The 72,089-nt window shown below is 46.4% G+C and overlaps 1 protein-coding gene across 11 annotated transcripts; it reads left to right on the top strand.

Moving 5' to 3' along the window:
* The first annotated feature begins 36,699 nt into the window (after window positions 1–36,699).
* On the top strand, window positions 36,700–51,041 carry SPRY4 (sprouty RTK signaling antagonist 4). Of its 11 annotated transcripts, none has more exons than XM_043913095.1 (4): window positions 36,700–36,916; window positions 42,003–42,064; window positions 46,021–46,081; window positions 46,555–51,041. In XM_043913095.1, exon 4 carries the CDS (start codon window positions 46,602–46,604, stop codon window positions 47,499–47,501), a length of 900 nt encoding a protein of 299 aa, XP_043769030.1. In that variant the 5' UTR covers window positions 36,700–36,916; window positions 42,003–42,064; window positions 46,021–46,081; window positions 46,555–46,601; the 3' UTR covers window positions 47,502–51,041. The 11 variants fall into 11 exon arrangements, with proteins under 11 accessions (XP_043769030.1, XP_043769028.1, XP_043769029.1 ...); XM_043913093.1 differs by lacking the exon at window positions 46,021–46,081 and adding an exon at window positions 39,946–40,010; XM_043913094.1 differs by lacking the exon at window positions 42,003–42,064.
* The last annotated feature ends 21,048 nt before the right edge of the window (window positions 51,042–72,089 follow it).

Genomic DNA, 72,089 nt, shown 5'->3' with positions numbered 1-72,089 from the left:
GATTACCTTCTTCCACTCATAAAATGGAACTTCAGACCCTGAGCTCAACCCCCAGAACCATGCAACTCAGGGGCCAGGAGCTAACTTGGCCACTGTTGACACTTACTCCCCACAAAATCTAAGAACCAGGTCATGGAAAGTTCCCTGGTGGTCTAGTGGTTAGGACTCTTGGTACTTTCACTGCCATGGCCCAGGTTCAATCCCAGGTCTAGGAACCAAGATTTTGCATGCAAAGAGAAGGAAAAAAAAAAATTTTTTTTAAAGAAGGTCATAAAGTAAGTACCAGATCCATAAGAAGAGTCCCTGAGTGGGAGGCAACATGATGGTTAAGAGGAGCATTTGAATTTCATCTCCACTACCTACTAGCTGCATGGCATTGGGCAAATCACTTAACCTCTCTGAGCCCCGGCTTCCTCTCTGAACCTCAGCTTCTTCAAATAAAATTCAGCAATAACAGGATTAAATGTAGAACATGAGGCACTTAGTACAGTACCGGACACACTCTAAGTGCTATGCAACTTACTCCCAAATCCCAGTCTTCACTGTGCTGTTCCTACCGCTAAAGCAAACTTCCAAAAAGCTGCATAGCTCAGCCCTTTCCTCATCTCAAACCTCAAACATCACCTTATCAACGAGCCTTCCCTCACTACCTTAAATAAAATAAAATACTACTCCCCCACCTCATACACACACCCTGCATCTCCTCTTCATCTTGGTCCACAGCACAAAACACTACTTGACATTTTACACACACACACACACACACACACAGTTTGAACAATGTGGGTTCGAATTGTGTAGATCCATTTACACACACATTTTTCATTATAGTATCTGTATTTTTCTTTTAGAGATCTTTAACTAAGTGTGGGGCAACTTTGTGTTCAATTAGAGATCGTAACGCATGGAATTCAAAGAACTAGGGTTTGAGTCTTGATTCTCTCCAAACTGTTTCAGGTTCTTGTGCTTGGATGAGTCATTTATCAAATCCTTTGTTTTTGAGGCAGAGATAGTAGTATGTGGATTTTCTACTGAGTGGGGTAAGGGCTCCTAACCCCTGGGTAAAGGATCAAAGGTACATGTATTTCTTTTAAATGTATATAAATAAGTGTATATAATTTTTTGTATCCTAAAAGATAAACTCCAAGAAGCCAGAGCTTTGGTTTTGTTGACTGCTGTATCTCCAGCACCTATAAAAAAGGTTCCTGGCATACAGTGGGCATTTAATAAATATTAACTGAATGAATAAACAGAAGTTGTTTTTCTGATGACGATGACAAGAAGGGCCACAAGAGACCACACAGGCCAGAGTTCTTCACAGGGTCGGAAACTGAAGTTGCGAGACACCAGATGAGCTGCCCTCTGGTTCCAGCCTCCCTAGAACTGTGCGGTGGTGAAGGCTGGGAGCCCTGACTCCTGGTGCCTGGCTCTGCCTCGAGCCAGCCTGCTCAGACCAACGACTCAGCTTCTTGGTACCCGGTGCTCCTCATCTGGGGACTGGAAACAATTAAGCAGATGGCTCTCCCTCCCAAGTGCCCAGGACCCAGATGCCCAGTGACTGGCAGTTTATAAAAGCAACAAGGACAGGTGGAGACACCACAGCCGCTCTGGAAATCCATCAACAAATGGGCTCAGTGCTGAGGGACTGCAGACAGCTGCAGCATAAAGGAGCCAAAAGCCATTGCAATTCTCTCTTAAGTCCACCAGCATCAAGGACCCCCTTGGCTTTCTGCACCAACTAAAGGCAAGCACTGCAGCCCTGCTTCTACAGAATGATTCCCTCTTACACACACACATACACACACACACACACAGAGACCATGTGGGACACACAGACCATGTGGGACACACACACACACACACACACACAGAGACCATGTGGGACACACACACACACAGAGACCATGTGGGACACACACACACACACACAGACCATGTGGGACACACACACACACACACACACAGAGACCATGTGGGACACACACACACACACACACACACAGACCATGTGGGACACACACACACACACAGAGACCATGTGGGACACACACACACACACAGAGACCATGTGGGACACACACACACACACACACACCCCATGTGGGTAAGGATAGAAACCCCAGCTGCAACATTCCTAGGGGCACAACCGCTCTGAGAACTAACTTTTCATCTCTTAGGATCCATCACAGGATCAAATGAGAAAGCCCAGAAACAGCATGTGGGCCGTCTGTAGCACAGAGCAGGTACAGGATGCTATTAACATTCTATAGGACACTGATGAAATCCAGAGGCAAACACTCCTCCTCCCCCCACCCACCTCCACCTCACAGGACTCTGAGCTTAGAATCCAGGGTCTTGAAATGAAGGGGGCTATTTGGCCGTAGGAATCCAGCACCAGGTAAATCTTTTTCAAGGATCCCGTTTTCCCATTCAAGTAGACGGGAAGGAACTAAGACTCCACACCAGGCCCCCTCCTCCTCCAAGACCCGAGGGTACAGTGCTAAAAAGGTAGATTCCAGCCTGAGGGTGTCAGCCACTCAGGTTTTTTGGGTTTTTTTCCCCAGGAAGTGGGACCTGACCCAGAGCTCCCTGAAGGCTGGGGTGACAAAAGACACAACAAAAACTCCCTGCATCCTTTTACTACTAGTCCCCTCAATCAGATTTAAAGCACCAAACAAAGAAGGACACCACCAGTAACCAGAGTGAGGACTAAATGAAGACTAAATAAGTTGCACCCTTATTCTGAGTTGGTCATGTTCCTCAACCTCTATGAACCTCAGTTTCCTCATCTGCATAAAGACCGTAGCAATGCCAACCTCATGGCAATATCGGAAAGATGAAATAAGAAAATCCGCCGCACATTACACCTGAGACTTTAGCTGCTGCTCTAAATATTTAAGCCAGTGCGGGAATCATAAGCATTAACTGCTTCAAAAGAACACTGTGTGCAACAAAGCCAACCTTTCCCTAGACCACAGACCAGACTGGACCTCTCCACCACGGGCGCAGGTTGGGAACAAACTAACTGTACCAGAGGCTTCCAGAAATCATACAAAGACATGTGGGGAGAGGTCGGGAAAGGTAAGAATGCAAAAAATCACAGGTGTAACCAAGACCCTAGCAGCTCCTGGAAGGGTGCGGGGGTGTCCCGTTGGAAACGGTGGGGGATGCGCCTCTTGAAGCAACCTGGTCTTAAGCACCGGTTACACTGGACTTCCCAATGGAAACGGCCACGATTGAAGACCTGAGACTTCTAACATGTTCTGGTGGCAGTGTGGCCGTGGGGTTACAAACGTAAGTTCAGGGTGAATTAAACTTCCTAGGTAGGGTGCTCCAAGAGTCCCCAGATGGTGGCAGGAGCTGGTGACCATTCAGCTATCCGGTAACGTCCCTGGGCCTCAGTGCGCTCCCCACCCACCACCGCGACTCTGGAACTAATGATCACTGCGACTGCAGGAAATCCAGAGGCTCAACGCGGAGGCACGCTCAGGTTCTTCCTGGGCAGGGCCCCCGGTGCCGGTGCGGGTATCATCCATTCAAGGAGGAAAAGGCCGAGGAGACAAGGGTGGCGCGCAAGGCTGCACACGAGCTGAGGCCCTCTCTCTGTGGCAGCTGCTGAAAAAATAATCAGAAGAAAGCAACTGGAACACGAGGGGGGGCGGGGCGGGGGCCCTTCCCGCAGGCGCCCCGGAGCCGGCCCGAGCTTGAGGCCTGGCCGGGGAGGCCATGGAGAGGGCGCCCCGCGGGAGCGCCGAGGCCCCGCTGCGCCCGGCCGGGCGGGGGCGGCGGAGGCGGAAGCGGGGGCGGCTGGAGCGCGGTGGGGATGTTTAAAGGAAATTTACAATCATTTCCTCTCTGTGGTTTGGTGACAAATCAACAACATCCTGTTCTTTTGTGAGGCTCTGGGCGCCTGCGAGGCGGGGGCAGCGCTCCGGCTCTTAAAGGGACACACACTGGCTCCCTTCCCCCCTCCCCTATGCTCCAAAAAGAAGAAAAAAAAAATACAGCCTCCCTAAGGCGCCACCTCCCGGGGCGCGCGCTACCGGAATGCGGGGGCTACTGAGCGAGGCGGTCCCTCGCCCTGAGCCCGGGCCGCGACCCAGGCAGTGTCCCCTCCCCTGGGGCATCCTCCCACCTCCCGTCCCCATCCCAGGACGGAGGTAAAGGTAGCAGTGGAGCACCCGTCTGATGTCGCAGCCCGGGGCTGTGTCCCGCCTAGGGGACACGCAGCGGGCAGAAGGGGACCCACCAACCCCCGCCGACGTTTCCCTTCCCTTCCCCACCCCAACCCTGAGGCAGCTCCGTCCCAGCCTCGGACCTCCGGGTAGTTTTTATCCCTCTCCTCCAATCCCCTGGCCTCGAATTTTTTCACCCCTAAACTCTGAATTTATGGTTAAAATGTCGACGTACGCACACAAGGTTTATAAAACGCCAAAGCAGAGAGGCTTCCCGAGCTGTAGGAGTAATGAGAATCAGATGGCTAGGACAGAAAAATAAAATATATTCAACTGCCCTCCCGAGATCTCGTTCATTCATTTAATGAGGGCTGGTCACCATTCTAGGCCCTGTCCAGCAGAAACAAGACAGAATTGGTCCCTGCCCCCAAGGGGCTTAGATTCTTGAATGAATGAACAAACGAATGAACAGGATTACTTCACATACTTTTTTTTTTTAAATTTCACATAATCTTAAGTGCTATGATTAAAGGGTCCTATTTGCTAGAAGAGCACCTTCTGATCTGGAGAACTCTCTGAGCAGGGGACAATGTGATTGGGACCAGAAGGGGGGAAAAGCACCATTCCTGGTAAGAGTTAGTTGAGCAGTCTATATAGTATTCTCAGGAAAGAGACTGAAAGTTGGGGCAGCACCTGAAGGGCTTTCTTAGTGGCTCAGCTGGTTAAGAACACGCCTGCAATGCAGGAGACCTGGGTTGGGATGATCCTCTGGAGAAGGGAAAGGCAACCCACTCTAGTATTCTGGCCTGGAGAATTCCATGAACTGTATAGTCCATCCGGCCGCAAAGAGTTGGACAGAACTGAGCGACTTCCACTTTCACTTGAAGGGCACCCAAAGAACAGATTTCCTTCATGAGGACAAGTCTTGGAGGTTGGCACCCAGGATAAGAGAGACCTGGGTCCCTGTGGTCAGGCTGTATGTATAACCTGAGCAAGTCCTTCCCCACTCCAGGCCTCATCTGGAAAATGAGATCACTAGACTAGAATCAGCAGTTCTCAACCTTGGTACAAATTAGAATTCCCAGAGAGATTTTCAAAAACCCTCAATCATCCCATCCCATTCCACCACAGACCAGTAGAATCAGAATCACTGGTAATGGAGCCTGGGCCTGCCTGCAACGCAGGAGACGGATTCAGTCCCTAGGTTGGGAAGATCCTCTGGAGAAAGGAATGGCTACCCACTCCAGTATTCTTGTCTGGAGACTCTCACGGGCAGAGGAGCCTGATGGGCTACAATCTATGGGTCGAAAAGAGTAGGACACTACTGAGAGACTAACACTTTCACTTTCAGGTGAGTTCAGTGTGCAGCCAGGGTTAGAAGCCAGTGATCTTGTTTGAACTCAGGGTATAATCATTCCCATCAAGGAGTACTTAGAATGTACTAAATAATACACCAAATATGCTATGTATATATTTTAAGTTACCAAAAAAAAAAAAAAAAAGACAAGTTACCCTACCAAATTAGACACATACTATTATCCCCATTCCACAGATGAGGAAACTGAGATAAGAGAAATAATATGAAATTTGGTCAAGAGCACTTAGCTAATAAGTGGTCTTGCCTGAATCCTCTAAGCTAGAATGCCTTTCCAGGGAGAAAGAGCACACTTGTAATTAATGGAGATGTTAGTCACACAAAGTAGCTACGAAGAGAGGAGCATGGAGTGCTTTCAGTAGGAGCTACTCATCCATCTTGGATTAGAGGCAGGAGACTGGCCTGGATGACCTCTGGTCATCCTGACAGCCCCAAGGCGTGCATGCCCAGAGCGGAGGTCCCAAATGACAGAGTGTGACTCTAGGAAGACAGCCTTTTATGTTTCTCTAAACTGATCCTCCTAATCGTTTTCAAAGATATTCCCATAAAATGTGCAGGTTTTTAGCTAGACAGTGGAACCATTTGGCAGGGTGAGGAAGAGAGAAAAGAGCTTCCTGTGTATCCCAGTAGGGCGAGGATAGAATACACTCATCCCCACACTCTCCCATATGGTGCCCACCACTGTCCTTTTCACCTCTTGACCACCTTCCCATCTGTGCAGTTTCCTGAGGCAGGACCCAGACAAGGGCTTGCTAAGTGGGAGCTGAGACAGGTTCTCAGAAGAGTAAAAGATCTGTCAAAGCAGAGATTAGAAAAAAAGGCAGTTAGGGACTTTCCTGCTGGTCCAGTGGTGAAGACCACACTACCACTGCAGGAAGCATGGGTCCAATTCCTGCTCAGGGAACTAAGATCCCACATGCCACATGGCACAGACAAAATTAAATAAATTAAAATAAAACAAAAAGGAGAAAAAGGAAGTTGATCCATTCTTTTGGTAGAATACTGTGCTGCTGTCAAAAAGGAGAAGAGAGCTTTATGGAGAGACTAGAAATGTACTTGTGATATACAAGGTACAGAATAGGATCGTCTCACTGATGTTTCTGTAAATGCCACACACACACACAGAGGAAATCAGCAGAATCATCTGGAAGGAGAGACATCAAACTGTTACTAGTAATGCCAGGATTGGTGCATGGGGGCAGGGGGCAGTGATCAGGGGAGGGGAGTCAGGGAGTGTGTTCTGTTAATGATATACTTTTAATTTCTCTGTATTAATAACCATATTATTTAAATTGTTGGCAAAAATCATGTATTAACTTTTTAAGATAAAGATACTTCTAATAAGGGACTTCCCTGGTGGCTCAGAAGGTAAAGAATTTGCCTGCAATGCAGGAAACCTGGGTTTGATCCCTGAGTCAAGAAGATCCCCTGGAGAAGGAAATGCCATCTACCCACACCAGTATTCTTGCCTGGAGAATCCCATGGAAAGAGGAGCCTGGTGGACTACAGTCCATAGGATCACAAAGAGTCGGACACAACTGAGTTGGACACACTTTCACTAAAGAGAGAACATAAAAGCCCACCCTGGGCCTTGGGAATTCCACTCAGGGTACACCCACAGCAATGCCATTTTTTTTTTTTTTTTTGTAATTTCATTTGGATGTAGATTGTTACTTTGTTTTGTTTTTTCTTTTATTTATTTATTTGCAGCACTGGGTCTTCATTACTCTGCACAGGCTTTCTCTAGTTTCGGTGCACAGGCTTCTCATTTTGGTGGCTTCTCTTGTTGTGAAGCACAGGCTCTAAGGCAAGTGGTGGTGATAGTTTAGTCACTAAGTCGTGTCTGACTCTTGTGACCCCATGGACTGTAGCCCGCCAGGTTCCTCTGTCCATGGGGAGGTTCCTCTGTCCCAGGCAAGAATACTGGAGTGGATTGCCATTTCCTTCTCCAGGGGATCTTCCTGACCCAGGAATCGAACCCAGGTCTCCTGCATTGCAGGCAGATTCTTTACCGACTGAGCTATGGAGGCTTCAGTAGTTGCGACTCCTGGGGTCTAGAGCTAGGGCTCAGTAAACCTGTACTAATGCCATGATTTCAGAGCTTTCTAGCTGGTGTTAATTGTCCCATTGCTCTTCCACAGTTGCTTTGTCCTCGCTGTGTCAGGTCAGTGGCAGTCTCTCCTGGTCAGCTGCCTCCAGTCCAGCTAGGGAGGATTCCTCAGCATTTCTGGGTTACAGAAGACAGATTTAAGATCTGCCAGCTCCAACTGATGTAAGAGATGACAAAGTTCATTTGAGAGGCAGAAACTGCCATAGGTGCTGCTTGGTGGTGGGAATGGGTAAAGGGCGTGGCGGTAGTGTTCAAAGGCTCTGATTTCTATGTGTGTCTAGGTTGTTGTTTTGGCAGCTGAGAAATAGAATCTGACAGACCAAAACCTTAAGAGAGATTTGTGGACAGAACTTTATTCCAGAAATCTGAATGGCCAGGGGCAGTGACCTGCTTTCAACATTATATGCAGAATGGTCCCCTCCAGTGATAGCTCAGCAAATTCAAGGTGACCAACTGTCATGCTCTGTGCTTCCTCTTATGTTTTCTCAGATCTTTGTAGTTTACAAAGAGAATAATGTTAAGGTTAAGAGCATCAGCTATTAATAGACAGAGAACCTAGGTAAGAATCTCAGCTCTACCACCCTCACTAAGCCTCAGTTTCCTCTTCTTTAAAATGGAAAAAATAATAGTACTTACCTCATAGAGTTGTTCAGTGAGGATTAAACGAGATAATACAGGAAGTGTCCTGAGACCTATACCTGGCACACACAGTCAATGATAATTACTGGTTTTTACAACTAATAACAATAAGATCAAAACAGTTACTAACTGTATCTTTAAATATGATAAAAATAAGAACAGGGCTTCCCTGGTGGCTCAAAGGGTAAAGAATCCACCTGCAGTGCAGGAGACCTGGGTTTGATACTTGGGTTGGGAAAATCCCCTCGAGAAGGGAACTGGCTACCTACTCCAGTATTGTTGCTTGGAGAATCCTGATGGACAGAGGAGGCTGTCAGGCTACAGTCCATGGGGTCACAGAGTTGGACTAGTAACAATAAGATCCAAAACAGTTACTAACTGTATCTTTAAATACAGTTTATTGTTATTAATAACAATAAGAACAAAAACAGTTACTATCATTAAATATGATACGTTAAGAATAAGGAAGGTTATTGAGCTTAGTGGCTCAATGAGGTTCACATGTTTACTAGCTTATACAGCTCAAACATAAATCCAAATCTTGGCCTCCAGAATTAGAAGACTTCCAGACCTGTGTCCACTAAAATCCCACATGGTTGAGCCACTGCTGCATTCAAAAATTATCACTTCATCAAAAGTATTCAATAAGGCCCTATTTACATATGCCCTTGTGCTGGCTTCTGTACAGACAGGCCAAGACAAATGAAATTCCTTCCTTCCATTCATCCGGGCTGGGCCATCTTTGAATCTTCTCAAAGCCCTTAGAATAGGAATCTTTTCTTTCTTTCTTTCTTTTTAACATCTACTTCCTCCTTCCTCTGTCTAGTTATGAGAAAGTAAGTTTCTGGGGGTAGGAGGTTTAAACTGATGGGCCATTAACAGCGGAACAAAGCAAAAGGAATTTTCCAGGTCACCAGCCAACAACTTTAGAGTGGTGTTTAAAATTCACTTGCTTAGGGGGAGGGAGAGAGGTTGGCCAGGAGTGGGTGGGGAAGGATTTCTCTCAGCTGATGGGGAACTGAGTAACGCCCTTTTTTATGGCCAGTAAAACCAGTAAACATCATAACATGCTGCTTGGTTTCTGGGCTGATCTTTTATCATCCAAACTTGAAATGCAGATATAACAAAGAAAACAAACGTCTGTCTGCTGAATCCATAAATAAAATGTTCTGCTTAGCTTCAGATTTAGGGAACACCTGGATTCCTGCTCTGGCTTTGACCATGATTTGCTAAAATATAACATAGCCATAAATTTCTTCTGAGCCCAGTGAACAGACACACATGTATTCTCTCTCCTCCCCCCTCCCTTCCCTTCCTGTCTCTCTCTCTCTCAAAAATACACTGCCTTATTCCAGCTACAGCAAAGTTCAACAGGAAAGGATCTCTGGTCACCCTGTGGTGGCATCTTAAAATTTTATTTCTGGGCAGTCTGAAAGTCACTGGAGAGGGCAGCTTCAGCACTTCATTAGTAAGCAGATATGTTCTAGCAGAAATGTTCTTCTAGGGGTCTCCTTTTCTATGGAAGAAAGAATGACCACCAAAGAGTCTGGTTGGGATTTGGAAGCTGGCCCTTACCTCCCTATACCAATCGCTCTCCCACAATGCACTGTTCCAGGAACTTTCATAGCCCTGTGGCCGCCCGTATAGACCTTCACATTTCTACAACCTCTTAATGCTGGGAATTTCTGGGGGCACTGCCAAATTACACAAGGCTACTGAAGAAGTAGTTACACACATTTTTAGGCTTCCCTAGTACAATGACTTCCACATTCTTTAAAACTCAGCAGCATCCTATTCAAAGGAATACAAAATATTAAAAACATTAAAACTGTTGTTCCTGGTTGAATCCCATCACAATGTTGCTCAAAGATGTCCCTAGAATTCAAAGTTGGGGGGAGCACTATTTTAGAATATGACTCTATTACACTTTAAGTAATTTTGTCATTATAATGAAGTCCCAACTGCTCACTATGCCTCCTTTTTGATTCAGCCCTTCCTACCTGAGGTCCATGTAGTTATTTCCATGGTGTCTATCCTCTTGCTTTATTCTTTTGTTTTGTCGTTGCAGGTCCTCCACTAGCTTCCTGGGAAGAGACACATGGGAGATAATTTTTTGCCACCCTGTATATCCAAACATGCCTTTTCTTTTATTCTTTCTTCACATTTTGATAGGTAGTTGTGCTAGGTATAAAATTCTAGGTTACAAATCATTCCCCAACAAGTCTAGGCTTCTCTAGTGTCCAGGTCTTTGAACTAGATATCCCCTTTGCATGGAACACATACACTCACCTTCACTCCCACCCCTGAATAGCTAACATCTCATTAGTCTTATCAGGGACATTTTCTTGTCCAGTTACCTGCCCCTCCAAGATCAGAACACCTCCTACTTGTTCCCACAATACCTGGTGTTTACCCCTTACTACACTTATTACACCATATTATCATTACCTGTTTACTTGTCTATGTCCTCCCCTACTTTGTGAACATAAGGGCTAAAAATACAGAGCCACAGTGCCACTCAATAAATATTTGTAGAGCAAAGGAATAAATGAATGGTTTGGTGCTTTTTTATTACAAGATACAGTCTATAATAAAGTATTTGACAAATGCCTTTAATGCTTCACATTTTTCAGGTAGAACAGAATTGGTCTTGGCGAAGAAATGCCACCTTGATATTAGGAGCAAAGAAAGAACCCTTATGATTTGTTATTCAATATCTGTCTTCCATGAGGACAGGGACCAGGTCTGCCTGCTCACTGCTGTGTTCCCAAAAACCAGACCATAAGACAGCTTAATAAACAGCTGCTGACTGAATGAACTGGTTCAAAGGAAGTCCTAGGTATTACACAACTAAGAAAACTAAGCAAGAAAAAGTCCCTAAGCTGTCTTAAAAAACTTGGGAGGAAAAAAAGAGGTTTAGAATGAACACGCAATCCATCATCTCCTCCCAGCCCATAGCAAACCAAAACCCTCTCCCAATTCCTTTTTCCAGATATATGTGTTCCCTTCTTTGGACACCTTGATTTGAAGCCCAGGAATTATTTGGCTCAGACCTGCTCCTTCATAGTCTGTTTCTTCTCAATCATCAAGTCCTGTTGCTTCCTCTTCCTTCATAAACGGCTTTCACATTGGCCCTCCTTTTCCATTCTTCTTGCTGGTACCTTCCCTCAAGGCCCCCATTACCCCACACCTAGGTTTTCACATGGCTCTCTCTTTCACTGTCACTTTGACGGCTCTATCAGATTAACGTCTCTGAATCATCACTTTTCATAGTGTCTCTTCACTGCCCAAAATGCCTTCGGAGGCTCTTCATTTCTTTCCACATTAAGTTTCAACTCTTCTTCCAGTTTTCAACCTTCAGAATGACTTCTATTGCTCTCTTTTCCCTGTCTACACATCAGCTCACTTATCACACATATACAACTTTCATGCTGATTAGGCAAGATGCTTTACTGTTTCAGAAACAACAGAGCAGACTTCTGCACAGTTTGCACATTCTCTTCTCTGGAATGTCCTCCCCACCCCTCTCTTGATTCCATCCATCCTTCCAGGCCTGGTTTACATCTTTCCTCCTCCAAGATGCCTTCAATGACAACTTCAGGCCTTGCTGATCTCTCCAAGTTTAAAATCCAAATAGAACTTATCAACTTTGCAGCCCAATTAAATCCAGATGACTGCCTTATGTAAGTCACTATACAGTCACTATACACCTAGGTTGGTGTGGTTTTCTCCAACCAGCCTGGGTGCTCCTTGATGGCACAGATGAAAGGATGTCCTGTTCTTCTACCTGAGGGCTCCTAAGACCCTAAGAGCTCAACATGTAGTAGTACTCAGGAAGTAATAAGAGAGTTGCCTTCTGCCACAGACAGACCTGGGTTAACCCCAGCCTAACCAATTAACCGTATGTATTTGGGAAAGTGATTTGGACCCTCCCAGCCTCAGAGCCCTCAACCTCAGTAACGCTGGGATAAGAACAGTGCTACCTCAGAGTTGTAAAGATAAATTAGGTAGCACTAAGTAAAGCAATTTGTACATTACTTTGAAACATGGTAAACACTCAATATATGTTAGCTAGGGCTATAAGAGACTCCAGTCCCTGTTCATGAAGTTGAACTTTGGCCTGGATTTTATTTTAGACTTACGGTCATGAGTCAGCCTGACCATGAAATCAAATAGGATTTCCTGCCAGTTCCTACCTCTGTGTCCACCCCTGGCTGGTTAAAGCATATCTTGCAAACAGTGGCTAGGGGTAAGTTCCATCATGCAAGGTCATCTCAGGCCCCACTGTGTTGTTCCTCCTGAATTCAACACTGAAATTGTTTTGGTGTCTTTGGCTTGTGAAACTTCTTAGGCCTTTTTTTCTTCTACTTTCCTTTCTCATTCTCATTGTATTATTAAAGCAATACATATTCATTATATATAAAAAAAAAATCTTTTTAAAAGTATAGAAGAGTGTAAAGTCTTCTTTGCACAAGAGCAGAAGTCTCGCCACCACCCAAAGCTCCATTCCTGCTCTTCGGAAATAACCAATTAGCAGTTTCTCAAGAGTATTTCTAGAAATCAACCATAGCTATTGAAACATATACACACACATACACCATCTGTGGCTTGCTTCACTCACATAACCGTCTTGAACACCCTTCCATATCCACCCATGCTTGATAGGTTCCACCACACAGTAATTAATGGCAATTTAGATTTCTTCTGTAGAGAACAACCTTTACTGATTTCATGAATCCCCTCCAGATGGGCAGGTAGGTTGCTACCACTAAAACAATGTGATGAATATATATATATATATATTTATATAAGTATAAAAATTATGCACATATGCATACTTATATATGTGTATATATGTACATACACACACACATAAAAATAGATAGATAGATACAGATAAAAATCTGTGGACTCCTTAAGTATTTAAAGCCTTTGATTGCCAGATTAGACCAGACTGGAGGTGATTCTTCAACTCTGGTTCTACCTCCTGAGTTCTCCACGCACACCTAGCATTCAGTCCCTGGACCCACTGACTCACTGGTCAGCTGCAGGACCACCTTCCTCCTCACCTTAAAATAGAAGAAACGGGCCACTGGACTGTTTTCTTCATGATATCATGCAATAGAAGTCACAGAACACCCGTTTCTCTCTTTCTCTGGAACCACAAGGGAAATCCCTGGCATTGGGGGATAGGATTTCAGAATCTGGCCATGTTCTCTGGTAGCTCTGAGGAAGTTCCAAAGAAGGAAGGAAACATGTTTTTGGTTCGTGAGAAACATGCCAGCTGCTGTCAGTGTGACTGGGAGGGATGTGAGTGTGACAACAAGCACAGTGGCTGAGCCAGGCTATAGGTGGTGGCTGGGACAAGGGGAAGACACAGGGCTTTCATAGGCAGTGACTCGGCATTATTATCCTAACCCACATCCATCCCTTTACACAGCGTCCTTTCTCAGGCCAAGGACAGGATATAAGGGCAGGAACTGGGACTGCTTATCCCTAGTTTGGCCTGAAACAGGCAGAACACCCTAAGCCAGTCACTTACTGTACCCTGGGAGAAGACCCAGGGGCCTAGCGGAAGCTAGGGCTGAAAAAAGTGCCCTTGGGCTGAGTTCAAGTGAGTTAGCAAACCATCCTAAGCTTCAGTTGTGTCAATTCCCTATTGACGGGGAAAAAAAAAAAAGGCAACATCAACAGTCCCTGTCATATACCGCCTTTGAGAGCAGGAAGTACACCAAGCATTTGACACAGGGCCTGGCATTCCATAAGCAGTCAATCAATCTGTTATACTTGCTTCATTGATATATGTCCCCCTTGCCTAACACAGTGCACAATCCAGAGCAGGTGATTAATGAAGACTTTTTTTTCAGTCAATGAATGAATAACCTCTTCATTTCTGGAGGGCAGATAAGAAAATTGCAAAATGACTTCTAAGGTCTCTCCAACCTCACACCACCCCATTCTCACTTCTCCCTCTCCCTCTCTTTATTCCTAGGAGAAAAGATGTCCTTTTTTCCCTAGCTTGATCATAAGACCTAGCCAAATAAAAACAATGAGGTGAAGGCCAAGGTCCTGGAATGCAGCCTCATTTCAATTTCTAAAGAGAAGCTGCCTCCCAGGACCATGGAGTATCAGAGAAAGGAGGAAAGTAAATTTACTTATTCATTCAATAAATACATATAAGGAACATCTGGGACTTCCCTGATAGTCCAGTGGTTAAGAATTTGCCTTGCAAAGGAGGGGATAGGGGTTCAATCCCTGGTCAAGGAACTAAGATTCCACATGCCTCAGGGAAGCTAAGACCACGTGATGCAACTATATCCCACCCCCCTACAAGCCACACCTAGACTCCATGTACCACAAGGAAAGATCCCACATGACAAGAAAGATCCCAAATGCCCAGCAACTAAGACCTGAAACAGCCAAAAAAACAAACACTTTTAAAAAATACATGTAAGGAGCATCTACTGTGCCTGAAATTGAAGCCAGAAGGGCCCTTCTTGGCCCTGTCCCCTCTACTCTCTTCCTATGCTAGCATCCGTCTCAACCCCTCACAGCTGCCCCCACCTCTCTATTGAATGGCTTCCTTGCAAGTAGTCCTCTGGAGACCCCACCGTTAATCCACTATCTCCCACTCTTGTTCCTCATTACCTTTCACTCAGCGCCAAAGAAATGATGCTTTCGAACTGTGGTGCTGCAGAAGACTCTTGAGAGTCCCTTGGACTACAAGGAGATCAAACCAATCCTAAAGGAAATCAGCCTTGAATATTCATTAGAAGGACTGATGCTGAACCTTCAATACTTTGCCACCTGATGTGAAGAGCTGACTCACTGGTAAAGACCCTGATGCTGGGAAAGATTGAAGGCAAAAGGACAAAGGGATGGCAGAGGGTGAGACAGATAGACTCACTGACTCAATGGACATGAATTTGAGCGAACTCTGGGAGATAGTGTAGGACAGGGAAGCCTGGCATGCTGCAGTCCATGGGGTCACAAACATTTCAACATGACTTAGCAAGTGAACAACAACTACCTCTCTTTCAGCACATTTCTCCTCCATGGGTTTCTCTGGGACACTATAGTCTTCAGTTATCCACCTGTCTCTCATATCAGTGCCTGATTGCTGATTTCTGTCATGAGCTGAACTGTGTCCCCTCCCCATCTCCCCAATCCATATGTTGAAGTCCTAACCCCAGCTACCTCACAGTGTGGCGATATTTAGACAAAGGATCTTTAAAAAGTAATTAATGAGGTCATTAGGATGGACCTGAATCCAACGATATCCTTATAAGAGGCTATTAGCACACAGGCAGAGGGCAGACCACGTGAAGACAGGGAGAGAATGGCCATTTACAAGTGACAAAAGAGAGGCCTCAGAAGAAAGCAACCCTATCCACATTTTGATCTCAGATGTCTAGCCTCTAGAATAGTGAGAAAATTAATTTCTGTTGTTTAAGTGACACAATCTATGGTCCTCTGTTATTCTGACCCTAGAAAACTAATATACTCCCTGTACTGAACAAACCATTACCCACAAAGATACCATCTTCTATTAATCGACATCCAGCTCTGAATTCCAACTGCCTACCAGACAATTCCTCCTGATTTATTTAATTAATTATTCTTGCCAATCGTTTAAACTTCAATTGATGCTTTCGAACTGTAGTGTTAGACAAAATTCTTGAAAATCCCCTGGACTGCAAGTAAATCCAACCAGTCAATCCTAAAGGAAATCAACCCTGAATATTCACTGGAAGAACTGATACTGAAGCTGAACCTCTAATACTTTGGCCACCTGATGTGAAGAACTGACTCATTTCAAAAGACCCTGATGCTGGGAAAGATTGAAGGCAGGAGAAATGGACGACAGAGGATGTGATGGTTGGATGGCATCATCAACTTAATGGACATGAGTTTGAGCAAACTCTGTGAGATGGTGAAGGACAGGAAAGCCTGGTGTGCTGCAGTCCATGGGGTCACAAACAGTAGGATGTGACTGAGCTAGGGGTCGCAAAGAGTAGGATGTGACTGAGCTAATGAACAACAACAAAACTTCAAGACATTTAGAACTACAGAAGCCTTAAAGTCAGTCCTTGCTTTACAGATGAGGAAACTGAGGCACTAAACAAAATAAACAGATAAAAAACAGATAGCTTTCTTCCTGACTTCCCTGTTCCTAAAAGCACCATACTTATGGTGGTTACCACTCAAAAATATGAGGTCATCTTTTCTTCTGTCTCTTTCATCTCATAGCCAATCAAGTGGATTCCAAAATCATGGTGCCTCTTGTCCAAAGTTTTAGTTTTATCTTCATTTCCCCTAACATTAAATATTTCAGTGCATTTATATTTAGATAAGTATTGAATGTTTAGGCCTCAGAAAGGTTCAAGGGTAAAAGCTCTAGGTTTTTCACAGTTTTGGTTCCTGGTTTTGTTCTATGGCCTTAGGCAGGCTTGTGATCTATAAAATGGGAGATTACAATGGGACCTATGTCATACATAGGGTTCTACAAGATGGCGGAATAAAAGGACGTGAACTCATCTTCTCCTGCGAGAACTCCAACATTACAACTTGCTGCTGAACAACCATCAACAGGAGAATGCTGGATCCAACCAAAAAAGATACCCCACATCCAAGGGCAAAGGAGAAGCCCCAGCAACAGTTCAATTCAGTTCAGTTCAGTTCAGTCGCTCAGTCGTGTCCAACTCTTGGTGACTCCGTGAACTGCAGCACACCAGGCTTCCCGTCCATCACCAACTCCCAGAGTTTATTCAAAGTCATGTCCATTAAGTTGGTGATGCCATCCAACCATCTCATCCTTTGTCGTCCCCTTCTCCTCTTGCCCTCAATCTTTCCCAGCATCAGGATCTTTTCGAATGAGTCAGCTCTTCACATCAGGTGGCCAAAGTATTGGAGTTTCAGTTTCAACATCAGTCCTTCCAATGAGTGTTCAGGACTGATCTCCTTTAGGATGGACTGGTTGGATCTCCTTGCAGTCCAAGGGACTCTCAAGAGTCTTCTCCAACACCACAGTTCAAAAGCATCAATTCTTTGGCACTCAGCTTTCTTTATAGTCCAGCTCTCACATCCATACATGACTACTGAAAAAACCATAGCCTTGAAGAGATGGACCTTTGTTGGCAAAGTTATGTCTCTGCTTTTTAATATGTTGTCTAGGTTGGTTATAACTTTCCTTCCAAGGAAAGGCAGAAGGAGGGGTGTAATCACGTTTAGAATCAAACACCATACCCGCCACAGATGCTTGGAGGGCTCAAACAAAACCTTGTGTGCACCAGGAGACCCCACAAAGACTGAGCCAGACCTGCCTTTTGAGTGGTTGAGTGTCTCCTGTGGAGGTATGGGTCATTAGTAGCCTGCCTCAGGGGTAGGGGCTCTGGATGCAGCAGAACTGGGTATGGCATAAGCCCTCTTGGAGGAGGTCACCATTAACCCCACCATAGAGCTGTCACAACTTATATGGGACTGAGGAAACAGACTCTTGGAGGTCACAAACAAAACCTTGTGAGCACCAGGACCCAGGAGAAAGGAGCAGTGACCCCACAAGAGACTGACCCAGACCTGCCTGTGGGTAGCCAGGAGTCTCTGGCAAAGGTGTGGGTCAGTGGTGGCGTGCTGCAGGATCGGGGCCACTGATTGCAGCAGTGCAGGCATGGGACCTTGGAAAGAGGCTGCCATTATCTTCATCACCTCCACTACAGTTTGGCCTCAGGTCAAATAACAAGGAGGGGACACAGCCCCGCCCATCAACAGAAAATTGGATTAAAGCTTAACTGAGCATGGCCCCTCCCATCAGAACAAGACCCAGTTTCCCCCTCAGTCAGTCTGTCCCATCAGGAAGCTTCCATAAGCCTCCTATCTTTATCCATCAGAAGGCAGACAGAATGAAAACCACAATCACAGAAAATTAATCAAACTGATGACGTGGGCCACAGCCTTGTCTAACTCACTGTAACTATGAACCATGCTGTCTGTGTAGGGCCACCCAAGATGGACAGGTCATGGTGGAGAGTTCTGACAAAACATGGTCCACTGGAGAAGGGAATGGCAAACCACTTCAGTAATCTTGCCTTGAGAACCCCATGAACAGTTATGAAAAGCCAAAAAGATAGAACTGAAAGATGAACTCCCCAGATTGGTAGGTGCCCATATGTTCCTGGAGAACAGTGGAGAAATAACTCCAGAAAGAATGAGGAGACGGAGCCAAAGCAAAAACAACACCCAGTTGTGGATGTGACTGGTGATAGAAGCAAAGTCTGATGCTGTAAAGAGCAATATTGCATAGGAACCTGGAATCTTAGGTCCATGCATCAAGGCAAATTGGAAGTGGTCAAACACTTGGCAACAGTTGTCAAACAGATGGCAAGAGTGAACGTCGAAATTTTAGGATTCAGCGAGCTAAAATGGACTGGAATGGGTGAATTTAACTCAGATGACCATTATATCTACTACTGTGGGCAAGAATCCCTTAGAAGAAATGGAGTAGCCATCATAGTTAACAAAAGAGTACAAAAAGCAGTACTTGGATGCAATCTCAAACAAGACAGCATGATCTCTGTTAGTTTCCAAGGTAAACCATTCAATAAAACGGTACTCCAAGTCTATGCCCCAACCAGTAATGCTGAAGAAGCTGAAGTTGAACGCTTCTATAAAGACCTACAAGACCTTCTAGAACTAACACCCAAAAGAGATGTCCTTTTCATCACTGGGGACTGGAATGCAAAAATAGGAAGTAAAGAGATACCTGAAGTAACAGGCAAATTTGGCCCTGGAGTACAAAATGAAGCAAGGCAAAAGCTAACAAAGTTTTACCAAGAGAACGCACTGGTCATAGAAAACACCCTCTTCCAACAACACAAGAGAAGACTCTACACGTGGACATCACCAAATGGTCAATGCCAAAATCATATCAATTATATTCTTTGCAGCCAAAGATGGAGAAGCTCTATACAGTCAGCAAAAACAAGACCAGGGCTGAGAGTGGCTCAGATCATGAACTCCTTATTGCAAAATTCAGACTTAAATTGAAGAAAGTAGGGAAAACCACTAGACCATTCAGATATGACCTAAATCAAACCCCTTACAATTATAGAGTGGAAGTGACAAATAGATTCAAGGCATTAGATCTGATAAGAGTGCCTGAAGAATGAGGAGTGGAGGTTTGTGACATTGTACAGAAGGCAGTAATAAAGACCATCACCAAGAAAAAGAAATGCAAAAAGGCAAAATGGTTATCTGAGGAGGCCTTAAAAATAGCTGAGAAAAGAAGAGAAGGGAAAGGCATAGGAGAAAAAGAAAGGTATACCCATATTAATGCAAACATCCAAAGAACAGCAAGGAGAAATAAAGCCTTCCTCAGTGATCAATGCAAAGAAACAGAGGAAAACAATAGAATGGGAAGAACAAGAGATCTGTTCAAGAAAGTTATAGACACCAAGATAAAATTTCATGCAAAGATGAGCACAATAAAGGATAGAAATGGTATGAACCCAAGAGAAGCAGAAGATATTAAGAAGAGGTGGCAAGAATACACAGAAGAACTATATAAAAAAGATCTTAATGACCCATATAACCACAATGGTGTGATCACTCACCTAGATCAGACAACCTGGAGTGCGAAGTCAAGTGGACCTTATTCATCACAATGAATAAAGCTAGTGGAGGTGATGGAATTCCAGCTTAGCTATTTCAAATCCTAAAAGATGATGCTGTGAAAGTGCTGAACTCAATATGCCAGAAAATTTGGAAAACTCAGCAGTGGCCACAGGATTGGAAAAAGTCAGTTTTCATTGCAATCCCAAAGAAAGGCAATGCCAAAGAATGTTCAAACTACCACACAGTTGTACCCATCCCACAGCTAGCAAAGTAATGCTCAAACTTCTCCAAGCCAGGCTTCAACAGTATGGGAACCGTGAACCTGCAGATGTTCAAGCTGGATTTAGAAAAGGTAGAGGAACCGGAGATCAAATTGCCAACATCCACTGGATCATAGAAAAAGCAAGAGAATGCCAGAAAAACATCTACTTCTGCTTTATTGACTATGCTAAAGTCTTTGTGTAGATCACCACAAACCGTGGAAAATTCTTAAAAAGATGGGAATACCAGACCACCTTACCTGCCTCCTGAGAAATCTGTATGCAGGTCAAGAAGTAACAGTTAGAACCAGAATGGAACAACAGACTGGTTCCAAATTGGGAAAGGAGTACGTCAAGGCTGTATATTGTCATCCTGTTTATTTAATTTATATGCAGCATACATCATGAGAAACGCTGGGCTAGATGAAGCACAAACTGGAATCAAGATTGCCAGGAGAAATATCAATAACCTCAGATAGGCAGATGATGCCACCCTTCTGGAAAAAAGCAAAGAGGAACTAAAGAGCCTCTTGATGAAAGTGAAAGATGAGAGTGAAAAATTTGGCTTAAAACTCAACATTCAGAAACCTAAGATCATGGTATCTGGTCCCACCACTTCATGGCAAACAGATGGGGAAACAATGGAAACAGTGAGAGACTTTCTTTTTTTAGGCTCCAAAATCACTGCAGATGGTGACTACAGCCATGCAATTAAAAGATGCTTGGTCCTTGGAAAAAAGCCATGACCAATCTCAGTTCAGTTCAGTCACTCAGTCGTGTCTGACTCTTTGTGACCCCATGGACTGCAGCTTGCCAGGCCTCCCTGTCCATCACCAACCCCCAGAGTTTTCACAAACTTGTGTCCATTGAGTCGCTGATGCCATCCAACCATATCATCCTCTGTCATCCCCTTCGCCTCCCGTCCTCAGTCTTTCCCAGCATCAGGGTCTTTTCAAATGAGTCAGTTCTTCACAACAGGTGGCCAAAGTATTGTAGTTTCAGCTTCAGCATCAGACCTTTCAATGAATATTCAGGACTGATTTCCTTTAGGATGGACTGGTTGGATCTCTTTCCTGTCCAAGGGGCTCTCAAGAGTCTTTTCCAACACCACAGTTCAAACCATCAATTCTTCAGCGTTCAGCTTTCTTTATAGTCCAACTCTCACATCCATACATGACTACTGGAAAAACCACAACTTAGACTACACACACCTTTGTTGGCAAAGTTATGTCTCTGCTTTTTAATATGCTGTCTAGGTTGGTCATAACTTTTCTTCCAAGGAGCAAGCGTCTTTTAATTTCATGGCTGCAGTCACCATCTGCAGTGATTTTGGAGCCTAAAAAAGGAAAGTCTCTCACTGTTTCCATTGCTTCCCCATCTATTTGCCATAAAGTGATGGGACAAGATGCCATGATCTTAGGTTTCTAAATGTTGAGCTTTAAGCCAGCTTTTTCACTCTCTTTCACTTTCATCAACAGGCTCTTTAGTTCTTCTTCGCTTTCTGACATAAGGCTGGTGTCATTTGCATATCTGAGGTTATTGATATTTCTTCCAGTAATCTTGATTCCAGTTTGTGCTTCATCTAGCCCAGCATCTCTCATGATGTACTCTGCCAATAAGTTAAATAAGCAGGGTGACAATATATAGCCTTGACGTACTCCTTTCCCAATTTGGAACCAGTCTGTTGTTCCATGTCTGGTTCTAACTGTTACTTCTTGACCTGCATACAGATTTCTCAGGAGGCAGGTAAGGTGGTCTGGTATTTCCATCTCTTTAAGAATTTTCCATGGTTTGTTGTGATCCACATGGTCAAAGGCTTTGGCATAGTCAATAAAGCAGAAGTAGATGTTTTTCTGGAACTCTCTTGCTTTTTCAATGATACAACAGATGTTGGCAATTTGATCTCTGGTTCCTCGGCCTTTTCTAAATCCAGCTTGGAGGCTTGGAGAATTTTGAGCATTACTTTGCTAGCGTGTAAGATATGACCAACCTAGACAGCATATTAAAATGCAGAGACATAACTTTGCCAACAAAGGTCTGTCTAGTCAAAGTCATGGTGTTTCCAGTAGTCATGTATTAATGTGACAGTTGGACCATAAAGAAAGCTGAGTGCCAAAGAACTGATGCTTTTGAACTGTGGTTTTGGAGAAGACTCTTGAGAGTCCTTTGGACTGAAAGGAAATCAAACCAATCCATCCTAAAGGAGATCAGTCTTTAATATTCATTGGAAGGACTGATGCTGAAGCTGAAACTCCCAATACTTTGGCCACCTGATGTGAAGAGCTGACTCACTGGAAAAGACGCTGATGCTGGGAAAGATTGAAAGTGGGAGGAGAAGGGGTCGACAGAGGATGAGATGGTTGGATGTCATCACCAACTCAATGGACATGAGTTTGAGTAAGCTCCAGGAGTTGCTGATGGACAGGGAAGCCTGGCATGCTGCACTCCATGGGGTCGCAAAGAGTCAGACATGACTGAGCGAGTGAACTGACATCACAGGGTTCTTACAAGAATTAAATGTCAATTTGAATCTAGCACAGTTTGATATTAAAACTCTTTATACTACTTTATATAACCTCTTTCTCTGGGAATGTAAAAAATTGGTTCAGTTTCATACACTATCATGATCAAAGTAACCTGGGTGAGCTTTCCATGAAAACAATTCAAAGCATTGAATAAAATGTATATTTTTTTCAAAAATGCATTGAATTGGCAAAATAGTAAGAAATACACAAAAGTCAGCAAAGAAGTAAGAAGGAAACCCTGGAACCCAAGTGGGTGCCTAAAACAGCTTCAAGCTACAGGTATCTGCCAAAACCTGGTGACTTAAAGCTTCCATTTTGATGACTACAAGGGATGAGGAGGACAGGAGATAAAGCTTAAACCTGTGGGTAACAAGTCTGGTAGAAGCCCTTCAAAAGGGTGCACAAAGAATCATAACCTCTGTGAAAGGGTCAGTGAGAAAGAAATCCATTGCACAGAAGGGACTACATGGAAATCTGTTTGACCAACTTTCATACTGGATACCTGAGGAAACTTGTATCTCCCTGAAAACTCACAACTACAAACCAGCCTTTACGTGAGTTTAAAAACTGAATTCATATTACCTGTATTCTACATAAACTGAAAAGTATCAAGTATAAAATTTAATTTGAGGAGCTTCAGGTGGGAATTTATTCCCAGTAACTGGTAACAGCAAATACAAATCCTATCTGAATTACTACAATTTCAATTCCTGCCTCAAAGAATGCAAACAAAGTTCTAAGAAATCATGCCCGAAGTTAAAAATCACAAAACACACAAGAAACAAGGTACCATAAGTGAAAACCCGCAGAAACAACAAACAGCACAATTAGACTCACTAAAATTTGAGATCTGGAAATTATCAAGTTCAATAAATGTGAGCCTTAAATATATTTGTTAGATGCTCAATCATGTCCTACTCTTTGCGACCCCATGGAATGTACTCTGCCAGACTCTGTCCATGGTATTCTCCAGGCAAGATAGCTGGAGTGGGTAGCCATTCCCTTCTCCAGGGGATCTTCCCAACTGAGGGATCAAACCTGTGTCTCCTGCACTGCAGGCAGATTCTTCACCGTCTGAGCCACCAGAGCAAAAGACTATATGAAAAGCCAATCTGTGGGGGCAGGGGTGGGGAAGGAACTAGAATGGATTACATAGAGGATTAGATACTGCTAAATGCTATGGCTTTTGCAGTAGTCATGTTTGCATGTGAGAGCTGGACAATAAAAAAGGCTGAGCACCAAAGAATAGATGTCTTTGAACTGTGGTACTAGAGAAGACTTTCGAGAGTCCCTTGGACTGTACAGAGGTCAAACCAGTCAATCATAAAGGAATACTCATTGGAAGGACTAATGCTGAAGCGGAAGCTCCAATACTCTGGCCACCTGATATGAAGAGGTGACTCATTGGAAAAGACCATGATGCTGGGAAAGACTGAGGGCAGGAGGCGAAGGGGATGACAGAGGATGATATGGTTGGATGGCATCATCGACTCAATGGACATAAATTTGAGTAAACTCTGGGAGTTGGTGATGGACAGAGAAGCTTGTTGTGCTGCAGTCCATGGGGCTGTAAAGTAGGACATGACTGAGCAACTGAACAAAAAAGGCAGAATTCATTTACTGGAAGATGGATCTAAAGAAATCCAGAAAGTGACCAGGGATACAAAAAGACAAAAGAATAAAATAACAACATATGTGACACTGGAGAGTAGAATACAATGGTCTAATATATATTTAATTGTATTTACAGAAGAAAGTAAAGGAAAGAATAAGGAAGAAGAGGTATTTGTAGAGTCAACACCAGAACTAGAGGAGTTAACTGAGGGACCTAGGGCAGTTTATTTTAGACAGTCACTCTCAAAGCCAGTCCTGGATTTGAACAAACTCAAAAAATGAGCACTTCCTTAAATCTGAGGCCCTACGCATGTCACTGGCTATACACTAGTGCTGGTCCTGCTGAGAATTTTTCCAGCATCTTGTAAGACACCAAACTCTGGGTCCAGAAATTCTAAGAATAAATAAAAATATACTCATGTGCAGTAATAGCAAAGTGAAAACTGCAGAGGGCCAGGGGCAAGTACAGATCAATAAAAAAGAAACTACAATTAGACTGACCACAGACTTCCCAGCAGCCACAGTGGAAGCCAGAACAGTATCTTCATGGTACTGAGATAAAATAATTGGCAATCGAGAATTTCATTTAAGAACTTAAATATGAGAGTAAAAGACGTGAAAGTTGCTCAGTCATGTTCAACTCTTTGCAACCCCATGGACTATACAGTCCATGGAATTCTCCAGGCCAGAATACTGGAGTGGGTAGCCATTCCCTTCTCTAGGGGATCTTCCCGACTCAGGAATCAAACCAGGGTCTCCTACATTGTAGACAGATTCTTTACCAGCTGAGCCACCAGGGAAGCCTCCAAGAGTAAAAGAAAGTCATTTTCAAACTCACAAAAACTAAGAGAACTTACTGCCAATAGACCCTCACTGAAGGAAACACTGAAGGATGAATTTCAGGCAGAAGGAAGGCAATCTCAGGTGGATACTCTTATAAAAAGAACTGTGGAGACTTCCCTGGTGGTCCAGTGGTTAAGAATCTGCTTGCCAATGCAGAAGACACGGGTTTGATCTCTGCCCCGAGAGGATTCCACATGCTGTGGGGCAACTAAGCCCATGTGCCACAATTACTGAAGCCTGTGCTCCATAATAAGAGAAACCACTGCAGTGAGAAGCCTGTTCACAGCAACAAAGACCCAGCACAGCCAAAAATTTTAAATTAATTTTAAAAAGGAACTGTGAACAAAGAGATTGGTGATTCTGTAAGCCACCAATGAACAACATTTGATTGCATAAAGAAACAATGGTATCTCATCTATCCTGAAAAAAAAGACAGAAGGAAAACACTGGTCTATAACAGGAAATAAATGATGAGGGGGGAGGGGCCTAAGTTAAAGTAGTTTAAGGTCCTTTATTGTTTTGTTTGGGCTTCCCCGATGGCTCAGTAGTGAAGAACCCACCTGCAATGCAGGAGATGCAGGAGATGCGGGTTCTGTCTCTGGGTTGGGAAGATCCTCTGGAGGAGGAGATGGCAACACACCCCAGTATTCTTGCCTAAAAAATCTCGTGGACAGAGGAGCATGTGGGCACAGTCCAAAGGGTTGCAAAGAATCAGACACGACTGAGCACAGCATACACTGTTTCGTTTTAGAAGTTAAAAATTCTGATGAAATTTTAAATATCTAGCTGCTGTTGCTAAGTCGCTTCTGTCGTGTCCGACCCTGTGCGACCCCATAGACGGCAGCCCACCAGGCTCCCCCGTCCTTGGGATTCTGCAGGCAAGAACATGGAGTGGGTTGCCATTTCCTTCTCCAACGCATGAAAGTGAAAAGTGAAAAGTGAAAGTGAAGTCGCACAGTTGTGTCCGACCCTCAGCGACCCCGTAGACCACAGCCTTCCAGGCTCCTCCGTCCATGGGATTTTCCAGGCAAGAGTACTGGAGTGGGGTGCCATTGTCTTCTCCGTTAAATATCTAGAGGACCCACCAAAAGAATAAATAAAGACTGTAACTTCCATGGCAATCAATGGGGGAAAAATGGGTATTAAAAAATTCAATCTGTAAAAACATAAGAAAGCAGAAGGAAAAAACAAAAATAAAAACCAGGACATAGGTGAAGTTGTTTATGTGTAGGGACAGGGGTTATATAGGAACTTTCTGTACTTTCTTTTCCATGTTGTTACAAATCTAAAACTGCGCTAAAAAATTATGTCTTAAACACACACACCCAGCACAAACAGCACAAAACAAGATAGAAAGAAATCTAACTAATTCAATAATCTTCAGCTCTTACATACATTCATTCTGACTGAAATATTTTGCTCTTCATTGAAAAGACAAATGTTGTCAGAATGGCTAGAAAACAAAATCCAGTAATAGGGGCGTATTACAAGTAAAAGAGCTAGGTTAAGGAGCTGCTAGTTTCTTCTAGATGGAGAAGCTCTATACAGTCAGCAAAAACAAGACCAGTAGCTGACTGGGGTTCAGATCATGAAATCCTTATTGCCAAATTCAGACTTAATTTGAAGAAAGTAGGGAAAACCACTAGACCATTCAGGTATGACCTAAATCAAATCCTTTACGATTATACAGTGGACGTGAAAAATAGATTCAAGGGATTAGATCTGGCTTTCAAACTGTGGTGTTAGAGAAGACTCTTGAGAGTCCTTGGACAGCAAGATCAAACCAGTCAACCCTAAAGGAAATCAACCCTGAATATTCATTGGAAGGACTGATGCTGCAGCTGAAGCCCCAATACTTTGGCCACCTGAGGCGAAGAACTGACTCACTGGAAAAGACCCTGATACTGGGAACGACTGAAGGCAAGAGGCAAAGGGGACGTTAGAGGGTGAGATGGTTGGATGGCATCACTGACTCAATGGACATGAGTTTGAATAAGCTCATGTTGGTGATGGAGATGTTGGTGGTAAGAGAGTTGGTGATGGACAGGGCAGCCTGGCATGCTGCAGTCCACAGGGTCACAAAGAGTCAGACACAACTGAGCAACTGAACTGAAAGTTTCTTCCTGCTTTATCCATATGCAACTTTTCCATAACGTCAACCAGAACAAATGTGGTCATGTGACAAGTGTTTGATAAAGGAACTACTGGCAAACATTCAGGTAGAGTATAAGGAAACCAGAGGGATAAGCACAACACCCTGGAACTGAAAAACATAGGGCTCTGTTATCATCTCCAGGACTGAAAGATCAAGGAGAGCTAGGGAGTTACAAGAACCCATACTGGCTCCTTCCAATCCATCTTCCACACTGTGGCCAGATTAACATACTCCCTAACACATGCACTCACTCACACACACATCTATAGCTTCAAGTCTTTTTAAGGGAACCTCATAGTCCTTGAGAAGGTTAAAACCACCTTCACATAGCCTCAAAAGCCTTTTGTGATCTGTCCTCTATGCCTTATCTCCAGCTTTTTCTGGGACCAGAGTCTACCTCTCTCTCAGCTTTTTAGTCACAATGGCCTTCTCTTATATTCTTGGCTTCACCAAGTATGTTCCTTCCCACTTCAGGACCTTTGCATGTGCTGTTCTCTGCATACAATACTTCTCACTCTACCCTCTAAATCCACTCATCCCCACTCATCTTTTTGGGCTGAGCTCAAGTGTTACTTACTAGAGGAACTTTCCCAAAACCCCACCTTCATGATATACCTTCAGGACATTAATCTCTCTCCTGCAGAGCACTTACCACTACTGTAATTTTCTATTCAATGGACTGGTTCAAAATTGGGAAAGGAGTATGTCAAGGCTGTATGTCGTCACCCTGCTTATTTAACATATACAGAGTACATCATATGAAATGCCCGACTTGATGAAGTACAAGCCGGAATCAAGATTTCCAGGAGAAATATCAATAACCTCAGATAAGCAAACGATACCACTTTAATGGAAGAAACTAAAGAGGAACTAAAGAGTCTCCTGATGAAAGTGAAAGAGGAGAGTGAAAAAGTTGGCTTAAAACTCAGCATTCAAAAAACTAAGATCATGGCACACAGTCCCATCACTTTGTGGCAAGTAGATGGGGAAAATGTGGAACAGTGTCAGATTTCATTTTCTTAGGCTCCAGAAGCACTGTAAACAGTGACTGCAGCCACAAAACTAAAAAGACACTTGCTTCTTGGAAGACTAGCTATGACAAACCTAGACAGTGTATTATTATTATTTTTTTTTTAGACAGTGTATTAAAAAGCAGGGACATCACTTGGCCAACAAAGGTCCATATAGTCAAAGCAGTGGTTTTTCCAGTAGTCATGTATGGATGTGAGAGTTGGACCATAAAGAAGGCTGAGTACTAAAGAACTGATGCTTTTTTGAACTGCGATGCTGGAGAAAACTCTTGAGAGTCCCTTGGACAGCAAGTTCATAGGGTTGCAAAGAGCTGGACAAGACTTAGCAACTGAACAGCAATTCGTATTTGTGCAACTGCTTGATGTATGTGTGTTCCACTACACTTTTGCTCACTACTGTGCAGTGTGTGGCACTTGGCATCTAGCAGAAGCTCAATACATATTGATGAATAAAGAAATTAAAATATCCTTACTAAGACAAGGGTACTTTGCCCAGAAATAAGTGTTATATATCCTAAGAGGCTTTGCCCAATTTCGTTAAATTTACATTCATTCATTCACAGATTATTTACTTGCCATTTCATTGTGTCAGAACTGAAGGCAGCTTCCTTCAAAAAATTTTTTCGGAATACAAGGCAAGAACATGGTGGGAGAGTCTTCAAGCCAGGGCAGTAGATGGCATCTCAGTAAACCTGGTGGGCACTCAAGGTGGAGAATAGGGAGTGCCTCCCCACTCTTGGCCCATCAGACCCAGAGCTAAGGCAGATGGATTGAACAGTCAACCATAAGCCTTTCCCAGGGCCCTAAATGGTGGCCAGGGCCACAGTCAGTGGCACCCAACTGACTGAACTCTGGGCACTTTGGCACAGTGGGGCTGACTGAGCTGAGTTTGGTTGGCTCCAGACAATTGCTAACTACAGAGAAAACCCTCTGCCTCAAAATTCCCATTTGGGAAAGGGACAAAAAGCATTTCCTTGATTATTAAAATCTACATTGTCCTCTGATTTGATTGACTTTACACATGAACAGTAATGGCTATATGCCTCAGCTTTCTCATCTTCAGCAAGGATGAACGCTGTTAGGTTCTTAAAGAGCATCAGTAAATAGCAATAAGAGCAGTAGCAGCAACTAACAATTAGTTAGTGAACACCATTTAGTTAGTGAACATTTAGTGAACACCACTCTGTGACAGACTGTGCTAAGTTCTTTATACATGTATACATATATGTAGTATCTCTTAATCTTCACGTAAATGAGCTCAGGTTGGCCCCCTGCTTAAAACCCTTCAATGACTCCTAGTGATATCAAAATAAAATGCAAACTCCTTATCATGGTCTTCAAGGCCCTACATGATTTCTGCTGTTTTATACTAAATGGTCTGCCCCCTCAGTCAGTTCCAGCAACATGAACCTTCCTTTCACAATTCACAGATGTTAAGCTTGTTCCCACCTCATCACCAATGCACCAACTAACCCTTCTGCCTGAAGTGCTCATCCCTCAGATCTACATGGGTTCCTCCTGCTGGTCATTTGGGTCTCACCTCAGTCACTACCTCCCTGACTCCCTTACCCTGCTCACCCCACAGCTCCATCACCGTACCGTTTTATGGCCTCCATAGCAAGTATCACTATTGGAAATTGTATTAATTTTTTGTTTACTCCACTACTATCTATGTGTCTTAACTAGAACATACACTCTATGATAGCATAGTCTTATCTATCTTGTTCACTCTTGAATTCTCAGTGGCCAGAACAGAGCTCAGCATGTTATTAGGCCTTCCACAAACATTTCTCAAGTTAAAAAAAAAAAAAAAAAAAGGGTGAAAGACCCTGTAAAATAAAAGATACTATACCTACACCATTTTGTCAATGAAGGACCTGAGGCTTAATGACATTGGGTGGCTTGTCCAAGGTCACAGAGACAGTGAGTAAATAGAGGCAATGAGTAACAATCGTACCCAGGCCTACTTCCTCCTGGACTTGTGCTCTGAATCATTACATCCTGTTCTCTAATTTGATTGACTTTACCCATGGATGGTAACGGCCCTATGCCTTGGCAAACTGGGATTCATCCCATGAATCATGTCTTGTATCTTCCCCACTACTACTCCCGTTTTCATTCTTTACATTGAGCCTGGATTAAGAGCTAGGCAGTAAAGAGGCATTGAATAAATCAGTACAGAGAGTATGAACTGGTACAGTCACTTTGGATAACTGTTTGGAAATACTAACAATGACTCAGTCCTTAGTTTATAGGTACAGATACACAAACATGTGTCCAACAAAAAGCCATGTACGAGAATATTCACAGAAGCAACATTCTTAAAATAAAATGCTTGGAACAACCTAAATGTCCACCAAATAGAATGAATAAACATATTATAGTATAATCATAAGATGGACTATTATACAGCAACAAAAAAGAAAATACAACTATATGCAACAACATGAATGAATCTCACCAAGAATAAAGTATCTACTGTATAATTCCCTTTAAAGAAAGATTTGTAAAATAGACTACATTAACCTATGTTGCTAAAAGTCAAAATAGTGACTACCCTTGGGGGTGGAGGTGGAGCCTGGTGGTCATTTGGGATGGGAAGGGTGTGAGTGGGGCTTCCTGAATCAGGTAATATAGTTTCTAGACCTGGATGTTAGTTCCATGGTGGTGTTCGCTTTGTGAAAATTCATTCAGTTATACACTTCTGATTTTGTACACTTTTATGTTGTAAAATAATATATTTATGTTGAATCATATGAAATGCTACTTTGTCCATGAAAAGTCACTGAATATTAGCAATTTCATATGGTTCAACTAAAATGTTATACTTCAATGAAAGAACTACTTATGAAAAAAAAAAATCCTGCCCAGTTGAATTGCTTTGTACACAGCTCTGTAAAAACTAGTTATGAGAAAGAGCTTGTGCCTTCCAAGGGCTCTTTGGCAGGTGGTAAACAGGCTCAGGATGGGGAGGATATAAATTCCTCCCCAGGGCCTGAGGCTGGTGCACTTGGCCTTGTACTTGAGTCCAGAGTCCAGCCAGCCCTGGTGTGGTGCAAGTCAGCTAGAGGAGGCCAGGATGTCCTCAGGCAGAGATGAAGGAACCACTCCAGCCTCAGGCTCAAGGTGTCATTGTTCTTGCAACACACCAGGTCACGCCTGCCCTGCTCTTTGTACTCAAAGTGACCTCCTTCCTCAACATCTGCAAGGTTCCTGCTCCTCAGCCTTTAGACTTCTCAGAGGCATTCTCTGACCTCCCTAAAGATCTTTCCTTTCATCACTGTCACATTCCCTTCATGGATTTGACCAACCTCTGAAATTATGTTATTATTTGGGTGTTTATATTTTAATATTTGCTTTCCTCATTAGACTAAGGTATATGAGAGCAGGAGATTCCTATAACTTATTCACTGTTGTACCCTTAGGGCCCAGGATGGCACCTAGTACCTAGAAGCTGCTTAAATATTGGCTGAATGAATGAACAATGAATGACTGACCAAATGAAGTGGCGTGACGCCAAGGGACAAAAGGTGGCCCAAGGCACACTGTCAAGATGGAAGGGTGGATGCAGCTCTCATTTCTCTCAAGGGACATGAAAGCCAAGATCAGCCTCCAAAAAGTTGCTGACCCCTCCAGAGTCCAGATATCTGTTCCTTATTCCTGTGTTTCTCTCTCAGGGTCCCCATTCTGTCCTATGAAGGACACAGACACTTAGGAGGTATTAACTGCACCACTGCATCAATGGATATGAGTTTGAGCAAACTCTGGGACATGGTGAAGAACAGGAAAACCTGGCATGCTGCAATCCGTGGGGTTGCAAAGAGTCAGACATGATTTAACAACTGAACAACAAAATCAGGTGAGTTTTTCAAGATTACCAGGGAATTTCCGTGATTTGCAAGCAAGGACCAAGAGAGCTGCTGGTTCTTTTTCTTTTTCTTCTTCACTCCCTACATTATAATGGTTGGATATATTGAATAATCATCAAAATGTATATTTAGCACTCAAAATGTGCCAGGGGCTATCCTAAGTGCTCTATGAGCATTAGTCCATTCAAGGTCCACTCAGGCCTTTTTGGTAAGTACTACTATTAGTTTTCATATGAGAAAGAAACTCTGTCATATGAAAGAGAGGCACATAAAGTTTAGCCAACTTGTCCAAGGCTGTGGAGCTTGTAAGGGTGGAACTAAACCCCAGCAGCCTGTGGTCAATGTTTGTACATCTGTCTTTCAAGCTTTCCAGGCTTCAAAACACCTCAACACACTGAGCCAGAAACCCTAGGGGCTAGTGCCAGAACAGAGTTCTCACCTTAGGTCTGACATGTCGCCCTGGCTATCTTAGCTTGCAGGACCACTCCACATGGCTCCTTCCTGCTACTGGGACTTCTGCCACCCCTCGCCTGGCTGAGTCGGCTTCCTGCAGATGCGAGATGCAGGAAAGCACTGCCAGGGCCCCCAGGGCCCTCCTTTGCTTTCTGTACTCTCTGTAATTAAATCATCCTTTGAAACAAACAAATTATTATTTGTTAACATCTATCTCCCCTCCTGACTATATAAATAGTAGCAGTTCCACAGTTTCTATATAGGTGGGGGCAGGTAATCTATTTGTGTTGGGGGCTTGGTTCCAGGGCTTACTATTTGATGTAAGGTTGAGAAGTCAACTGAAAACACAAATAAATGAGGTTGCTGATGAAGATAAGGGATGACACCATGGTGTCACCACTGACAGTAAGCTCTATGTGGGTAAAAATAGCATCTATCTCTTTCATCACTATAAACCCAACACCTGGCACTGCACCTGAGGCACAAGAAGTCTATAATAATGTTTTGTGGAATTAATAAATAATTAAAACAGAGCCTCTGACTTCTTATCTGAAAAAGAGAGAAGATAAGACCCACAGCAGTTTTTTTGAAGCACCATGACATACGAAACAGGTCGAGCACAGGAATGGCATATAGTAGGTTCCCCATAAATGTGTGGCACTGAATGGCAATTCCTGCCTCTCCTCACTCCCCCTGTACTCAGCTCCCATTTTAATAAAAGGACAAAGCACAGAACTGAAGCCACTGGACTCTCTGGACATGATCTGGTAGGGGTGAAGACGTTTACACCTGTGTTAGGGTGAAAGGACTAGAACTGCATAAGTAGAATTGCAGGGCTGTTAGGATCCACCTCTAGCAGGAAAGTTATACCTGGGGAATAGACAGGCCAGCTTTGGAAAGAACAAAGTCCCAGGAAATAGGGGGAAAAAAAAATCCAGGTCTACCTGCCACTCAATCTAAAGAATGAAAGTGGTACCATCAAACTGGGAAGGCGCAGATGCCTAGCATTCCCCCAACATCTTTCATTTTGTCCCCTCACCTCTGGCTAGTATTAAAACACAAATCAGAGTGTGTAAGGACCCTGCTTAAAACACTGAAGAGGACACTATCTGAACTCCTTACCAGGCTGATCTCAACCCTGCTCGCCAAGCTGTAGCCACAGAGGCCTCCCACAAGCAGCTTAATGAGCCTTTCCCCAGGCAACCATCCACTTCTCTTTCCCCGCTGGGCTCCCTCTGCCTGTCTCCTCACCCTCCTTCAGGTCACTCCTTCCCCGTCTCCAAGTCTCAACTCATAACCACTTTATCAGAAAGAGACTTGACCCACCCCCTCACCGCCATGCCAAATTAAAATCAGGTCCTTCCTGGCTCCCCACATACCCTCAGATCTTGCTACATCTCCCTCTTAGCACTTATCATAGACTCAAATTGCATAGTCTGCCTTCTCCCCAAATTGTGAGCTTCATCAGGGCAGGGAGGGCTGTCTGTCCCTCACGACCAAGTCCCCAGAGTCACGGCAGGCTGCAGCACAGAATATATGATTGAATGAATGAATGGATGATTTCTCATAAGTAACCCCCAAACCTCTCCACTCTTTAGGTTTCCAGGAACAGTGGAATATGGTCCCTAGTGCCCTCCCAGACACTGAGTCACAGTCTGCTCAGGCATCAGAGGCTCCTCCCAGTTCAGGACTGGTATCCTTCATGGACCCACCATCCCACCAGAGCTGGGGTCTCCTCACTCCTCCTTTAGAAAAGCTTGGAAAAGACCAGGAATGAAAGGAACACGTTTCTTGGCTGATTTCTCTAATAAAGAACACAGGACAACAACTCCGCCCCACCCCACCCCCCAATCTTGACTTTCTTGTAGAGTTCAGAAAGGATTTCTTTATTCTCATTCTTTTAATTGTTTAAGCAAGGCCATGAGCAACCACTCTCTGGAAAATTACTGCTCCAATTCTCCTTGTTTAACATGCTTAAATGACTTGCAAAAAACAGGTTTTTAGATTTGTGATCATGAGTTTGAGCAAGCTCCAGGAGATAGTGAAGGACAGGGGAGACTGGTGTGCTGCGGTCCACAGGGTCACAGAGTGGGACACCGACTGAGTGACTGAACAACAATAAGGTTGGTGATATGACAACGGGGTGATAGAAAGATCTAGGTTGCAAAGGTCTAGGGAATCAGCACCACAATTCGGTAAATCTTTCGTTTATCAGGAGCAGGACCTTTGGCTTGAATTTCTACATCTGATGAATAGGAATAATGATATTGAACTAGGATGCCTATTAACAAAAAGAACTGAATGACTGTAAAATACTCTCTTATCCTAGTAAAGTGTTTTTCTCCCGGCATTCAGGACGATCTTGGTCCTCAAAGAAAAGACTAAGCTTTCATAGCGGAGGGCCTGCTCTGCCCCCAGGAGATGAGTAAGTAAATCACATTACACAGGTGCATTTGACTAGCGAGAAGCCATTTTAACCTAGACTTGGTGACCTTGGGCCCTGGTCTGGGTTTGTAAAATGTCTCTCCCTCTGCCGATCCCCTGGGTCCCAGCTCCAGCCCAAGGCCAGACCTCTGGTCTGGGCTAGGAGCTTTGCATCTGCTTCATTGACAACTGCTAAGCGCAGTCCTATGGTGGCGTAGGAAGAAAAAGTCAGCCTCACCACCTCCCGGTGAAGCGAAAACACCACCAAAATAAACCTTTGAGGGGGGATTCAGGCCCTAGCCCAGCCTTATCCCTGCATCAAAGCCACCCCCTACCCCGTACTCCCCGGAGGCTACAGCCTCCTCCGTTCCTGGGCGGAGCTGGGCCTGCTGCGAGGGCTCCCCGCCTTCCCGGAGTCGGGCCTAATGGAGGGGGCTTTTCTTTTCACCCGCCGGGGCTGAGGCTCTTTCCACCCCCACCCTCGCCCCACCCGCCCCATCATTAACTGCAAAGAAAAGATCCCGGCCATTTCCATTTCCTCTGCGGCTCAAGAGCCCTGTTGTTATTTAATCCCGCGGCCACCCCAGCAGCATCCTTGGCGCAGACGGCTCCACCCATCCACCTGGCCAATTCTCCACCGCTCCCGCTTCTCCGGAGGGGCACTAGTCAGGGCGGTTGGGGAGAGGCGCCTACAGCAGCAAAGGCTGTGGCCTTCATCAGGCCCGCGTCCCGTGAGGGCTGCGAAACGCGCGGGAGTGGAGGGGAGCATTAGCCGGGGCAGCAGAGGGCGGGCGGACGCCGGGGCACTGCGGACATTACACTGGGGCGGGAGGAAGTGGGGCGCTGCCAGGCGAGAGCCAGGTCTCTAGCTGAGTAGCCAGTTCACTCCGGGGGGTGCTAGGGCCGGAAGAGGCTCGGCCCAGTCCCTGTCCACACCCAAGAAGTGGGGGAGGGGTGGTCTGCACTTATTCAAGGGAGACTCAGCCTCAAGAAGGGAACCAGATTCACTCAGTAGCCCCCACTCCGCCCTTCTTTGATATGGACCTTTGACATTTTCTTAAAATTTTTGGTAAACACAGCTTCAAGACCCTTCCCCCCCCGACGCCCCTACTCTAGAGGAAGAGAAGGCCCCTAGCAGGGGTCCTCCCGTTCCCCCGCCCTCTGACTGCTTGCGGCGGGTAGAAATCCCTGGATCTAGGTGTGTCCTCCCCCACCCAGCTCTTAGCCCAAGATCCTGAGGTCGCGGTGTCCCCCGCCCCCCCTCCCCCCAGCAACACGGACGGTTCCAACCCAGGTCCGCAGTGGCGTGAAGGTGGCCTTTACCTCCTCTCGCAGGCTGGGAGGGGGTACAGCCCGCGCAGCTGAACCAGCTGCAGCAGTCGCCGCCGCCCTCCATTCATAAAGGAAAAAAAAAGCAACAACAACCTCCACCCCTCTTTGCAAAAGAGCGACGGCCCCTGGAGGAGCGAGAGCCAGCCCCAGCAATCACGGGTTAAGTCCTTTTCCGGCCCCCCATTCATAAAAAAAGGAACGCGGCGCATGCGCGCGCGGGGTCGCTTGTGCCCACCCATTCATAGAATCGCGAGCGGCGCGCGTGCGCACTGGAGCTCCCTTCCCTCCCATTCATAAAAAAGCCATTTTCCCAGGCAGTGGTTGCAACATCGCCGCGGAGGCAGTGAGAGAGGCTGACAGCGCGGAGCTGGCGCTGCGAAGCGCAGGCAGCCGAGCCGGTTCCCCCGGCCGGCGTCTGCGAGGACAGCGGCGTCCGACCCGCTCGGGTTCGGGGATTTACACAGACGTGGAGCAATGCTTGTGACTCTGCGGCTCCTCAAAGTAAGTCCTCGACCGGTTTCGGGATGTGAAGCTACCCTTCTCTGAGTCGCGACGCGACTCCCCCTCCGGCTGGGGCAAATGGTGCGCTATTTCTATACACGCCTCAATGTTCTTTTCCCTCTCTCTGCGCCTCCTGGAGCCGCTGCGGTGCGACGCAGCTCCCTGACGCCCTCGGCTGGGCCAGCTAGGCGCCGGGGGTGCTCACAGCCTGGCACCGGCGTTCCCGACCCCCGGGCATTGCCAAGCCGGGCTTTCCCACTCTACCACTCAGAAGCCCCGTGCGTGTCCCGGGAGTTTGCTTCTGGCCTGGCCTCTTTCCGCCTGCCACTACCCACCTCGGGCGCTGGAACAGGCGACTTTGGGCTCCGTGAGGAGCCACCTCTTGGGTCCGGCGGGCGCCCTCGCCCTGGGCGGTTCGCCCACCCTGGGTTCTCTGCCCACGGTGCCAGTCTGCCGTAGATCTCCCCAGCCCGCCGCAGCGGCCTGTGCTCGACGGAGGTTTTAGTTTACCCATCGGAACCGTGATGCACTAGGTTTTCTTTCCTTCTGCCTACCCCTCGATGGTCAGCGCAGGGCTGGCCCGGGACTGGGCATTTCTGCTCTCTCTCTTTGGCGAGGCGGTTCCTCGCCGTCTGACCTTTGCTCTGCTGCCGCATTTTATGCTGTGCAGCTTCCTTTCCCCGGCCTCTGCAGGGGCCGAGGCTCCTCGGCCTTCTCGTGTCCCCCTATCCCCTGGCACCGAATTGTGCCAGGCCCCGAGGCCCCCGGCCGCGCTGGGGCTGTGGTGGGGGCTGAAGGTGCGTTTACATAACGCCGGGCGTGTGGGAGCTGGAGGAAGAGGTTGCCTGCGTAGGAGAGATAAGACTCCCGCCTTCCCTCCTTCCTTCTTGGTGGTACCAGGCTTGACATCACCAAGAAGAGAGAAGGACAGAGACGGTACGTTCTGAAAATTGTGAATCGCCAAGGCTTGGGGGGCAATGAAGGGGAGTAAGGGCAGGTTTGGCCAGCCAGGACAGCTGGAGCTTGGCTCCATCACTGGGGCCAGGGCTGGGGCCGGGCTGTGCCCAGTTTCCCCTCCCTGCAGACGATCAAAAAGCATTTAGACAGTAGCTGCTCTTGTGCAAGAAGCCAGTTTCTCAATTCTCTTTGACTGGGGGCAGGGGGTTGTGGGCAGAGGAAGCAAGAGAGGTGGAAAATGGTTGCATGGCTAGATGGGCTGAGTGATGAAGGAAAGGAGAGGACTGGGCTCGAGGGCTGGATGGTGGGCAGAGGGGAGAGATGCTGGCTGCCTCATGCACCAGCTGCTGGATGGATATCCATTTTGCCAGGCCTGGATGATGGCAGAAGGCTGCCTTGTGGCCCATTAGGGCTTGGAGAGCACCTCTCCTGCCAGGATGATTTGTGAAGAAAGGAAGGGTGTGTGTTCAATGGGGTGCCCAGACCCGGCATGAACCCCCTCTTTCCTGCTTCCAAACCAGTGGCATGATTCTCTCCACTTTGGGGTTTGGGTAAGAGAAAGTGCCTGTCAGTCTGGTTCGCTGGAGAGCTGAGGAGGCTCTCCAGTGCCTCTGAGCCTCTCAGGGATACAAAGCTGGGAGGTAAAGGCCCAGAGCATTTAGGAAATGTGGATTGATAAACAATCTCTTATTAAGCTTGGTCTGGCCTGAGGCCCTACCCAATATTGCACTGGTGATTTCACAATGTTTAGAGTTCCCTGGATCGTAACACAAATGGGGCATAAACATCTGAAAATTTCAGTCTTCCCTCTTAGTATGTGGGTATGGGGCAGACTAGGAAAGAGAGGACAGCCACTGACATCCATCCACCTCTACCTCCCTCCCTCTACCGCCCGCCGCCTTTCTCTGTCTCCCTCTATCTCTTTAAGCAGAAGAGTGGGAAAGAAACTGTAGACACACGTCCAGTATAAAATCAAACTGCTTTTCTTTCCTAGCCCTTGGGAGGGTCCTCACTTGCCAGAAGGCTCTAGATGAATTCTAATATGAACAGTGCACATCCTGACCAACTGAGCTGCATAGCTAGTACAAGGTAGGAGGCATTTTGGTGGCAGATTTGTAAAATCTCCTTGATGGACAAATGCTGGTTAGCTCAATGAGGAAGACGTCTCTTGGTTATCTTCCTTTTTAGATTCTTACTCTCTGTTCTTTGGAGAGAAAGTGCTCTCCTGCTCATTCCCACCACCTTTTCTAGTACCCTCTGAAATGGCAACATCTCCTTAGAGCTTCCAAGGGGCTTTGTGGGAGGAGACTGACCACATGGAACAGAATGATTCCTAGTTAAAGCAGGGCAGAGGCTGAAGACATTTGGAGCTTGCAGATGTCATTTTTGTTTTTATCCTTCCAGAATAGGTGGAGAGATGGCTCTTGGGATTCCATCCCCCACTCTGGTAAACCAGACAGTGCCTCTGCCCAGAGGTTTGGCTGACTTGAATAACAAATGAAGGCAGCCTTTCAGTGCAAAATTTGAAAGTCAGTGATTTTAAAATTAAGGGAGGAAAAAACACCCATTAACACTTCCAGAAATGGCCCCTGAGATGTACTGCTCTGGAGCTTAATGCTTGGGATCACATGTGTGGAATTCTCTTCCAATTTCTGATGCTGTTTTGTCCCTTCATGTCACATCTTCCAGCACCAGGTTTTGGGCCCCCACAAGCCTTTTTCTTTAACCAGGCCATCCTCTTGGATAGGGCCCAGGTAATGGTACCAGGGTTCTTAGAAAAGGAGCCCCTTCTCTTCAGAGAAGGAGTTCAATGTAAAAAGTATGGGATTCAGTTGGTTCTGCATCCAAAGTTGTCTATCATCTGGCCCCAGCTGAGGTAGAAGTTTCCTTGTGAGAAAAACCTCTGGATCTAGGGACAGATTGAAAATTTTGGATTTGGGATGTCGATATGACTGTTTTTAAGGAAGGTGAAGGGCAAGAGTGGAGAAGCTTCCATTACATGGCCAACCTGGAGCTATTGGACAGAAGGGAAAGCAATGACTCACTGGAATATATTTTTACTCTTTCAAAAGAGCCAGAGGAAGAAGGTGATGAAGGGCAACATAACGGAAGACTGTATTACCTCTTCTAGACCAAGGTAGGGAACTGGGTCAGAGCAGATGAGAGGTTAGGAAATACGCTAAACTTGGGCCTTAGTCTCCCCATCTGCAGAGTGGGGAGAAAAACCCCCACCCCCAGCCAGGGGCCCGGGCCAGCTGAGCAGCTAGCCAAGTGTGCAGGGCTGGGGCTGTGCCCTTGATACTAGGGGTGCCTGTTAGGAAGCCCCTTCTTCCACAGGAGACATGGGGTACTTCTTAATGTACAGGGTGGAGGATGTGGAGCTCTCAAGGGGGCCTGGGGCCACCCTGCAGATCCAGACAGCTGACAAGGCTGGGGATGTATCCGGGACATGTGGCTGAGTTGAAGAGGCTCCACCATTCAGCTGTGATCATGATTGTTCTTTCCAAGGACAGTCGGTGGAGGAAGCAAGGGCACCAGGGAGGGAGCACAGATGTGCTGGATCTCCTAGAGGAGGGAAGGGGCCCTTCTGGGGCAGGTGGCCATTTGCAGAAAAGTGGTTTCCCTTGTCTTTTTCTGGCTGGGGGGAGGGGGAGTCATTTCCTGCCCCATCCCAGGAGTAAGCTAAAACCTATTATTGTAATTCCAGTTCTTAGTGGAGGGTGGTGAGACCAATAAAATAAAATGGGGGGTCCCCTCCCCTGGGGTTTAGGTTCCTGGTCCCCTACCCCCAAATTCTGATGCAGGCCAGGGGTTCCCAAACTGTACCAGTATTTAACAGGCTTCTTCTAGCTCCATTTTTTTCTCACTCTTGACTTCTAAGCCCTCTTTAAGGGGATCTGAGCAGACAACAGTTATGAGGGGAACACGTCAAAACTAAAATGTGTAGCTGCTTAGAATAGTCCATAACCAAAAAAGTACAACAAAACCTCTCCAACTCAGCCTTGCACAGGGGCTCTGGAGTGCAGCTGACTGGTTGTGAAAAAGAAGTTTGGGAACTGATAACTGAGGATGAGACAAAGTGAGGATAAGCAGCTGTTTTCTTTTGTGATTCCTGACAGGTTATGGCCAGAGATCAGCTCCTAGTGTGGTGCTGGAGTGGGGTGGGGTGGAGTGGGGATGGGGGGCAAGGATTCTCAGACAAATCCAGCTGTCTAAATGCTTTATTCTCATCCAAGATGATCTCCCTCTGTGTAGGGCAGAGAGAAGACAAGCTCTGCTTTTCCTCAGCCCCTTTATTTTTTTTTAATGTGTCATGTGGGATCTTAAGGATCTTTGGTGAATTGTAGTTCCCTGACCAGGGATTGAACTCTTGGCAACCTGCATTGAGGACATGAAATCTTAACCACTGGATTACCAGGGAAGTTCCCCCCTTCCTCCCCTTTAAAGTCTTTCTGAAGCAATAATTGGAGCTTAATGAACTGAGGTGTTGTCCCAAAGAAGCCAAGGGATGGGGCAGGTGTAGCAGTGGGCTCTCATGCAGCCTGTTGTTTAGTTGCTCAGTAGCGTCCAATCTTTGCAATGCCATGTACTGACTGCATCCTGCCAGGCTCCCCTGTCCATGGGATTTTCCCAGGCAAGAAGACTGGAGTAGGTTGCCATTCCCTTCGCCAGAGGATCTGACCCAGGGATAGAACCCGTGTTTCATTCATCGCTTAGAGACCTTTTTCTCTGAGCTGTTAAGGGGTTAAACAACCTTCCCTGAAAGCACCTGCTAGGACTGAATGAGGCAGTGCAAAAAGTGCCCCTTCATTCAGAGCTGCTTGTCAGTTTGGCATTAGCTGACCTGTAGTTTTCAAAGAACAGCTGTCAGATTTTCCTAATATTTCCCAACTCCTCTCTCCGGGTCAGGTCAAGCGGAAGTGGTGGATGGCTGGGGCTGGCATTTAACACGGGTCTTGACTCTCTGAAGCCAGCCTGCACTGAGTGTGTCACCTTGTCACTCAGCGCCTCCCCGCAGGTATCACAGACTACAAGTACCCGGCGTTGTGCTCTAGGCTTTTTAATATCCACTGATGGGGTATTCTTTCTTCTGCCTTCCTCTTACCCTAGCTCCTCCTCTTCCCCACAGACCTGGACCAGGAAGCCACATCCATGAATGTGCCCTGGGGACCCTGAAGTTCAGCTTTACAGGTGGGAGAAGAGGGGATTCCCACCCACTCTAGGCTTCCCTTTTAGGGGCTGCTTTGTGGTGAGATCCTACAAGTGAGACCCATTCAACCTTAAGAAAACTAAAAATGAAAACACTTAGTAAAATGGGGATGTGTGGAGGACAAAAGGGACAGCAAAGAAAATGGAGTTGGAAGCAAAGATGTCTTAAGCACTGACGCTTCCTTTAGTGATAGGTTTCAAACCCTTGGCCTCCATTCTTCACACTGAAAATTTCCCTAACTGGAGGCCAGTCTCATACCAGCCCTGTCTGGCTTCATTTCCAGGCTGGTTGGGTTAACAGCCCGAAGATGGCCTGATGAGATTCCCCAAAGGCTGATGGCAGACCCGGGAGACTGGCAGAGCTCTTAGCTACAAGAGAGAAGGGTGCTTTCACGCCCTTCCCTGAATATCCAGAAGTTATTGCAAGTCTGGGCAGCGGGGATGACTGGGTTCAAGTCCTGCCCTGACCACTTGGCTGCTCTATGACCCTCTGTTCTTCTGTTTCTTCCTCTGCAAAGTAGGTGTTATTCTCCAATGTGATGGTGAGGATTTAAGGAGAACATCACTGAGGATTTAGCACAGATCCTGGCACCAAGAAATTCATAAATACTAGATGCTTTCCTAACTATTAATTATTATTAGAAAGTTGGAGTGGAGGTAAAAGTTTCTTTTCCTTGTGCTAATCCATAAGGCTGTCACCTACAACTCCACAGAGGTGCTTCTCTGGCTAAGTGGAGTGCTGGCTTTGCTTCTCTGTCCACAGTCTTCCAAATGGGCCATCAGTCTCCTAAACGACCTAAAGGAAGCAAAAGCCTCCTCTCTCCTATTTATATTACAAATCTCTTCCTTCCTTGCAGGGGAAACAGAGTACATATTAAACTGCACTTAAGTTCAGCAGTGTTGGGTAGACTGGAGGGTAGGTGTGTCCCAGTGAGCAGAGATCGAGATCTTTGAAACCGAGGAATGGGGAGGTGGGGTTTGAAACTTCACTTAGCTGTGCTGAAGTGTTATCCCTCAGGCTATCGGCAAGTATTTTTTTTCATGTGAGTCAAATGAATTCAACCGTCCTCTGGACGGACGGTCCCAGCTAACTAGGAGATGAGGCCTGAGAAGATTGGAGACCTATAGGTCTGAGCCAGCTGCTGGCTATAGCCAGAAGGAATCCTGCATGAGTGTTATGATGGGGAAGATGCATTTTAGAATATGCCGGCTGGAGCCATCCAGGGCGTGGCTTGCCCCAAGAGAGCTGAGTTATCAGGGACCCAGCTCCCACCCCCTTGTCTGACCCTAAGTGCAGACCCAGATGTTGACAGCTGCCTCTGGAGGGTGATGGGAGTGGGGTAATGCCAATATCCCGTCGCCAGCAGTCACTGTCCCCACCCTGGCTTCCTGGTGGGACTTTTCCATGAATCTGCCTAGTGATTCCAGGGCCTATTAAAATCCCTGAGCACTGCCCATGCCTTTTGATTCATGCATAGAAAGTGTGCTTGTTGTTTAAAGACTCTCAGGAATAGAATCGGAGGAAGGAGAGTGGGTAATCGGTTTAGGGGAGGGAGTACCCACGGCATGGCAAGTCCCAGCCCCGGTCCTCAGAGAAGAAAGCGCAGCTACATGGGCAGCACGGCCTTCAAATTGCCACTGGCGTTTTGTTGGCAGGACCCTGAGCTTTGGGACCTGAGCTTCTGGCATGAGGGAATCACGTTGTCTTTGTCTGGGGTGGGGGTTCTGGCGGAGGCACCTCTTGGCTGGCGCCAGAGAGTCGTCTCCTGAGCCTCTGTCAGCATTTTCCATTCTTTTGCCTAGTCACACCTTTTTCTCTAGGCAAAGAGCTGAAACCCGGGGCTCCTAACCCTCTTCTTTTGACCCCAAACCCATTTATTCTAGAAGCAAGGCTTTGGAATCCCTGCAAAGAACAAAGTGAGCCCACTTTAGCATTTCTGAAGTTCTTCCCCATGACTGGCTTGAGCCTTGGAAAAAACTCCTCTCCCAAAATGCTCAACTGACATCTCCCATCCAGCCCCAAACCCAGGACCCCTAAAGGAGGCTCTCTCAGCAAAGAATGGCTTCTTGGTGGCAGACCTGCCTGACACTGAAGTCAAATTCTGCCATAGGAAAGTCTCCTCTTTGAAGATGATGCTTTCCTGACATGTGGAGGGAACACAAGGCAGGAGAGAGGCTATCCCTAGGCACACATTCTCCGAAATGGGAAAAACTGCACAGAAACACCAGCATCTCTTAAGTAGATAAGGCTGTGGGACCAAAGCCCACAGCCTTTGTGGGTTCATGGCCTTTGTGAAGGGGAAATATCAGTTGACTGAGCAATGAACCTTGTAGAAAAGACTTAGTGCTTTTTTCTGCATTTTGCAGTACACAGATGAGAACCCTGGGGATAAGCTCCCTTTCATTCACTTCATGAACTTTGCACCTAGACCGAGCTCTTTATTTCAGTCAGGCTGGAAAGCATCTAAGGAAGTCCTTCCCCAACAACTGAACCATTTCTAATCAAACCATTGTTTCCAAGCAGAGGAAGTATAACGCAGCATTGTCCTGAATGGCTTTTCTCTCTCTCTCTCTTCATTCTTTATTATAGACGTTGATAAGTATGGATGTGTCACTCAGAGCCAGGTATCCTTCTCCTGTAATTGGAATCCTAGGATGACTAGCTGTGGCCCAAGTCTGGAGGAATGTGAGGTTAGAACTGGAAGTAGAAACCTTATCCACATCCTCTTCTTAGGTATCACTTTTTGTTTGGTTTTTTTTTTTTTAAGTTTAATTGTTTTTTAAGTTGATGTGTTGTATTTTCATTTTTATTCCGTTTAAGGATTTTTCTCATTTTTTGTCACTGCATGTGGGATCTTATTTCCCCAACCAGGGATCAAATCCCCACCCCCGGCAGTGGAAACTTGGGAGTCTTAACCACTAGACTGCCAGGGAAGTCCTTAGGTATCTATCACCTTTGAGGCAAGATGAACCTAATAGCAGAGGTACAGTGTCAGCTCCCCAAATTAGAACATCATTAGCATCTTGAAAAAGCATTTACTGAAACCCTACCCCATAGCACATTAATCCAATCTGGTTTGTTTTTTTTCAAAGGTGGTTATGATCTCCTTCTATCTTCACCCTGGCTGTCTGTTCTATCCCCCAGCCACAAGCCCAGTGGAATCTTCCCAGAGTCTAATCTTTCTCTGGGATTCCAAATTGGGCAGAGGTCTTGGCCTCTGCTGCTATTTCTTTAAATTGATCTCCAGCCGAATTCCGAATGTAAAGGTCAGCAGGCGAGGAAATGGCACTTCTAATAGAAAACAATGTGCACTTTCTAAATTTGAACCAAGCCGTTTCCGCTCTTTGATTTAAGTGACTTCCTGGGGTTCCGTGTCAGGCACTGCAGTTGAATCTCTGGCCAGTTTCCAACTTAAAATTGCACTCTCTCGGTGAAATTAGAAACTGATCCAGGCTTGGCTTAGCTATTCTAGTAAACAGCATTTAGGCTGAATGTTCAGCTCAGTATTTGGAAATGGGTGAAGTGAGTGCCCCTCAGAGAGGATTTCCCATCCAAGTTGTCGGAGGGCACCTGCCCAGGGGTTATTAACCACTGGAGGTTGTTGCTCTTAGAAGTAGTGGTAATGAGTTAATATCCTGGATGTGTAGGCATCAGATACAGCTCCTCCTTCTCTTGTGACTATCTGAAATAAAGGCTTTTGTTTATCTAGGTGATAAAACTCCATGGGAGCACACAGGGACTGACTGTTGCAGTCACTACATCCTCGCACTCAGCATAACACTTGGTACTTATTAGTTGTGCTTATTAGTGCTCAGGAAATCTAAACGGTTGCTCTCTGGGATGGTGGTAAATTAGAGTACGTGCTGTGTGTCAGGCAAAATGCTAGGTTCTGGATATGCATTTTTTCAATTAGTTCTCACAAGAACCCATTTTACAGGTGAGAGTACTAAGGCATAGAAGTTAAAGAAGCTCATTCACAGCAACACTGCTAGGCAAAGGTGAGAACTTGAACTTGGATCTAATTACAGAACCTGCGTTTTTAACTGCTAAGCTCTGTCTGTCTTAAATCAGAAGCATGTTTCATGGGGATTATAACAATGAACCCGGATGGCCCAAGTTTGAGCCTTAGTTCTGCTACTGATGGTTTTGTGTGACTTTGGACAAGTTACTTTGAACATTAGTTTCTTACAACCTGAAAAGGGGTAATGGTAATTACATTCTAGGGTCATTGTGAAAAGTTGATAACATAATAGTATGATGCTTAGAAGAGTCCTTGTAAGTGCTAAATAAATTATTTCTACCACTTAAAACTGTCATTGCTGTTAATACTAATCATTAAGCCTTAATGCTGGGTAGTCCACCAAAGGGATCCTATTTCATTTGGGCTCCCAAGGACCTAATGGTGGATGGGGGTGTTAACAGGCCACCTATTGATGCCTGGAATCCATTCTCTTCCTCCCCCCCCACCCAGGGCCCCTAGAAGCCTGTTACTCCGCACATCCCAGGACCTCCGGCCCCATGGAGCCCCCGATCCCACAGAGCGTCCCCTTGACTCCCAGCTCAGTCATGGTCCAGCCCCTACTGGACAGCCGTACGGCCCACAGCCGGCTCCAGCACCCTCTCACCATCCTTCCCATCGACCAGATGAAGACCAGCCACGTGGAGAACGACTACATTGACAACCCTGGCCTGGCACCCCCCTCTGGCCCCAAGCGGACCCGGGGTGGAGCCCCAGAGCTGGCCCCAGCCCCAGCCCGCTGTGACCAGGACGTCACCCACCACTGGATCTCCTTCAGCGGGCGCCCGAGCTCTGTGAGCAGCAGCAGCAGCACGTCCTCCGACCAGCGCCTCTTAGACCACATGGCACCCCCACCCGTGGCTGACCAGGCCTCCCCGAGGGCTGTGCGCATCCAGCCCAAGGCCATCCACTGCAAGCCGCTGGACCTCAAGGGCCCCGCTAGGCCCCCAGAGCTGGACAAGCACTTCTTGCTGTGCGAGGCCTGCGGGAAGTGTAAGTGCAAGGAGTGCGCGTCCCCCCGGACGTTGCCCTCCTGCTGGGTCTGCAACCAGGAGTGCCTGTGCTCGGCGCAGACACTGGTCAACTATGGCACCTGCATGTGCCTGGTGCAGGGCATCTTCTACCACTGCACCAACGAGGACGATGAGGGCTCCTGCGCCGACCACCCCTGCTCCTGCTCCCGCTCAAACTGCTGTGCCCGTTGGTCCTTCATGGGGGCCCTGTCCCTGGTGCTGCCCTGTCTGCTCTGCTACCTGCCCGCCACTGGCTGTGTGAAGCTGGCCCAGCGCGGCTACGACCGCCTGCGCCGCCCCGGGTGCCGCTGCAAGCACACGAACAGCGTCATCTGCAAGGCGGCCGCCGGGGACGCCAAGGCCAGCAGACCCGACAAGCCTTTCTGACGCTCGGGGTCAAGTCCCAGCACTCCGCCTGGAACCCTGGTTCCCTTCTGACACCTGAGAAGAGCACCACGGCACAGCCAGAGGTTTTAGCATCCTGAGGCTGACCCTGCTAGTCCGCCCTCCGCCCACCCCCCACCCCCAGCTGCTGAAGAAACAGGGACCACCATCACCCACCCCTCTCTTCCCCAAAAGGATGAAGAAGCACTTTGGGGTTGTTTTGTTCAGGATCCTGGAACTTTGTGTGAAACAGACAGTGGCAGGGGTGTGGTGTGGTTTGGGGGCGATTTTTCTTTTTCAGAAGATGGAACACAGATGTGGACACATCCGGAAGTTGCAGCTGCTTGAATGCCTTCCTGGCCCTCCTCCTCCCTCGCTTTCTCCCTGCTCTTTTGCATTCTCTCTGGCTGCCTGGGAGGAATCTGAGTGGCCAGGGGACTTGGAAGAAGACGCTTGGAGTCTTACCGTCTATACCTTCTTCTCCTCCCAGCCTGCACCCCAGTCTGCCCCATCTTGGGGAAGGTGTAGACCCTGGCAATCCCTGTTGTATATACTCGGGAGCTCCCGCCCGTCGTTCCTTGCTCTGCCTGGAGCCATGGACGGATTTAGGAACCACTGCACAGTACATTTTCTCCCTTCCAGCTTCCTCACTAACTCTCGGGGGTGTTCCACTCATAATACCGTCCTTTGGCTCTTACTGAGTCACAGACTCACCTGCCTGCTGTGTGCCCCCAGTTCTCTCTACTCAGATCCTTTCCAGAAACTTCACTATGGGTAGAGAAGACCGGGGCAGCAAATTTGAGACCAAATAGCATTTTGCCAATGAGTCTGAGGCTGTGGTCTCTGGATCCAGTCGTTACATGTTTTTATATCAGATACTAACGGTGTTTTAAAAAATAATAATAAAACACTTGCTTCCTTTTGGGCCACCCCCAGGAAGGGCTGATTTCAAAATCTGGGGGGCGAGCAACCTCAAGGAACACAATCCCCCCCCTCCCTACCAAGAAGAAGATTTTAACAGCAGAGAAGAGAGGCAGCACCTCGCGCTGGCAGAGTGACGGCTGGGTGTGGGCTTCTTCTCTCCTGATTCTGCTGCTTGCTGTCCTAGCCTTTTGTGTACAGTGTCTGTATCTTTAATGTAAATAGACAGATGGTGACAAAAGAGTCTATTTTAGTGTTCAGAGGCCCTGGTCGGGGGAGTCAGAAGAATGCAGGTGGGGGAAAGATTCTCCAGGGGGCTTCTTGGGATTGAGCCCTGCTTCTGTGTGTGGCCACATGAGCCCCTCCCAGCAGCCCCCAAAGACGTAGCAACTCTCTCTCAAGGTGCTAAAGGACTCAGAAAGCGCAGCTTGTCCGGTGGGTAGGTACTTGTTGCATGCAAAAGCTGTAGTGTGTCTGGTCCTTACTCCCCAGCAATTGTGTGGGGTTTTTGCTTCATGTTGTATTTGTGCCTCCTCCCTTTCCCCCTCCCCGTCGTGAGAGAAAGTAGCTTGGGTCAGAAGAGCTACCCCGGGGCAATGTTGGAAGTGTACTAGGCACAGCCTTTGTAGCACTTCAGTTTGTTCTGTAGGAACAGAACAGCCTCCTGGAAGGAGGCAGGCAGGTAGCTGTGATGGTCAAGGACCCAATGCTTCTCAAGGACTTTTTTTTTCTTCCCTTCTTGAAGACTGGTAGTAACATCTTATGATTTAGAATAAAGTTAATTGTAACTGTAGGTATTTATTGACTGGAGGAAAGGAGGGGATGGTCTTATTATTTTAGGCTTTATTTATATAACATTTGCTAGCTTGTAAAAGGCAAATATGAAATACTGCATCTGCATTTTCTAAGGCTGATTCCTGTAGCTACCCTTGCCACAGTTGTCATGGATGTATGGATGTTCTTGCACAAATCAGAGGGAATGATAGAAAAAACACATTCAGCCAACCACTTGTCCTAATTGAATGTATCAGATGTGTACGGAAGGGACTGGAGATGTTTTTCCTCAGAACAGGTGTGCAGAGGTTACCCCCCCAAAAGAGAGGGCATACGTCCACTCTGGGAGAGGCCTCAGAACTTTCCCCAAAGCCCCTCCCGCAAATGTCTCCACGGGAAGCTTGACCCAGTGGCAAGTTGCACTTTGGTGATCTTTGGTGTTGTACGTGCCCATTCTGTGGAGAACTGATTTACATAAGCTGTGCACACACACACCCTACCCCTACCCACCATCTCTACAAAGACCCTTGTTTCCTGGCAAGTAGCCTCCTGAACCCCGACTTTGTGTATATAGTTGTAAACACGGATTTTTCTGGGTTTGGTTTTCTTTTTTTCTTTCCCCTGCTTTGGCTTGTTCTTTCTGGTTTGCATCTAGCCTGCTAGGTGGATGTCTGCAGAATTCTGTGTCCCATGCGCTCAGCTTTCATTCTCCCAGCTCTATTGCATAGCAGTCCCTCAGCATGTTTTTCTGGCAAAAAGAAAAAACAAAACTGGCTTGTCTGTGGCCCCCAGGGGCCAGTCAAGGGCCACTGAGGGATCAAGCTCTCAGGAACACAACGCATTTCTGGGGCCACTTTTGGCTGATTGTGTGTCCTGTGACCAATGGCTTGCTTGGCTGGATTATGCCTTCTCATCTTGACCTTTTTAGCAGAGTGCCAGCTGCTTCCCACTAAGGTTCAATCTGGGATGGCTGGTGGTTCTGCCTGGAACTGGGGGTGGGATCCACAAGCCTGGGCCCAGGACCCTTGTCCTAAGGGGCCACAGCTGCTTCCTCTGGAGGGTGGATTCGTAAAGTCCCAACACTCCAGCAAGTGCCCTGAGAACTGGGTCTAGGAGAGCCACGCCTTTCTAGGTAGAAGATGGGGTACACCAAGGCTCCTCACTGGCCCTGCTGTTGATACGGGCCCCTTCACAACTGACAGATGGAAGACTATCATGTGATGTGTCTGGTTCTTTCAGTGCTCTGGAGTCTGCATACATCCCCGCTTGACATCGAGTGAGGCCCAGTTATATTATGACTAGTCCCAAGTGTGGAAAGTGTGGGTTGGGACCAGATCCCATAACCTTCATGGTCTCTGTGCTGCCCCAGGAGGTGTCCGGAGGGGTGTAGGTACCACCACTTTGCACTGTACACGTCACTAGGGCATCCTATGAACTTCACTGGCCTTCTGGTTTGTGCCATTGGTAAGCATTTTCATGCCCTCTGCTTACTGTGACAGTCGATGACAAATCTTAAGCTGCCATTTTTGCTGTGGGTAACTCGGTGTGGTGTCTTGTCTTGCTTTCTCTTCTCACTGCCCCACAGTTCAGTTTTGTGTTAGAAAAGCTATTCAAGGGTCCCATCCTGGCACATTTTCCCTCTTCACTGTAACCCTTTCTCACCCCACATCAAAAGTTACCACAGAAGGTTTCCTTTGTATAGAATATTTATTTTGAAGCTCTATTTTAATAGTATTTATTTTAGAAAGTCTACTATTGTAAGAGTTCTTCTGTTTGTGAAGAAAAAGCAAGTTAAAAACTGAATGTACTGATCTAGAAAATATATATAAATATATATTGTTAAATATACATAGGACTGACGTTTCTCGTGTGTTTGTGTGTTCACACCCCCAACATCCTCACCCAGCAAGGTGTCAAAAGTTTGTCAAAGGATACCTGCCAAATGGAAATGTGTGACCAGGCTCTGGCAGAGAGTGTGGCAGGGGGACAGGGCTTCCTGGCCCTGGTCCTGCCTCAAGGATGACTTTAGAGCCCCTGGAGGAAAGCTTCACTTTCTGATGAAGCTGAATCATGCCAGGTGCTGCTAAATCCTCTGGCAAGCCCTCCCCTACGCAAGAGTGTATTGTATTGGTAACAGATGGATGACTGGGAAATGGGGGAGGTTCATCTACCTGTCCAATTTATACAAATTCTGCAGCTCTTTTCTTTTCACCTTGGTGTTCCCCAAGCAGATTTTCACATACATACCCACACACAGGCTTACAGAAGGCAAACAAAAAAACTCTCGGCAGTTTCCTTACTTTCTCTGGACTGGTGGATACTGTAACAAACCCGTCCCCTTGGACTTCCATCTATTAAATGACGTGCCTCTGCCTTTCTAGTACACCTTCCATCTATCCGTCTCTCCCATACCACGCAGACACTTAAATCAGAGGATGTAGCTGGTGGGGGGAGGTGGGGAGGAGAGACTTGAATTACTTTCATTGCATATGCCAATCACAAGGAGACTTTGACTATTATTTTGAAACTGAACACATGCCTCCTGTTTTAAAGATATTTTTCTGTTAGCCGTAAGGAGTCCAACAATGGTGGACAGAAGAAGCTAGACAGAGGTGCGGTCTGGAGCCCTGAATCCAGCTCTGGGTGGTCTCTGGGGTCACCAGGGATGGCATATTTCCAGTCTTTGAAAACCTCAGGCTCCTCTTCGAGACATCCAAACCCATCCCAAGGATCCCCTGGTAACTGCCCAAAAAGGCATTAAGGATGTCCATCCTCCTTGTGGTCTTCTCGGCTCTAGAACTGCTCCAGAATAAAGACAACGCCAGCCTCCCCCTCAGCCAGAACTTGTGGTCTCTCCCACTTCTGGATGATGGCGTCTTCCTTCACTGATGACACTTGGAGGTGGTTTTCCTTGGCTCAATCCCAGTTACTGACACCCAGGCTTTAAGTCTTGGGTGTCTTGATAGGTGGAGACGTGGGGCAGGCCTGCCCCTTGTTTTTTTTCCTACAGTTTAGAGATTAAAAATAACAGAAACCTATACAGGATGTTGGGTTTGTCTCACCCACCCAAAACCTCTTGAGGAAACAAGCTAAACAAATGTGAGCTTGTTTCTTAAAATTCGGTGGCCAGAGAAAAAGTCCTGCCTGTGCCTTCGTTGTCTTTCCTAGACTGGCCCTGCTCCTCGTGGCTCCCAATTATGAAATGACTTGGGGTAATAATAACGCTTAAAATATAGTGAATGGTTCCTTTTTGCCAAATCTTGAACATACTTGACCGATACCATTGTTAGTTACCTCTTCGAGATGCAGAAATTGAGAGTCAGAGGAGTTACAGGCCTGTCAACAGTTGAAGGGTAGATGGGAAAATGGAGAGCTGAAGGTTTAGCAACTCAACTTGGAGCAGAAGCACCGGATGGACTAAAAAGACTCCCCAGCAACTAAATTTAAAAATAGAGAAGGATTTCAACTCTCCACATCCATAACCACACACCTCGTATGACGGTACCACAAGCCTCAGCTCATCCAAAAAAGAAAATGGTGAGGACAAGCGGGAGTCCCCACGCTGATGGCAGAAAACAAGAACGCCTTGGACAGCTCCTGTCGTCAGGCCAGGAGGCCCTGAGCCCCTTCCGCAGCTCCCCAGCTGGCCCCTGCAGCCTGCTGAACCTGCACTTTGAAATGAGCTCAACTTGGCCAACTTGGGTTGTGAACTTACTGAACGCACCCCAGCAGACAGCTCCGTGCTGGAGGTGTGTGCCAGATGAAAGCCGAGAGGACGTTTTTCAGAGCCCTAAGTTTATTCATCGGAACTTTAATAAAACAATATGTCCATGGCCTGGGGCAGGTATAATTTTCATAATTTATGGGTCTCTGAGACAGGAAGAGAGCTCAGGGTTTTATTGTGTTTTGCACGATAAACGGCATTCCAATTGTCTACATGACGTTCCTTAAGGACTGTTGTCTGGCAGGAACACAGGCCTTCTGGAGCCCACCTGGGCCTCAAGGCCTGAGGCAAGGGATAATTATGAATACATCTGTATCTGTTAAGCAGGAGATGATTGAAAAACTCCCTCCTTTCCTTCTATCATTAGAAGACACTTCCTATGCCGACACCTATATTAAAATTTAACTGTTGCAAGGTTGGAACCCTCCCTGCTCCCTTCCTCCCCTACCTTCTCCCTTGGGTCTACCCTCTTTCTTCCCTGTGTCTGCAGAGACTAGGTAACCAGTCTCCTGACTGGTTTCTCTCTCACTGGGCTTCGGACTCTGAACAGAAAATCCACCAAAGACAAAGCAAGAGAAGAGCTCCAGGTGATGCTCTACTTGGAGTCAGTATTCTAGAAAGTCTTCACAGAGTTATAGAGGTCAAGTGGCCTTAGGAAATCATTACAAAAGCATTGCTTCTGAGCTGCATTATCATTTACAGTCTTGAGAAACAATCAAAGTGGGTTGATGGAACCAGTCTCCTTTTATAGATGAGAAACCCCTGAGGCTCAGAGAGAGTAAGTCACTCATCCAAGGCCACACAGCTGATAAGTGGTAGGCCTTCCCCCACAGCCTGTGTACTGAATGCTAAGGGCCTATTCTAACTTTCAAACTCACCCCAAATAGCACCTCCCCTAGGATCCCCATCCCCCCCCTTCCCCCCACCCCGCCCACCGTGTGCTTCTACAGAAGTCAATAGGATAGGTGGTATTTAAACAAGATTACATAGACAAATTGGACTGGAACCTGGGTCTAAGCACCACTTCACAACACCCCATATAAAATACTGAGGCCCCTCAAACCGATCTCAGGAAGGATGCAGCGTCACCACATGACATGGTAACAACCCTCCCAACATTGCTCTTGGCCAGCCTTTCTCATTTCCTCTGCAATCAAAAGACGAATTGCTTCCCCAACCTGTGGAATTAACTTGGTCTGTGGTGGCCAGAGGCAAGAATCTTAACAGGGTGAGGGGGGAGTTTAAGTTGCCCCAGATAATTCAGAAGTGTGGTCTGCTGGCTTTGTGGGTGGGTGGGGCGGTGGCAGCTGTGTGCAGAGAGATGCATACACAGGATTTAAGGGCGCAGCACACCCCCCCCATCCCCCCACCCCACCCCCGCTCTGGGCTTCCGGAGCAAAGCACAAAGAAGGCACAGACCAAGGAGCCACAGTAGCCCGGGTGGACGCAGAAGGCAGCAGGGCTGGGGACCCCCATGTTTCTAAGCAGAGTTCCTCCCAACCCAAGGCCACTGCTTGACGAGTTTCCAGGCAATGCTCCAGCCAGCCCTGGATTACCAAGGCTCTCTGAGGTGCCGGATCTAATCGGATTAAAGAACTAGTGTCCATCCAGGTGGAGCCGTTTCCCAGAGTGGGCACAGCCAGGGCCCTGGGGCTCTCTGAGAAGTGACTGCCACTTCCGCAGACCCCTCCCCTTAAGGCCATGTGTGGGGAAGAGCAGCTGAGCCTTATGGTCCCACTGCCCGGGGCCCTGCTCTGCCACCTTCTCTCTTGTGACCTTGGGAGGGTTACTGCCCTTCTAATGACACTTCGAGGGTTTGACGGTGGTTGTGCACAGCACTAATATAACGTTGTCACTCATTATCTTAGAGGTGGAAACATGGTTCATAGAAGAGTAGAGAATATAAGAACTCGGTCTCCTCTCCCCTTAGCCTCAGCGTCTCCATCTGTAGCCTAGACATATGGATCACATAGGCAAGAAATCACAGACAGTGGCCCACAGTGTTTTCAGAAACTTCGTTGTTATTTGAAAATGAAGAGGCTTCCAAAGCCAGATCTAAAACTTCTCATGAAAAACAAAAGCACTGGCTGCTCTGGGCCCCCCATCGCCTGTGGCAGCAGATGGCTGGAGCTGAAAGGCAACTGACTACCCTTTGCAAACTGGGCAGGGTCCCCTCACTCTCGCACAGCATCTCCCCCACCCCCCCACGCATTTCACTGACCAAATCCCCTGCGCTGAGTGCTGGTTGGCACTGATCATGGTGTTTGTACCTTGATGTCCCTTAGCCCAACCTTGCTTCTCTTTTTCACATCATCTTCCTGTCTCTCTGTTCCTGATGCCAGCTGGTGTCAAGTCTGACTGCCCTCCTTGGGCAGTTGAACCCAAGACAAGATGTCCCAACCCCCATCTAGAAGGCTTCCTAAGGATGCCTACCCTGCAGGCATGTCTCTCAGGCACAGGTGTCAGAGTCATAATACCAGAAAGGATATCTAAGGTCATGGAAGCTGGAGATTCTTAGCCTAGGATTTGAGGGTGGAGGAGGGGGTAAAAGGAGCCCTTTGACACTGTAGATAAATTTCTGTGTATTTTTGCTTTTTGTCTGAGAGACAGTTTCCAGCTTCTCAGAGGGGTATGTGACCCACTATAGTGTTCAGAATCGCTGGTCCAATCCACCCACTTCCATCATATGGATGAGATCCTGAGTGCAGCCTGTCCCAAGTCACACCACAGGTTAGCTGCAAAGCCAAGAAGAGGAGCCAGGCTTTCTGTCTCCCTAGGAAATTGTGGTTTCCAAGCACTTATGTGCCAGTCTATAGTGTCTTCTACCAAAAACTTCCCCAAAGTAATAGCAACAGTAATGATGCTGTCAGCACCACACCTCCCCACTCAGTCTCACCCTGCTTCTCTCTGATCTTTACTGAGCTCCTTCCCGACACTCCTGCAACATGCAGTGTTGTAATGACCTACTCACACCTGTCTGTTCACAGCCTGTCTGTTCCCCCCAGCAGATGAGCTCTTGTTTTGAGGCTTCTTGTTCTCGACTTCAGGACCACCTGGCCTTTGTCATGGCGCACTTAGAAACTGTCCACTGTGGTAAAGCAGCAGGTCGCTTGCTGGTGACTGGCAGCACTCCAGAGTCCAGGCCTCTGTCCGCCCCCAGCCACACCCACTGCCTGCCCCGAGCTTGGGGATCAGCATTCCCATACACACCACACCCCTTGGGAAGCTTCCAGCACAGCATCTGGCATGTGAGCAGCAGTCAATAAATATTTGTTAAATGTGTTAATTAATTAATGATATACCAAAAGGAGACTCAAAGGGGAAGGGACAAGTGGCCTCAGGCTTTATTTCTGTCCCAAAGCCAGCCTTGTGAGAGGATGGAGGATTTCCACCACATAACCAGGATGATGTGAACGATAAGACCGGCTTTTACCTCCGGTGGCTGACACTTGAGTATTTAAGGCCTGATGCCAACCAAGTGCTTTTGACCCATTTTGTTTCGTCCTCACTCTGTGCCTATACTTCTATTACACCCATTTTACAGTTGAAGAAACTGAGGCTCTAGAAGGTGAAGTCATATGCCCAAGGTTGCACAGGCTTGACTCCAGAGCCCCTGCTTTCCTACCTGTGCTCCCATCCCTGGACACTGGGAAGAGGGTGTCTGGTCAATGGATTATGGGGATGTTTGATGTGTGGGAAGAGGCCTGAGCCCTGGCTGCATGTTGTAGGATCATTCGTGGAATGCGAAGGTCTTTGGGGCCAGTAGTTTGCAAAACTGAATCTGGCAAATTCCCAGTCCTCTGCTCCCTTCATCATTTGCCTGTGACAGAACATCCCCAAGGAGGAAAAAAGGAAGTCAGTTTAGGAACTTAAGCTATTTGGTTCTCCTGGCCCTTCTAGAGGAGGTATGGTTACCAAAAGCATTTATTAAAGGTCAGTACTAAATATCCACCACTCAAACCAGGCCAGTTGAGAACTATTACTCATCAGCTTCAAGGGGAAAATCAAGGTGGTACTTAATTTTTTTTTTAAATAACATGAATATTGCAAAAAAAAAAAAGAAGAAAGAAAAAAACGGGGAAAAACTCACCCCCCCCCATTCCCAGCCTCAGTTTAACATTTTGCTATATACCATTCATTCATTCAACAAATAGTGAGTTTCTACTATGTGCTAGGGACTATCCTTCCATCTTTAAAGTCATACATGGGATCATACTGCATAAAGCTGTTCCTGCACTCAACAACACACCTGGACTCTCTATCATACCTCCACCACTCCACTTTCTGACTTTTAATAGCTGGTATTACATGTCATTTTATTTTCTGCCTCACCACCTCCTCTTCCCACCTTCCCTTTCATATGCACTGCTCTCCACATCAACCACCCAACCTTAACCAAACCACACTCGATACACCCTCTGCTCATCCTGCCCAAGGAGGCCACTGGTTAAAAACAGGAGCCTCACTGGGCCCATGAGTGTGTGTGTGACAAGGCAAGCTGGGTGGCGGGGTGTGCACAGGGCAGTCCACTGGGAGACACAGCAAAGTCCTCTCTCTCCAGAAGGACTGCCAGGTGGAACCTCTCTCACACAGAGCAGAATCCTAGATAGCACAGCATGCACCTCACAGAGGACCATGAAAATTAACTGAAGGGTAATGTGTATCTTAAAGACGACTGCCTTTCACAACTTTCACTGACAGTTCCACGTCTGTACTGGAGACATGTATTCCACAATGACAGTCATTTATCCAATCTTTTCTTGTCACTGCCCTTGAAACCCTCCAGCTCCTCCTTCTACTTGAGTGTAAGCTGGACTTAGTGATTGGCTTCCAATAGATCATGGAAAGGGAAAAACAGTAACTCTGCAGTGAGAGACCTAGCAGATGTCACTTGACCAAGTCATCAAGATTAAACATCACCAGTTAAAGTCACATTGATGTCATATACTCTCTGAATCACGTGAAGAGAAGGCTTGTTACCTCTCCTATTCATCCCCCAACTCATAGACTCTGTCAAATCATGAGAAAACAGCAGAAAAACTCAAATTGAGGGAGATTCTATGAGATACCTGATAGGTACTCTTCAAAATGTCAAGGAAAGAATAAAAGAAAAGAAAGAAATAAAAAGAAGGAGAGAGTGAGAAATTGTCACATACTAGGAAAAATAGGAGACATGCAACATGGTAGAATAACTGATGAAATCTGAATAAAGAGTATTATACCAATGTTAATTTCCTAGTTTTGATATATTACCACGGTTTATGTAAGATGTTAACATCAGAGGAAGCTGGGTGAAGAATACAGGAATTCTCTGTACTATCTTTGTAACTCTTTTGTAAATCTAAAATTATTTCAAAATACAAAGTTTTTTCTAAAAATAGAGTTGTCATATACCCATCAATCCCACTCCTGGACATATATCCCCCAAAAAATATAATTCAAAAAGATACGTGCATCCCTATATTCATAGCAGCATTATTCACAATAGCCAAGACATGGAAACAACCCAAATGTATAATCAACGGATGAATGAATAAAGATGTGGTACACATATACAATGGGCTGACTACTCAGCCATAAAAGAGAATGAAATAATACCACTTGCAACAACACAGGTGAGCCTAGAGATTATCATACTAAGTGAAGTAAGTCAGAAAAAGGACAAATACCATGTGATACCACTTAAATGTGCAATCTTAAATATGACACAAATGAACTTATCTACAAAACAGAAACAGACTCACAGACATAAAAAACAGACTTGTAACAGTCAAGGGGGAAGGAGGGGATGGATTGGGAGTTGGAATTGGCAGATGCATACTATTACATATAGAATGGATAAATAACAAGGTCCTACTGAATAGCACAGGGAACTATAACATCCTGTGATAAACCATAATGGAAGAGAATATGAAAAAGAATATATATATGTATGTATGTATGTATATATGTATGTATAACTGAATCACTGTGCTGTAGAGCAGAAATTAACACATTGTAAATCAACTTAATTCAATAAAATTAATTTTTAAAAAATAAAGTTTTAAAAAGGAATATGTATTTTTAAATCTTCAGTTTCTTCCCACTCAGTTTAGAATGAAAACCAAACTCCTTACCAAAGCCCACAACACCGTGCCTAATCCAGCCCTCCCACCCTTATCTTGTTGACTCTCAACCCCAAGAAGCCGCTTCCTGCTTCTGAACCCCTGCACTGCCTCTTGCTCCTGCTAAATTCTTCCATGGCTCACCTGTCTCTTCTCTCAGATGAATTGTCACCTCCTCAGAGAGGACTTCCTGGGCTGTCTCTTGTCCTGGTCTTCTCTTTCACTGCACTTATTTTAATTTGCAATTATACACATATGTGTTCATGTACTTATTGCTATCTGTCTTCCCCCCTGTCAAGAGTAGTTTTATGCACTGCTGTATCTGCAGGTCTAAACAGTTCTTGGCATATTGGTTATCAATCATGTTTCCCTTTTTCCAAAGGAACCCATCTTCTATTGATGGACATTTAAGTTACTTCGAAAGTTTTGCCCTCATAGCTAATGAGGCAGACACCTTGATATCCATCCCCTGTTCTTGTTTGGATTTCTTCCAGGCAGAAGTAACTATTACAGGCAGAAGTAACTATTACAGCTGCAGGGATAAGCCCTAAGGAGTGTAATCAAATTATGTTGACCCCAGTCTCCTAGCTAGCGACTGGTTCATGTAAGTAAGACAGAAATGACCAAGAGGATGGGAGGGGAAATCCAGGAAGTTTCTTCATTCTTAAAATGACAAACCAAGAAGAAAGGAAGATACTGTAGTGTCTTATGACACTGAAACAACAGCCTTCTTAGTACTATAAACAGAGGTCGCCTGAGGCTAAAGGCCAGAAATTGGATGGCAGAGAGAAAACAGGCAAAAAACCTGGGTCCTTTTTGACATCACTGAGCTGTCTAATTAGCCAGTCTTGAAGTCATTCTACCTGAAGATTTCTTTTATCTAAGTGAATAAATTCTTCATATTCATATATGTATATGAGGTATATATATATATATATATATATATTGTGGCCGTGCAGCATGTGGGATCTTAGTTCCCTGACCAGGGATCAAACCCACACTCCTGCATTGGAGCTTGGAGGGCTTTTTTTTGTTTGTTTGCTTTTGTTTTTTAAACTTTTTATTTTGTATTGGGGTATATCCAGTTAACAAACAATGTTGTAATAGTTTCAGGTGAACAGGCAAAGAGACTCACCATACATACACATGTATCCATTCTCCCCCCCCTAGCTCTCCTCCAGTCCAGGCTGCCACACAACATTGGGAAGCTCCTAGTTTTAACCACTGGATCACCAAGGAAGTCCCACTTTCATATAGTGAAGCCAGTCTGAGCTGGGTAATTTTCGTGATTTGCTGTCAAAGGCATCCTTGCTGATAGAGCTGGTAGATTTTCTACTTCCTTACAAGGCTGGTGCTTAGACATATCATAGGCTTCGGAGTGGCTATAAGAAGTCAATAGTAAAAAAAAAAAAAAAAGAAGTCAATAGTAACTTCCAACTGTGTAAGTACAAGAAGTCACCATTTTCAGCTCTTTCTGTGGTTTCCTTGGAACTAATGCCACAGGGTTATAACTTAAGTGGGCCAGTGACTGTTTTATAGCCATGTCCATCCAGCTCCATACAATTGTTGCAGCATTCAGAGTTTGGCTATCAGATTGCCCACAGGTAGTGGCTATTTTCAACCCCAGGTAAAGAAACGTAGGAGGAGTTCAAGGGTTTTTCAAAGTGTGTCCTATTCATTTGTTTAACATCCTCACTTTATCCAAGATGGGGGTACCCACAGAGCTCCTAAAATCTTCCAAAGTAGATTACATGGATTGTTGTCTCTAATTCATGTTTTCCTGGTAATTCCAGGAAGGAGGGGGGAAGTCAGATCTTAAATAAGTCCCGAAATAGAAACAATCTTTTTCCCCCACCCCGCTAAAGCTACACAGCCCCGACAAGTCTCTCCTGCGGACTTTCAGACTGGCACACTGCCAAAAATGTGAGCAGGAATTTGGCCCATTGTTACTTTAAATATCCTGTGTCGCAGGCCATCTAGGAATGCCTAAGTATGGGAATTTTCCTTCTGAGGTCGGGGGGTGTAGATATAAATAACTCGTTTGTTAGATTCTGTCTCCATCCTGCCTCTCCTAGCTTCAGTGGCCATGAATAAGCCAGCCTTGTAAATAACCATCACCGGTCTCCTGAGTGGGACAGGCCTGGAGCGTAATGCATTAGGTGCATTTTTTTCCCTCCCTCTCTAACAATAATTTCTATTTGCCAGGAGAGCTGGGGATTAGATATTTCCACGGTTGTCCCAGACTCCTCTTGAACATGCAGTCTGGGAGATCATGGTTGAGCTTGACCCATCCTCGCCATTCTATCCTCCTGCTGAAGTTTGGAGAGCTCGTATTCCCGGTAGGTTGAATAAGAAGATAATTTTATTCCTGCCCTCACCACTCACTTCCCTCCAAAAAAGGATCTGCTGGACTTAGCCTCTCACTTACATCTGTCACAGATGAACTGGTGGAGGGTGTGTTTAGCTGCCTCTCCGCTTCCAGCTCTAACTTCCCCCAGTTGCTCTGGCCTTGGGATTATAAATAACCCATACTGGCTGGCAGGCAGCACCTGGCCGGAGACCCAAGGGGCTCCTCACTTCTTTCCTCGGGCAGGGCTCAGATGCACGGTGTGCGTGGAGGGTGACTGCAGGGTATGACCTCACAGCCTACCCACCCAGACCCCCTCAGCCTGCCGAGCCTCATCTCCCTCACTCCACCTCTTTCTGTGCTTAGAAGCCTGTTGGAGCAGTGGACCTGAGGTCCCCATGTTCTCACAGGGTAGCACTGGTTATCTGTCAGAACCACGACACAGCACAGAGTATAAATACCAGAGGATCTGGATTCCAATCCCTGCTGGACCACACACTGGCTGTGGGAACAGACAAGTCACCAAGTCTCCCTGAGCCTGCATTTCCCCATCTGAAAAATGGGCATGATAAAAATCTGTCTTACGTGGACTCTTGTAAGGGGTCAGTGACGGTCTGCATGACCAGCATTTGCTATGAGAGTAGAATTCAGTAAATGAAAGAAGGCAGAACAAAGAGGGAAAGGAGAAGAGGGAGAGAAAGAGGGATGGGGGAGAAGAAAGAGAGAGAAAAACAGAGGGAATCACAGACACAGGGCTGCGGGGAGAGATAGGCAGAGCCCAGAACCAGAGAGAAACACGGGGAGCTGGAGGCCAGGAGTCCTGAGGGGAGAGGAGGGGCAGAGGGGCTTCCCCTCCTAGTGGAGGGTCCATAAATCACTGCCCGGGCCTTAAGCTGGGAGCTGAGCTTAATGTTCACCTCAGATTCCCCACTGCCTAAAGGTAATGGATGTGCCATAGTCCTAACAGGGTCCTCTCACACAGCAAGCAGAGTGCCAAGAGAGGAGGGGGCGGTGCCTGGCAGTGGCCCTGCCCCAGGACTGCCATCACCTGCGGTGACCAAGGGCCACACACGTGCAGGCACAGGCCTGGGCTCCAGGGCTAGTCACCCACAACACCATCATGGTTCTCACAAGAGCAGAGTGAAGGACAGATGAAGACCCTGTCCGAGAGAGATGGTCAACATCACTTCAAAGAGTAACAAGTGCTTCGGGGAAAAGAAATCAGGAGACCTGGTGGAGAATGACCCAGAGAGTAGTCAGGGAAGGCCTCACTGAGGAAGGCATCTTTGAGCTGAAACCCAGTGAGAAATCTAAGAACTGAGCCTCAAGATAAAGAAATGGTCCTCACTCACAGGCCCTCCCAGGACCTGGGCCTGACATGCGTGCATACACATGCACGCACACACACACACACATACCACAAAGGGAAGTCAAAGAGAAATCTGCAGGAACTGCCCAAATAAAAGAGGCCGGAGATGAACTAGACAGCCAGTTCTTCACAATTCAGTTGCCACCCACCTCCCAGGCAAGAGAGGCTGCCAGTCCTCAGGGTCACCCTCCATGGTGGGGAGGGGGCCACAGACAAATGGCCCAGATAGAAATTTCTCCACTGCGTGCTATTTTCCTTCCTAATGCTAGCTCCTTCACTCACTGAATCACCCAGGCTTCCTCTGACAGCTGAAGGGGTGAGGGGGACTCATACTTTCTAGCCCCATAGGCCCCCAACCCACCTCCACCTTATCCCAAGGCCAACAGGACTATAATCTACAGGCAAAAAAAAAAAAAAAAAAGCCTAGGGGTGGGGGCCCAGGGGAAGCCAGGGAAAGAGTTCAAGGCAAGATGCCTCCCCTGACCCTAAGCACAAGTTGAGTTGAAATTGCTCTCTTCAGGTCAAAGCTGCCAAAACAAAATGAAAGGTGTAAAAGCAAAGTGAGAAGGTCACAGGGGATGGGTCTCTCTCTCTCTCTCTCTGGAACCCTGGGGTGGTGGACGGTGTGAAAAGGATTTGACTGAAGATCACTGTCCAATCATTTCAACGACAGATGCTCCTCAAAGGTAACAAAAGAGTGTGGGAAGGGCAGATATGGGATGTTCGGCAGACAGTGTCCTCCATTCAGTAAACATGTACTTTTACACATCTGAAGCAAGCCAAAGCCTTGACTTTCTCTCCCGACCTGCGCTTCCTGCAGCTTTCCCCATCTCAGTAAATATTTAATTTACCCAATAGCTCCAGCCAAAAATCTTAGGCTTGGTCTTGGCATCTCTCTTGATTTCCCACTCCGTATCTGATCCTCCAGCAGCAAATCATATTGGTTTATATTCAGATATATGGTCTATTGTCACCACCTCCACCACCACCACCACCCAAGCCACCTATCCTCTCTTTCCCCTGAATTGTTGCACCGGCTTTCCGACCGCTCTCCTGTAGCCTCTCTAGTTCACTGACCCTCTGTGCAGTGGCTAGAGGGAACTGACTGGGGACACTCACCAGCTGGGTGACCTCTGACAGGTGATTTCACTGTTCTGCACTTCAGTCTGCCTCTAAACAAGACAGAAAATAATCGGACCTGCCTCATGAGACTGCTGTGAAGATTAAATGAAATAAAGAGTGTCTGGCACACAGCAAGGCTTAGTAGTGCGATCTATCACTTCCCTCATCATGCTGTATGGTAACTAGTTTTCTAAGAGTCATCTCTTCCTGCTAGACTTATGGGAAGTCATGGACCATACCCACCGCCCAGCACAAAGCCAGAAGTCAGCCCTCTGCTCAGATCCTCCCTGGTGGCGTCTCATTCATTAAAACAGTATCTAAAAAAAAAAAAATAAATTAAAAAAAAAAAAAAACAGTATCTAAAAGCCTCACTCTGGCCCTGAAGGCTTCACATGATCTGTCCCTGACTGTATCTGCTCCAACACCCCTCCCTTACTCACTTCCTTCCTGCCACATGGCCTTCCTTCACAATAAGCATGCTCTGCCTCAGGGTCTTTGCACTTGCTGGTCCCTTGTCCAAAAAGCCTTTTGCCCAGACATCTGTATAGCTCATTTCCTCACATCATTCAGGTCTTGGCCTAATTATCACCTCCTCAGAAAGGCCTTAGCAGACCTCCCTGTCCAAAATAGTTCCCCCTTCAATCTCCTGCCTCCCCTTAGTCTATTTTGTATTTCACCACTACCTGCTCTCATATTACATATGCATACATTGTTTACTTGTTTGTCATCTCTCTTGCCCACTAGACTGTAAGCTCTATGAGGACGAGGAGGGTGTCCTTTTCACCATTATATTCCAAATGCCCAGGAAAGTGCCTGGCTCATGGTAGGAACTTGATAAAAACATGCTGGGTAATGGATGAATGAATGAATGAATACATGAACTGACTGGGCACTCAAGCACTCTAACACCATGACAGGCACTTTACATACTGCACATCCTTTTGTTCAGTCATCAAATCATTGTATTACTAAGTGGAGCTCCCATTTTAAAGCCAAAGGTAACTTGGCTGAGCACTGAACGTTTCACAGCAGGGTAAGCCCCAAGCAGAAGGGGCCCCTGATGCTGCTCCCCCTGCCGATGCTCACTCCTGCTTGGTGTTCCTGGCCTACTGGACCTTCCAGGTCAACTGAGACATTTTTTTCTCCACGCAGCCTCTCCTGCCCAGGTGGGCCAGGTGCACTTTGGCACCCGGGAGAGTCTGCCTGGCTTCCTATTCAATAGTCTTACTTCCAACAATTGGGTGACCTTGGGTAGGTGACTTTACTCCTCTGCACTTCAGTTCCTGCATCCAAAAAGTGCAGGAAAAAAAAAATAGTTCCAGCCCCATGAGATTGTTGTGATTAGATGAAATAAGTAATAACCTCCAAAAATTGTCTGGCATGTAAGTCCTAATATCATGTTTCATCTGTCTTTTTGCTTACCATTCTGTGTTGTAATTGGTTATTTAATATGCCATCATCTCCTCCTACTAGTTGGACGTTACTGGAAGGCATGAAGCCTCTCTGACACCCAGCACAATGCACGGCACATGGGAGGCTAATGATTACTGTTTGCTAAGTCAACAGCAGTAACAGTGAAAGCTTACACTTAGTTTGTCCTTTTTATGCGCCAGGCCAGGTGCCAAACACTTAAAACGGATTCATTCACTTGAGCCTCATAACAAACTCACAAGGCACTATAAATATTGCCATTTTACAGATTAGGAAACTGAGGCGTTCGGCAAATTGACATTCAAGTGATAAAGCTAGCATTCAAAGTAGAAGGAAGGAAGGAAACCAAACTTGACCTTACTATTGGCTTTGCCAACCCCGGCTCCAGGGGATTTGTGTACATTTGTGTGTAAAAGGGAAGGAGAGAGCTAATAAACTTGCAAATCTCCCACCCATCCCCACCCTCGCTCTGGCTCCAGCCTAAATAATATAACGGCAGCTAATTGTTTCCTGCTGCCCAGATGCTATCGCTCTGGCAGCCAAGCACCTGGCTTGGGTGGGGGTGCAGAGCCAGAGGACTGTCACTGTTCACCTCTGGGTGAGGGTTGAGGGGCCGATGGGGACACAAGGGCCCGGGACTCCTCGTATCACTACTTCCCTCTACAACAAATTCCTGCAGAAGAATGTGTACACCAAAGCCACCTGATGAATAAATCATCCAGCCCGGAGGAGTCCTGTCCAGAGAGCAGCCCCGGTCCCTGACGGTTTCAAAATTGGGAAAGAGAGAAAAAAATTCCATCTCTGAACACCACGTTGGGGGAAGTTTCCACTTGCCCTGTGTTTCAACCCCCTTCGGGGACTGTCGGAAGCACACGGCTGAGCGCTGCCAGCACCCAGCACACAGAGCAGTTTGGGCTTGTCCGAGGCTGGAAAGAAACTCTGATGGGTTGGTCTGGTCTTTCAAAAGTGGTCCTACTAGCTTGGGAAACGGGTGCCAAGAAAAGGACGAAAGATACACAGTTTGAAAGCCACAGCAGGCTCACTGGGCGGAGGCAGGAAGGAGGGAGTAGTTGGTCCAAAGAATATGGGCTCAGGGGTTGGCACAGCTCTACCACCCACTGACTGGGAAATCTGAATGAATTTCTTGTCCTTTCTTTGTCTTGATTTTCTCATCTGTAAAGTGGGGATCATAATTTTCACCTTACACAGCTGTTGTTGGGTTTAAGATGGACGACGACTGTAAAATGCCAAGGACAGAGGACAAAGTAGGGGCACTGTCTCATGTTAGTTCATATTCCCAGAGGGAGAGGGACCCCAGCCAAAAGGACCAGGGCCAAACTGAGGACGCCACTCACACAAGGGATCCCCGTTCCTGTTGCAAGCACACTGGTTCAGGCTCCACGGCTGGAAGGTACCTGCCGAGTCAACTTCTATGAGCGCGTGGTTACTTTCAGAGGCCTTTGAGATTCATAGCACATGTTTCAAACATTCCTCCTGGACACTGAGCACAGTGCTCAGGGCTTCTCTTCAATAATTAATTCACCCAACAGATACTTACTGAGCACTGACTGCTTGTCAGGCCAGGATCTGGGATGAGCAAGACAGGCTTGAGGTTCACCCTTGGGAAGCCCAGCCACCTAGGTGCAGGGGGCATGGTGCCAGTCCTATTGGCGAGTCTCCTGATTACAGGGAAAAGCAGAGATGGTGTGGAACGAACAGACTATTGTTGAGATGAAGGAAAGCACCCACGATGCTCCAGATGAAGCACCTTGTAGTCCTGGGCTCTCAGAGCAGCTGGCAGAAAAGAGGCCCCTCCATGTAGGTAAGACTGCTGGATTCTGAGAGGCCCGGTGCCCCTCACATGGGGACTGCTGGAAGAGCCTGGATTTGAACACTGGTTTTTCTTGACCCCCAAACTACTTTTCCTTCCTCTGTGTCACAGGGAATTAACACAGTACGTCCCCATTCCCTGAGGATTTCAGACCATCTGCAAATGGTCTCACTGTGGGGGAATTTAGGATCAAAGGTCAAGGGGCCTTGAGGGCCAAAATAGCACATCCAGTCTTGGTTTTTGAGCAGGGCAAATGACAAGTTAGGAGCAGTATTTGACAGAGAAGCACTGTCTGGTGGGGGAGCGGGGGGAAGAATACAGTGTCAGCTCTCATAGCTGAGCCCTGGCCTCACTCCAGCCTTACTGCCATCAGGTTGTGGGGCAGACCAACCTCAGAGAGGTACAATGGAAGCCCCATGGCTGGTGCAAGGCATTCAAACTCACAGCCCAACTCCTGATCACTGCCTCGCCCTTCTGGGTGAGATGTCAGGACTAGAGAAAAAGCTGTGGAAAAGGAGAGGCCGGAGGTCAATGGAAGACACCTGCAGAGATATCTCCAGAAGTCTGGGCCTCCCCAAACCTGCTCCAGGGCAATGTCTCTGCCCTGACATTGGTTTCACCTTTTCATATGCTAAGTCCCCTCCTAGAAAATCCAGCCCCTCCTCATGGTCTCTTGAAAACTGACCCGTTTGTCCCAATGTCCACTCCTTCTCCTGACCTCCCACTGCTCTCGCTGCCTCTGACAGCCCCTACCCCCAACCCAACCTCACACTGGAAGCCAAGATCAGAACCTGGACCTGTCACATTTTGTCTGTGCAACCAGGGCTAGTTTCTGCTTCAGTTTCCTGGTCTGTCATAAGGATGTCATAGACCTACTTCACTGGAGTCCTGTAAGAACTAAATGAAAGGCAACAAGGAATATGCCCATGTTCTAAAGGTGAAAGGGGAATGTTTCTTTGTGACAAGAGACTCTTCATTAATTGTGCCTCATCGCCCCACTAGATCTTGAGATTATGAACCGAGGTTATCTGTTTGTCCCTCTGAGGCAGACTCCACCCTGTACCCATCACACTGAGGTCTCCACTCAGGGTGTCTTGCTGGAGAAAGGTCCTGGGAACCAGAGGAGCCAGTGTGGCCAAGGGGCTGAGCTGCCTGGCTCCCCACCCCTGCCAGCCCTTTCCTGAGTCTGCGTGGCCCTCTGGCTTCCCAGGCAGCTGCAGCCGTCCACAGTTCACCTCCTTCCCATGTAACCCACTGCAGGATTAGCCAGCCAGGAGGTCATAAAATGCAAAGAGGAAGTGGGAGCATCCCACAATTGTAGGAACCCGGACTCCAAGGGAAGTAACTTGTCTGTTGGTCTGTCTGCTTCTGGGGAAGTGGGTCATAAATCCTGGTCTTAAGGGCTGGTGAAAGGATACGAGCTATTTATAAAAAAAAAAAAGAAAGAAAGAAAGAAAGAAAAGTCTGGGGCTTTTGAACTCTTTAAAGAGGCAATAGCCTTCTCACAGGTAATTGGGGTTTTGGTAGCAAGGGCTCAAATGCTTCAGCAAACAAAGCTGCCAGCACCCAGCTGGGAGAGGGAGGTGGGGAGTGTGCGCTCGGAGCCCCTACAAGCCCAGCCCGTCCCCCTATTCTCCCCTGCATCCCTGACCTGGGGCTGGTCACTGAGCACACACAGGTTACCTCTTGCCCAGGGACTGTTCCCTTCCTTCAAAGAGTAGGAGAGGCAGATTCTGTGAGTGATGGTAAGTGTTCCACCAGGTTTGCATCAAATGCTATTTCATCTACTTTGAATAGTCTCCCCTCTGGTCCCTAAATGTCATGGCCTCCAAGAGTCCTTCCCTGACGATACCGGCATCTTTCATCATGTTAGTCAGTCTTATTTTCTTCAAGGAACTTTTGGCCATCTGTGAGCTGGGCTTTATGCCCAAGTCCCTGCCAGATCCTTAGCGCTAGCGCCCTGCTTGGAATGTGGAAGGCACTCCCTTGAATATCTGTTGCATGGATGAATAAATTAACACAAGAACCACACAGAGGAGGAACCATGACTATGTTGTGAGGGCCAGAAGGTGAGACTGAACCAGGGAAAGTTTCAGAGAGAAGGTGGCATATGAGGGTATCCCGTGGGAAGAGCAGCCCCCAGGAATGTGGGCCAGGGGACACTTATATGTCTTAGTGTCTGGTATGTTTCAGAGAGCAGGAGTAACATGGGGCTGCCAGAGTACATGGGCAGGAGGTAAGGCTGGAAAGAAGGGCTCAAGTAGGTTACAAAGGCTCTGAAGCTGAACTACAAATAACTTTGACTGGAAAAAACTACATTTCAGGTGTTTTCAGGGAGGAAGGGAAGGATGAAGAGTGACAACACACAGGGGATTTTAGAGAAGTGACACTGTCCTGTAGGATACTGTGATTGTGGCTATATGTCATTATGTGTGTGCTAAGTCGCTTCGGTTGTGTCTAACTAACTCTGCTCGACCCTATGGACCGGAGCCTGCCAGATTACTCTGTTCATGAGATTCTCCAGGCAAGAATACAGGAGGGGGTTGCCATGCCCTCTTCCAGGGGATCTTCCCAAACCAGGGATAGAACCTATGTCTCTTAAGTCTCCTGCATTGGCAGGCAGGCTCTTCACCACAAATGTCACTTGGGTAAGCCCCATATGCCATTATATATTTGTCCAAACCCACAGAATGTATAACAGAGTGAATCCTAATGTAAACTATGGACTTTAGCTAATTATAATGTATCAATATTGGTTCATCAGTTGTAACAAATGCACCACACTAATATGAAATGTTAATAATAGGAAAAATTGGGGGGAGGAAGGGGTAATATGTGTGTAGTTTCTGCTCATTTATCTGTATACCTAAAACTTCTTTAAAAAAATGAAGTCTTGGATTTCCTGGTAGTCCAGTGACTAAGACTCTGAGCTCCCAAAGCAGGGAGCCTGAGTTCAATTCCTGGTTGGGGAACTTGATTCCACATGCTGCAACTAAGACCCAGCACAGTTAAATAAATAAATATTTTAAAAAATAATAAAGTCTTTTAAGTGAAAAAAAGAAAACAACATACCAAGTGTCCACCAATTGTAACAGAACAAATCAGTCATAAAAATTATGTGCTGGTTTAGAACAATCTCTAAGAGAAAGGTAAGTCTTAACCAGTGAGGATGGCAGGACCCCACTTTTGTGACTCCTCATGGCTGGATTATGGCTGGACATCTGGGGTGATATCCAAGGCCAGGTGCCATCTTCACAGTTGCCAGGGAGATGTGTAGAGACTTTTCATTATACACTCTGGCATTTATAATTTTTGTACCACTTACCACTTGGATAAGTAACACCTATCCAAAGAAGACATAAATTTAAAAATTTATCTGTAAATTTAAAAACTTTTGTCCTTCAGGTCTAGCTTACATAAGCACAGAGGGAAAGAAAGCAAAACACATTAGCACAGTTCCTATCTTCCAGGAGTTGATGGTCCCCCAGCATCTCTGCCTAACACTTTTTACACTTGTGACTATGAGTTATGTTTAAGTATTTGCTATGATTCATCTTTCCCATTAAAGGGTCAACTTCTTAAAGGTATGGGTATTATCTGTCATATATATTGTTCTTATCTCTGGTGCCTGCTAAAAAGATCTTTTAATAACTATGACATATTGACAGCTTAAATTCAGTCTCTTCCACAAAGCCTGACTGCTTGCCCCCATGGAAGTCTCTCTTGAATGTTAATGTCTTTCTAGTTTTCTTTCTTTGATTCATTCAACAAATACTTATCGTGTGCCTATCGTGTCAGACACTTCACAGTTCTATCTTGCAGTACAATCTTTTGCTCTTGTTTCTTTTCCCCTCCATGTGACTGCTGACTAAGTGCAAGGATTATATATTATCTTTGTATCTCCTTATACAATCTAGAACTATTCACATAGTACATGCCCAGTGAGTGAATTCACTCAATTAATGTTCTAAATGAGTCAAGATAAACAACTGACATGGAAGCAGCCACTGACTTTCCATCTGATCCTCATGGTAAGCCATAGAGACCAGCACCATTTTGCAAATGAGGAAACTGAGGCTACAGACATGCAAAGATTTGCTTGGGGTTCCACAACCAGTAAAAAGCAGAGTACAGGTTTTAGTCCAGACTGACCTACCCTGGGAAACTGGCATAATGTAGAGCAAGCACCATGTTACCCTACTGTATAGGAGAGTCGGACCTCATCTCTGAGACAGCCTTGAGAGCCACACAATGGGAAATGGCTCTGCTGATTTCACAGTTAAGTCTGACTGTTGACCCTGGCAGGGATGAATTTTAAAAGGGTCACTTTAATGACATTCACTGAATGACAATGGTTTGGTCTAAAGCACCAGAGAAGGGCCAGGCCAAGGCCCCCTAGCATTCAAGTGATAATCCTACCAGATAATCCAGAACCCCTCCCGGCCTGCAGAGATGTAGCAGGTGTGGACCAGGCTACAGTCAGAGCATCAGGACTCTGTGAGTCAGAGGCATGGAATCCCTACCAGCCTGGTCAGGAGTAGCACACAGAAGCAAATGCCATAGAGGAATATGAGTGAGGCACTGGTTTAGTGGTTAGGACCATGGGATAAAGCTAAATCCCTCACCTCAATGTCTAATTAAATGAAAACCAGGGGTTTTTTTGTTGTTTTTTTTTTTTTTAAGCCAACAAACAGCAATTTACCAAGAACATCCAGAAAGCCTATGTGGTGTGTAGGTCCACTTGCCGAGTATCACAGGGGACTCTTGGTCTCCACGTGCAGGTCCTGGGTGAAGCACTGAGCATCTTTCATCCCAGGCTACCCTACAGCCTGATGAGCAAGGTGCTCTCCCCATTTATAGATGAAGGAACAGGCTCCCACCAGAATCTCACAGGTGCAGAGTTGTGGAGCAGGTGCTCGAACAGTTCTATCTCACCCCAACCACCAGCCTTGGACTTCTAGACTCTCC

The sequence above is a fragment of the Cervus elaphus genome, chromosome 9 (assembly GCF_910594005.1).
Source record: "Cervus elaphus chromosome 9, mCerEla1.1, whole genome shotgun sequence".
In the NCBI taxonomy this organism is placed as follows: Eukaryota; Metazoa; Chordata; class Mammalia; order Artiodactyla; family Cervidae; genus Cervus; species Cervus elaphus.
This window is presented reverse-complemented; position numbering and strand designations above follow the sequence as displayed.

Bases quoted from the DNA above. Each gene is read 5' to 3' on its own strand.
- SPRY4 (XM_043913092.1), top strand. From the start codon at position 37,477: ATGGTCAGCGCAGGGCTGGCCCGGGACTGGGCATTTCTGCTCTCTCTC. The intron at 37,853-46,554 runs GTACGTTCTGAA...CCCCCCACCCAG, and splicing joins AAGAGAGAAGGACAGAGACG to GGCCCCTAGAAGCCTGTTAC.